The sequence below is a fragment of the Motacilla alba genome, chromosome 3 (assembly GCF_015832195.1).
Source record: "Motacilla alba alba isolate MOTALB_02 chromosome 3, Motacilla_alba_V1.0_pri, whole genome shotgun sequence".
Lineage (NCBI taxonomy): Eukaryota > Metazoa > Chordata > Aves > Passeriformes > Motacillidae > Motacilla > Motacilla alba.
Genome location: NC_052018.1, coordinates 33064357 through 33136445, shown reverse-complemented (window position 1 = coordinate 33136445; position 72089 = coordinate 33064357). Strand labels below are relative to the sequence as shown.

Sequence of the window (72089 nt, the reverse complement as noted above, 5' to 3'; positions counted from 1 at the left end):
ATTCATATGACATGAATATTTTGTGGAACTCTTTTTTTGCATCAGGATTTCTAGCATTATGCATCTTAGTCTTCTCTCTTCTCTACTCCATCTGTTGAAATGGTGAATTTATTAAAGGCAGTTTTAAAATAAGACTTCTGTGAGACAGTTGTCTCAGATGTGACCTTTATTTTGAACAGGGAATGCATAATTATTGCAATACTTACGCAGCTTTCTGTGGAATTATAAATTTGACAAAATTTTGCATCATAAGAAGCAGAAAGAAGGAAGAAAATAAGCTCCATTACAGAATTATTCTGAATAATAAACTGAGTATTCAGTTCTAAACAAATAAACTTAGTATTCAGCTACAATTCCTTTTTAATATACTTCCAAGAAAGGAGGTTGTATTGTACTTGTAAGAGAAGCTACAGTTAGATTTACATCTAACATGTGCACTACCTCTCTGATTGAATGATTTTGGTTGTACTATATTAATGTCTTCTCCAAAAATCCCATCCTCTTTGAGAGAATTCCTTCCCAAGTCTATGTTGTAAAAGCATACATTTATTCTCTCTGTTTTCACATCACATTTTTCCTTTCCTTCCTTCCTTCCTTCCTTCCTTCCTTCCTTCCTTCCTTCCTTCCTTCCTTCCTTCCTTCCTTCCTTCCTTCCTTCCTTCCTTCCTTCCTTCCTTCCTTCCTTCCTTCCTTCCTTCCTTCCTTCCTTCCTTCCTTCCTTCCTCCCTTCCCCTCCCTTTCTTTCGTCTTTCCATCTCTCTTCCCTTTCACCCTACTCCTTATTGAAATTCTACCAGTGTGTGTTTATAGTAGAAGATAAGGGACTAACTCATACTGATTTCCATGCCAAGTGTATTATTTACCAATAAAACTTAGTAAGTTTTTGAGGACCCTCTGGATTCTGTTGCTCTTTTCCAACCACAAGCCTCTATGACTGTTGGGTGCTCCCTTTCCCTAGGAGGGGGACACCACACATACAAAATCAGGCCTTGAAATGACACCTCTAGGTCATAGGAAAATTCTGCAAATATCCCTGAAATAACAGCTGTCTGGAATGGGACTTTCCAAGTGTCAGTAAGACCATCAATGACACTCAAACACATTATTTATCCATTAAACAAACACACAGAAACAGAATTGCTGAACGATGGAATAGCACCATCGTTCTCGAGTGGTACTCAGCATGAGTACGTGTATGTATCACAGAGTCACAGAATCATAGAATCATTGAGTGGTTTGGATTGGAAGGGGACCTTGAAGATCATTTGGTTCCACCCCCCTGCCATGGGCAGGGACACCCTCCACTAGACCAGGTTGCTCAGAGCCCCATCCAGCCTGGCCTCAAACACCTAAAGGGACATAACAAAGGCATGTATTGTGACATTGTTAAAGAGTTAGGATGTTTGCCTTTTAGGACGAGAGAGATTTTAGTCTCTTACTGATAAGGTCATTATAAGGCATGTGATTTCCCAGTAGCTGCAAGGAATCCTAGTGACCTGCTCCTACCATGGTGCCAATTGCTGGATGATGAAAGAATGTTCAGGCTGCGGTGAAAAGATCAGTGTGTAGGGAAACACCTGGTTGCAGTCCTGGCCACGTCTTTGCAGAATGCTGAGCTTACAGAGTGAGCACTTGCACACTATCCATGTTATCTTTTCATTACTTAAGCAGATAATGGCAGGCTCTGGTTGCATACATTTTCCCCATACACACTCAGCTGGTAAATCTGGCACACACAGACAGAATTCTATCCCCTCCCTCTAAATCTAAGAGGAAGCAATCAAGGAAAATGAGGGATGCCTCCTGCTCCCACATCCCTTATTGCACAGTGACGTGGCTTAGGAATGAAGGAACGCCAGGCAGCCCTGTGTCGTGTGCTGTGCACTGGTGTGGTATACACTTCCACTCTGCTGTTATGGACTGATTTATGTTGTGCATTAGAGACTTCTGGTTTTATAAACTCTACCTGCAATAAATGTTTTGGGTGCAACAACATGTTTCCCCTTCAATTTCCAAGAACGTAATACCATTTTTAGGGAACCCAGTCATTATGTACAAAAGCAAAAGTATGTGTAGAAAAACAGAAAATACTTTTTAACAGAAGAGGTGGAAAATGTTCTTCTCTTAATCTAAGCAAATAAAGCCTTGTTAGGAATTGTTATCAACATGACATGCATCTATTCCCATTTGAAATAATGTGCATTTGAAAGCCTGCTCCGAAGCAGTCTGGGACAAAATAAACAGAGGGCTCTGTTGAGAAATTATTTTTCTTTATTAACCAGTAAAAACTTATAATAACTGGAAAAATGTAAGGAGGATTTGTTAGGGAAAATAATAATATAACACGTATGGCATCATGATCATGTTACCAGAAATGGTTTCACTATTGCTTCATACTTGGTAGGTCCTGAAACACATTAGTAACGGAGGCTGAAAACAAGCAAACTATGGAAAGATACGCATAATTCCATCTGTTAATGCAAAGGAGATTTCTTCATTACCTGGTGACTCAATAGTGTATTATGGACTGCAACATGTGTTAGTTATGGAAGTTGCCATTGAAAACAAGCACTCATTAGCATCTCACTGACCACTGCAATTCCCGGGGTGTGAAGTGGTCTGAGGTGTCCCTTGCCAGCTACGGGGAAAATTTAGGCAAGCATGAAAAGAAGCTGAACTATGAAAGGAGTTCAAAAAAAAAGTAAATGTTTCACAAGGCTTTCCATAACCCTCTCAGTCAGAAAAAGCTTGCTGAGAAATGGCACAAGTCAAAGAGTGTAAGTGTACCTAGCTCCATAGTCCATCCATTTGGGATAATTTTTCAGTGATAGTTAAATCATCTTAGTCTACTGCTGTGTTAGAGCTACAAAAATATCAGAAGAGATGGGTGCTCTTCCTAAGTGTACCTATTTCTCTTATATTTCAGGAAAAAAAAAAAAACGAAGCATTGCAAGAGAAATTATCTTCTCCCCTCTTTACACAAGGACAAATACAGCCCATAGCTGTAAACCACTGATAAACTCAATGCATAAACCTGGATACTGTAGCAAAATTGAGGAGTCTCTTCCTGTTCTGTTACAATTCATTCATGGCAGCAGTAGAAAGGGCCAGTGGATCTTTTTCCTGTCACAGATTCTCTAAGACACAGCTTTTACTCAGTTCAGTGCTTGTAGCATTCAGCAGAACATCTAGTCCACCCACTGCCGGAGGCTGACCTGGAGGTCCGTGGTCATCGTGGTCTCTTCTCCTACCTCTCTGCCATTAACATGCAGCCTCTCAGTTACTTTCACCTCTATCCTACAGGGGAAGGTTGAGAGAGCCTCTGTTCAAAGTTACGTCATAGCAGATGATGGTGGCTCAAGGAGTTGGCTGTTGGTTGCTTGCACCAGCAGCTAACCCAAACTGTACCATGACCCAGATAGCAGCAGGAAAAGTGACTTGGCATTGTGTTGGATGGCATAACTGTGATGAACTGTGTAGCAAATGGAGAGGGGCGCACAGAAACGGAAAGTGAAGCGTTGTGCAAATGTCAACTCATTAGGAAGTTGATGCATGGAAGAGTGAGAAGGGAAAAAGCAGGGAAAATAAAAACGTGGAGAGAATTACATGAATAAGATTTTGAAACTAGTTTAGCAACATGTGTTTGCTTTTTCCATATAGCAAAGCAGGAAGTTAACTGCACAGGATTTCTCCTGCAGCTCTGGTGATACGCACTGATGAATTGAACTGTAACTCAATACAGTTACAGTCTTTGGCTTGTGCCATTTCTCACATTGATGACAGGTTCAGACATGCAAATAAGTGCTGGACAAGAAGGGCAGTAGGGGCATGAAGCCAGGAGGGGAGTGCTGTGGGGGAAAAATACACAGCAAATCTTTACTGAAGGCAAGCTCATACATAGGGACATCAAGCTCACTGAAGATGTGAACAAAACCTGGCATCAATAGATACCTATGTCCCCAAAACCAAATTGGCAGCAGGTAGTGTTCATGATCCTGAAATGAAATCAGCTGCTCTAGCAAACTCCTAACATGCTCTCTGTCTTGCTTTCAGCGTAAACCAGCTGGGCTTCTTCACAGCTGTTCTGAATATTTGTCCAGGGAGTCGTACCCAAACACTCTCAGCCTGTCTTCGTAGGAGAGGTGCTCCACCCCTTTGATCACTCCTATGGCCTTCCTTTAGACCTGCTCCTGTGCTGAGGACCCCAGAGCTGGAAACAGGTGAGATCTCCTCAGAGCAGAGTAGAAGGACATAATCACCTCCCTTGACCATCTTGTCACACTTTTTTTTTTTTGATACAGCCAAGGATATGGTTGATTTCTTGGGCTGCAAGTGCACATTTCCAATTCTTGTCCAGCCTCTCATCCACCAGTACCCCATGTCCTCTCATCAGGGCTATCAAATTGTTTCTTTGCTGAAAGATTGAATTACGCAGACTCAAAATAAATTAATCATACAGACACACAAATATGTCAAGTATGTGGAACAGGTATTTGACCCTTGCCCTGTGGCTCTGTTCTCAGTCTGGCTATATCTGTACCAAGTTTAGTGTATGACTGATGTGAACTCATCAGGAATTACCTTGTGTACACCACACCTCAACCTATTTACTTTGTATAGGCCGGAAGCAAGGACCACATTACACTGTTTGTATTGATTTGGGAACCACACCTTATGATTACCTTATCTTTGGGCTATGATTGTGAGGCATCCTCTTGTATTTACATTTATGCCACTGGTTTTCTGTGCAACTGGGGACAACTTATTTAAATATGCTGTGGCTCAATTTCTTCATCTCCAAATTGGGGGCAATTCTTTCCTGATAAGATTGTTATGAAGACACATTAATTAACATTGATAAACAGAGGATATCCTGGGGTGAATGAGATAGATACATGAAAAGTATTCTTACCATTCATATTATGACAGCACATTCTGCTTGTATGTACACAGGGAATATACACACTGGCTCAGAATGGATGAAGTTTACCTGAATAGTAAACTATACATAAGGGTGGGATTAATTTTCTTTAGTAACTTAACACCTACTAGTCACTGCTCTAGGCTTTTTTTCATTATTGATAGAGACAGAAAACCTCAGTCAATGACTTCTTTATCTAAGGGTGATACAAAACATCTTCCTCTACCTCTACATCTTCCTTAATGTCCACCAAGATGAAAGAATCTATTTCTCCCCACTGACTATGGAACCTGGAGCAGCTCATAGAAAATTTGCAGGTGCACAAAGGAAAGTGAGATTAAGCACAAACTTACCATTTTGATCAAGCAACTGCTACTATTTATTACTTATTCATTAGAATTATAAGGCTAAAATATCACCTATATTGTACCCACCATATCCTTTAAAGTCAAGTTGGATAGCCATATAACAAAAATTATACGAGTGCCTACCCAGCTTTATTATTGCACATGTGGATTCTTACTACACTGTCTTTCTAAGCATGCAGACACAACACTGGAGAATCACCTGGAAACTCCAGAAACTCCAAATTCTGCAGGCATGAGCTCAGGTTTCTTCACTGAATGCATGGCAAGCCCTTGCCCCAGAAACTGAATATGCAGCAAGAATCCATTTAAATTTAACGGCAGAGCTGAGCTCACATTTGGAAGAAGGAAAGGAGGTGTAGGAAGAGGTGAAAGAGGTGGACTTACCTCAGGTACCCATTTGAACATCAGTAAGATCAGTGAGTCATTGTTATAGGTCACTATACCTATAGATTGTCTTGGAATATTGTCTTGGCAGTCTCTAGCCATAACATGGACCAGATGCCATTTTCCCTAGCCTTCCCTCCTATGATCAGAGCATTTTTCATGCAACCATGTCAGAGTGTTTTAAAACTGCCAATATCCAACTTGCCTGCAAGATATTTTTATCTAAGCTTATTTTGCAAGGCCTTTATGGTAAGGGCTCTGTTCCTGCTGCAGATGTGATTTCTAGCATAAAGGTTCCAGTTCCAGTCACCGTGGCATTACAGATAAACCATTACTATTTGCAATTAATAGTATTCCACTCATATGTGAAATTCCATTTATACATGTGTTAGACATACAGAATATTCACATTTTAGGATATAGTGCAAGATATTTTGACTTGTTTGATATTGTCATGCAAGAAAAATCTCTATACATTCATATGGAATCTGAGCCAAATGGCAATAAAGTTGCTGTAAATGCTAAATATGGTTTAGTGTTTGATTTTCTATGTAAAATGGTCTTCCATAACTCTCATGATGACCATGTTGGATAGTCTGGCTGTATTGTAACTGCTGTTATTATTATGAATCACAGTATTTATTATGAATCACAGTATTATTATGAATCACAGTATTTTCCTACATGGTGACAATATTTGTGGTTATCATTACACCTGTACATTCAAAATATCCCTTTACACTATGACTTAATCTGTATTATCAATGAATTTGAGTAAATTTGGGATTATAAACATTACCTGATCATAAATCCTGTATGATGTACTGTGAGATAGCATATACTGAGGTTGAGCATATAGCTCAGGTTGTGTAACATTGTAGTCTGCATCCTTTTGCATGTTTCAAAAAAAAAAAAAAAGACTAACTACATCTAGGAATACATTTCATTTTTACTTGTCATACAAAAACTTTTCTGTCAATTCTGGCACATTAAATGCAGTACACATGGAACAGAATACAATTTGCATCCCACTTAGCCACTCCACAAGTCACCAAGTAAAGCTATCCCATTTGAAACACTTTAAGTAATATTATAATTTAATGGATGCATATCTTTAATTATATTGGTAATATCAAAAACCCTAAACAGCACAGAAATGGAAAGAGTCAAGAGTATTAAAACATTAAAATACTTGGCCAAATGACTCCCTTAAATATTAAAGTTGATTTTTCTCTAATCATAAAACACTAATTAATTTAATGTGCATTAGAGAAAACATGTTCAAATATTAAATTGGTTGATATCAAAAATGTGTAACTCATTAACATGACTCAGGTTCAGGACTCAATAAAAAGGCATAAATTTGATATCATTAGAACAAAAATAAAATATGTAAGCAATTAATGGCCACCAACCAGGTATTATGAAATACAGATTTTGCTAAATAGGCTGACTATTTGAAGATCAGAAGTCTGATCAAAAAAGGTAATTGTACTAGCCTATAAGATAAGGCTTCTGTAACCATCTGAGTTATGTGAGTTAAAAAAATTAGAGGTGCAATATCTAGTTAATTTAATTTATATGGACTAACACATAGCTAAGCAACAGTAAGCATAACTGCAAATGGACCATCAGCTGTAAGGAGCGCAATAATTTCTGAGAAACCGTTGACAGCTCTGGCATTCACATTTCTACAAATATACTAAAAATTTACTAGAACTTTGGTGAATAATATAACATCTGCAATGTGCCTAACACTAACCATCAAAATAAGACTAATCTGGTTTGCAGTCCAATAAAAAATCAAGTTACTAAATGAAGAAATATGAATTGTATTCCTACATAGAGAAGAGATTATTGACAATAGTCTGATCTATACAGTAGGGCTGACTAAGTATAAAAGCTGCAACTGGAAACTCTGGCAAGAAAAAATTATGATAAGTAACAACTTATAAGTAATTAATTTAGAAAAAAAAAGAAAAATGGAAACTCTTGTGTGCCACAGAGATAGAGGATATGACTTCTTTTTCTTTGCTGCAGAAAGTTACATTGAGGCTATTTGATAGGCATCCAGTCTGGACTGGCTAAATAGGCTCTGTGGAATTTGAATACAGCCCTGTACCTAGGGATACCCTTCCTAGAGCATGCTGGTATAATGAAGGCTACTATATATCGTATTTACTGCATAGATACTGGTACTGTTGCATGGTGTTATTCTGTCCAAGATGCAGGACTGCATTTGTTGGATTTCAGAAAATGTTTGTCAGCCCATTTCTTCAGCTTGTCAAGGTGACTCCAACAGCAGACATATCATCCAGCACAATGACTGCTCCCTGCATTTGGATATCATCTGTTAACTTGTGGCAGATACATGCTGTTCCATTGTCAAAGCCAGGAAAGGAGATGTTAAGTAATACTGCTTCCAGTGTGAATGCCCAAGGAATACCCCTTGTAAACAGGCACCACATTATTTTCAGCCTGTTACTCCAGCCCTTTTTTTACTCACTTTAATTCACTCAGCTAGTGTTTTAAATTAATGGGTGAACCCACCTACCCTGTCTGCTTAGATTAGCTCCAACGATGCTGTGAGGTCAGAGACAAAAGCTTGCCAAAGTTGAAGGGCAACCACTTCTCTGCCCTTATCTTCAAATCCAGTCATTACAATGAAGAATGTAATGAGGTTGGTCAAGCACAATTTGCAATTGGTAAATCCATACTTCTTTTTTCCCAATCACTTTCTTCTGTCTTATGTGCCTGTACATGGCTTGCACAAGGATTTGCTCCTTAACCTCCGCAAAGATGAAAGTAACGCCAGGTGGTCTCTATTTCCCCAGCTCTTCCTCCTTGTCATCCTGGAAGATGACTGTGAAATTTGCTTCTGGCAGTCATTGGGAACTTCTGATCACTGTAACCTCTTGGAGAGGTAGGGAACAGCCTTGGAGTGATATCAGTCACACTTCCTACTTGGCTTTGTGTTCAAGTTGCTTGAGTAATCCCTAACTCGGTCTTCCTCTCACAGTGGTTATATTCCACCAAACACATGGAAAGCCTGAGAACAAATTTTTGCCCTTAAAAACTGGAATGTAAAAACCTCCACCTTTCTGACTCCTTCATTACTAGGCTACCTGTTCACTTGGCCTTATTCTTCCTCTTGCTGATTCCTTCATATCATCATATCACCATTTTCATATCATCAATTTTTACTCTGGCTAGTCTTTTAGGTTTTTTAATTCAATCATTTCAGACATGGACATTCCTTCTGTATTTATCCTGAGCAGCCCATGCCTTCTTCTGTGTCCTTTTTCCTGTCTAAGCCCTGTCAGGAGTTTCCCATTCAGACAGTCTGGCTGCCTCACACCTGCATCATGTCCTGCAGACAGAACTTGATGCTTCTCATGGTTTGAGACTCACTCTCCTGGGATCCTTTTCCTTTCAAAGGAGCAGCTCCTGGGAACTTGCACAACAATAATCTCCCTCAGGTCCTCATCTTTAAGTTCATGGTAGATATAACTTCTTGCCTCTTTTGTTTTCCTTCTTCAAATCTTATGGCTTACTAGGTCTAGACCAAATAATCCTGGTTCTTTTTGTTATTAGAATCAGCTAGGCAGAAATAAAACCAAATTTTATCATTCAACAAGCTTATTTAAAAAGAAGAATTTTTTTTCAGCATGTATCAATAAATTGAGCCTCAGAATATACTACTGTAGATATTTTATTGTACTCTTATAATCCAGCATCCTTGGCCTTCCTCACATTGGCCACTTTCCCAATGAAAAGACAGGTAGTATACTTCTCTTGGTGTTTCTGCTGTAAGCAATATAAAGGTGTCCATAAAGACTCTACTGAATTCAGTAGAGTCCCGCTCATTTACACAAGATCTGTTCCGAGTATTGATTCATGATCTCTTGAAATAATTGAGACACAGAGCTATTTTTGTGCCCATGAGCCTCTCATTACTTGTGATTTTTTGGTGGGTATTACAGTATCTGATTGGTCTTTGTCATTTGGACATACTTTAATATTGCCTCCAACAGACAGATTCTCTTCCAATGTCAGGCTTCGCAGGTTTTGGTTTTAAGCATTCTGCTCCATTACATAGATAAGACCTAATATTTTGAGACAAGCCCTGAGGCAAAATAAAGATTTGTGGGTAGATGCAGAGTTCATTAAATGTGCATGTAGATAAAATGTGCTTATTTAGTGCATCTACTCATATGCAATAATTGTCTTTTAAAAAACACGAAAGTTTAAGGTGTCAGCTTCCCCTCTGGGAGTCCACTTATCTGCCACGTAGAGCTGTGACTCTTACCTTGGGGACAGGTGACTTCATTCCCACCAGAGCTTTGTAATCCTGGTAAAATCTTCCTGAGTATTAATTGCTGCTTGCGCTAAGAATGGATGGCTCAGAGGCTAACACCAAGCCCAGTGCCACAACACCCTGTAATGGGCAGTGCAAATCCCAGCATGAAACACAGTCTGCCTGCAGAGCAGCCCTCCCTGGGGATTTCCCTGCCTATCCCCAGCCAGGAGAGATGGATGCATGGCAACTTGGGCTGAGTGTGAGCAGGACATGGTAGAAGATGATTTCAAGGCCCTTTACAAGGCAATGACAGTGTTTCTGATTTCAACTAAATATTCATATGTTCTATTATCTTTTTCTGCTCTTGCTTTTTCTCTTAAAACACTTCAGTGCTATATACACACATACACACAACTACTACAAAATCTTCTACTGTGAATCCTGACAACTAAAATAATTGCAGCAGTCACTGCACAAAAACTCAGAGCAAAAGCTCTCATGTTTAGTAAGAAATTTTGCATTTCACTCTACAAGCATAGGAAGTGTTATGTTTTACATGTGACTCTCTTGCCTTCAACTACCTGGTGGATCTTCAGGTTCTTTCCAAGTAGTGTCCTGAGGCTCATGCCCATGCCTGCACATGGCGCTGAAAAGACCAGTGAACCATGGGCTTATACCAAGGAGTGGCCAAGACATAGCTAATTTAAGGGACATACCAAAAATTTCTGCTCTATTCCATTCCAAATGGTTGGAACTGGCATCACTTTTCTCTAGGCTTGGTTTCCCCATACATAAAATGAAATTAATAATGCCAGATTACCTCAGTAGGGCTATATAGCTAACCTATTGTTTATACAATGCGTATGCCTGTGACAAGTACTTTCACATGATTTTCTGAGGATAAGACAACACGCCTACAATGAGGACTGGCACTCAGGCTTGTCCATCCAGAGTGTGCAGATCCACAGTGTATTCCCCCTGGCAGAGTGAAAGGTGGAGCGTGAGCCAGATCACACCAGTTCAGGGGCCCAGAGGCTGACAAAGCCTTTATATAACTCCTTTACCACAATTTTGTCCTCCACACACCCCACAGATAAAGGGTAAGGGCAGCACCATCGTTACCACCCATACTCACACAGCTACAGCTGGAGACAGCACAATGGCACCCAGCTTGCATAACCATCGCCCTTCCACCTGCCTGCATTGCTATAAGCAGCTTCTGCAGGGGACTGTGCCCTACATTTCAGGCCATTACTAGTGCAGAAGCAGAGGTGCAAGATCATCCCTACAAACAGCTACACGCCTCCAGGAGGCTGACACACCCAGTGAAGTGGGTGCAGTTGCAGTGACACACACCTATGGAAAAGGCTGGATTTGGGAGTTAGTGACTTGCTGCAGATCTGACTATACATGTTGCTGTCATTTCAACACAGTGCCCTCAAAACATCAGCCCATAGTTTAGCATCGTCCTTCTCCAGCATGTACACATATGAAGCCCTCATTGCAAAAGCGCCCTTGCCACACCTCACAAATGATAGATGCTGTGACAGATATCACTGCAGATAAAAATCTTAGCTGTGTAAAAGTATGAGAAACCATGTAAGAAAAGTATCGTTAAGGCAGAGCAAGACCTTGTGCCTTGCTTTCCTCTGTGAAGAGAAATGTGTCTACATCATATATATACAGGTTTTTGTCATCCTGATGTCTGCTGAACACTCATTTTTGAAAAGAAGCTGAAACTCAGGTAAAGCCATGAATGTATGTGTGCCTGCTGGGTACACATCTCATATACTGGATATACACATTAGCTTCATGGTTAGTGACATTTCCCACACAGGAATCAATTATAAATTAATCGTTTAGAATGGTGCTGGGATGCACTGGACTAATGGCTCCTCTTGTGAACGAGTACTAAAGAGCAGCAGTTTAAGCCAAGTGCAGCCCAGCACTGCAGGCCAACACTTCCAGTCTCTGCCCAGAGTGCAGTAAACGGGGTTTGTTCTACAGTTTAGGAAAAAACTCTAAATATAATGATCCTGAGTCAAATCACAGATATATTTACTTGAGAGTCAAGCCTGACATGGCTTGGGAGAAAGCTGCCCACCACTTCCCTCATCCTCTTCTTGGCACCAAATTTTTATGCAGAAAGATGAAGAAGAAATGTCAATATGTATAGAGAGCCCATTGGAAGCAAAACTTGCATTGACTTCACTGGGAGGGTTCTGTCTGGCCCTTGACTATTTAAACCAAGATATTAAACATACTTACTTTATTCTCAGATTTCTGTTAGAGCCACAGTAAAAATGGCTGATGTTCAAAACATGCAGTTGACACATATGAGAGATCCAATCCAGTGCTGGTGACAACAGCAAGGTGGAACCTTGTGGGAACTTACATCAAAGGTAAGTTTTGGCCAAAGCCTGCACTGAGCATTAGCATCGCTGGACACTTTCTGATGCATCACTCCGATATATTTGGTTTGGAAAAAAATCTTTTGATGCAGTTAAATGTATGAAAGGACAGATGGCATATAGCAGATGGTTTAGAAAACAAAAAGCCAGATCTGTTTCAGATCCCATGGAAGACTCTCTGTGCTGTGGAATACCTGTGTGCAGAGTCACCCCACCTCAAATTATGGAATTAACAGTATGTTACGTAATAAACAAATTAATTAGTGCTGAAAGACACAGAGTTGGTTTTAATGTTATTATTTTAAAATATTATGGTTGTATGAAACCAGCTTCTTTTAAGCTTTTATAGTGTAAAGCTGCATTAAATCAGCCTCTCTGTTGAAGCAAAAAGCTTTTGTACTATTGCATATGAATAGACTTGAGCCTGTACTTGTTGATTCAAAGATCAAATGAGCTTTTTTTGTCTCAGCTAGCAGTCTTTATAAGGCATATCAACTTGAAAGTTTTAATGCAAGGAGCATATCAATTGGATAGGCTGTGAAAGAAAATCCCATTCACTGCAAATTAATGTGCTAATTTATTTAATCATTTTCCCTCTCAAGACATTGATGGAATCAAATGAAAAGACATGAGAATTCGATAATTCAAGTAATTATAACACATTTCTAAAGTTAAATGTGTTTTCAGCATTTTAATTTGGTCATGCTTCAACATTTACAATACTTTATGTGCCTTCTTTACTGATAAGTGAATAGTTTGTCCCTTACCACATCATGTAACATTTAGATCTGTCAAATGTGTTGATTCAAGCAATTTTATGCGTTCCCACCAGGTAAGTTCCTGGTTGTGGGGACTCTCTTTGTAGCAAGGCAAAGTTCTTTTACTGATGTTTTTGTCTTTTATTGAGCTGCCTGGAGGGATCACTGGCGGCAACATACAAAGCTCTGACTGCTTTCTTCCTACTACACTTCATAAATATTACCAAATACACCTGCATTACATTTTCCCCTTACAGCAATTTCATTGCTAACCTGAAGGAAAACCTGAGTGGGAACACTTTCAACTAGTGCAGAAGCATCTGCTGATTCATCAATCATTATGAGAGCATATGCTTCACTGAAATCAATGAATAAATACATTTTTACAAGCACGACAAAAGGCACTGATCATCGGGAGCTTGTGACATTTCTTTCACTATTCGTTTCATGAAGAAGCAGAAAATGGCTTGAAACAGCTCTGAAATGAGATATCATTGGGGGTTTTTTACAAAAATATCTGGAAGAAATACAGACAGTTTGTATCTGGAATGGGAACTAGGAGGAGAGCTTCCTAGAACCACCTATCCCACGACTTCCTGTTACCTTCTGCACCCTTCCCAAAGCTCACAGTTGCCTGCTGCCAGCACAAGCACCCTGGAGCACTGGGCAAATGGCCGGAGCACAGCTGGGAATCCATGTGTGTGTTCCTCTGGGATCAGCTGCCACAGATCTGCCTTTTCCTAGCAGAAATTTGCCCATCTGAGATGTCCAGGTTCTAGGAACGAGTAGATTATCAAGTAGAACATTACAACACTGGTCACCTAATGATATTGAAAAATCATCATTTTCTGATGACCATGCTGGAGATTTCTTTGGAGGATATTTTGATACTATGCATTTGGAGGCTTTCCTCCTTCTGCTCTCTTTGAGTAGAAGACATGGTCTCAGCATTCTTAAGGTAGCATGCCCTGCTGGGTGCACAAATGTAGAAGACTAATTGGGATGTGTTTGGAAGCCCAGACACAGACCTAATTTCAAAAGCACGTCCACATATTTGCAGGCTGAAAGTTAAACTAACGAAAATAGTTAGCCATAAATTTCAGCATGTTTTTAAAGGCAATCTCAAAGCAGAGGGGAAGTTACTCTGGTTAGATAGTTCATCTTCTCCCTGTTGTCCAAACTCTGCAACTTAGTTGTGGCTCCTCTCAAGACTTAATGGCTCTGTGAAATTATCTATGTACAATCATATTGCTAATATAAAGGATTTAATTGCCATCAAGAAAAGTTACCTAATTGGAAATAGATGAAACAGTAAATTGGATGATATAAACATTTTATAAACAATAATTATTGGTGCCAGTTGTGCAAAAAAGACTTCCACAGAATAAACAGGCATTCTAATAAAGTATATGTAAGCTATAATATAAATAATTATTAACACAAATATGTATTCATATTGCTAATATGTCTTGTTCCTTTTTTGTTCTTTGGTAGACTGTGGATCTTCATTCTTTGTGCTGATGGCACTCTCCTAAGTCCTCATCTTGCCCAACAGTGCAGGGAAGTGCGAACCTTTGTCACGTACATTCACTCAGTAGCCATTCTGTTTCAAGCATGTGGCCAACACAAATGGCCACATAACAATTGGAGGATTATGACTCAATCTCCTGGTTTCCTTTTGATTTAAATGACAATGTTACAAAAAGTTCTGAAGCTGTGCTTTAGACAGGGTAACCACATATCAAGATACTAAATGTACAAGAATACACTCCAGTGGTTTCTCCTGTTGGAGGTGCAGGAAACACAGCTAACGCTACACTGTCTGCCTGCAACTTGAGAAGCAGGTTGGTGTTCACTGTGCCCTACCCAGTGTCAGATCCATTTCAGAGCTCTCACCAGACCTTCTGCCACGATCAGCGCCATCAAAATAAGGCATAATTCAAGTCACTGTAATTCATGAAGAATTTTGATTGTCTGTTCTCATGTGAGAGAAGTAGCAGCTGTCCATACATCCGCATGTGACACCCTTGCTTCGCTCCAACTTTCAGCCATCATTGGAATAGGTTGGACTTCCATGTCTGTTGAGGCCTCCAGGTGTGTTGACATAGCTCCTCTTCTTTTTCCCAGCGTAGGTGATCCCTACTGCCAACCCCCTGGTTTTGGTGCAGGGACTCTGCTTCCGATGGAGTAACTAGTGATGGCCAGTGTGCCTCCCCTGTCCATAGGGCTGGGATCGCAGCAGCCAGAGCAGTGCAGGAGCTAAGCCGGGGGTGACTCACCCAGGAGGAGGAGTGCAAGCTGTGCTCACGAAGACCAAGTGACAAGTGACAAAGGTGCTGCTGCACTGGAGGAGGGAGAGGCAGGCACCATCTGATCTGCTGCCTGCGAGGAGGAAAGCTTGCAACTTGGGTGGAGCAGGTCCCCTCCTGCCCCTCGCTCCAGAGGGTGTAATGCAGCCATCTGCACTATGCAAGATCATGGGACAGACAAGCTGCCAAGAAGGAGATAAGAAGCAAAGGGTGTGAGGAGCAGGTGGTGCCTTTACATCCGACAGAGGGTTTGCTGAGACTGAAACACAGGGTGCAGAATGGATGCTTCTCCTGCAGCGCCTTGGTCCAGGAGATAAGGGGAGGCGTGCGAAGGGCAGCTGGGTGGCACCTGGAGAAGGCTGGTCAGGGAAGTGCCACCAGGTGGTGGGGCAGGGAGGTAGCGAGGTCCCGTTGCGGTTGCTGGTGTTATCCGTACTGGGAGGAGAAGGGATCTTAGCGAAGGCTGCTGGAAGCAGCAGAAGAGCCTCGATACGCACAGATGGAGGTAACACCAGCATCGCTCACGCCGGACCCTCGGCGTGTCTGTCAAGGGGTAGCAAGAAGGGAAGAGAGAAGAAAAATCCAAACTTATACAAAGAGAAAAGAAAGAAAGGAAATAGGAGTTGGCTGAAATACCCATTTCCCCCCTTTCTGGTAAAATAAAAAAAATAAAAAATCCTATTTGAACATAAAAAGCCAGGCTGAGATAACAAGCGCCTCCTCGCCACCTCGCACGCCCTCCGAGGGAGGAGGAGCGGGTCCCCGCGCCGCCCGCACCTGCTCCCGCTCCGGCCGGGGCCGCCGGGCGCCTGCGCGGCCGGGCCGGGCCGTGGGGCCGCGCACCGCGGGCGCCGCCGGGGGCAGCGGGACGGCGGCCACGTGACGCCCCCGCCCGCACCGCGCCGGGCGCTGCGCACCGAGCCGGGAGCACCGGGCCGGCAGCACCGAGCTGCGGAGCCGCGGCCGCCGCCGCGCCGCCCCCCGCCTCCGCGCCCTCCACCCTGCCCGCGGGGCACGGGAGCCGGTGACGGGAGCGAGGCGGAGTCTGGAGGGAAGATACGGAGAGATAGAGATTTAAATCACATCCCCGGCTGTAGAAGGGGCAGCAGCAGCAGCAGCCCCGGCGCAGAGGCACGGACGCAAGCGCCGAGACAGGTCTGCCGGCTCCGCCGCTGCTGCTGCTGCTCACCATGGGTGCCGCCGCCGCCGAGCCCCCCAGCGCCATGGGCCTGGTGTCCAGCGTGGTGAACGACACCCTCGAGTTCTACCGCTGGACCTGGAGCATCCGAGGTAACGCGCCAGGGCGGCCGCGGCCCCGCCATCGCCGTGCCCGGCGCCCCCCGCCCGCTGCCGCTGATGCGCAGCGGCTCAAAATGGCTCCATCTCCCGGGAGACGCGGAGCGCGCTCCGGCTCCCGGGATGGGGCCGCGGCGGGGGCAGACCTTCCCCCCCCCAATCCCGCCTGCCCTCCTCGCCCCTCCGGGCGCGCTCGGTGCGGTGTTTGTTTATCTGCCGTAATCCCGTGTAGCGGCCCGGGGTGCGCGGGGCATCGATCCGCGGCAAGGTGAGCGTGTCCCCCGGGCGCCCGCGGGTGGACGTAGCGAAATCCGCTTCCCAGGGCCGTGGTTCCTCCGGTCCTCTGCCTTGGGTTTGTCATACGGGCATCTGATGTCGGAGGTAAGCGCGGCCCTCCGGTAAGTCGTGCCGGAGCTCAGGCGGTCTTTGGCTTCTGCGGCAGGTGGGAGCCTCGCGTCGGCACCGCGTGGAGTTCAGCAAAAGACATGAGGAAATGGTTGTTACCGCCGGTGCAGCAGCTTTTCGTTTCATATTAAGTGTGTTTGGGTCAGTCCTGCTGTTTTCCGTTTTCAATGTGCTGCACTCCTGTATGGGCACTCCACGACTGCAGTGTGGCAGATGCCGAAGGAAGAGTAAATGTCTTGGAATATGGAGAAATGTGCAAAAGCAGCTTGCAGTGCTGGGACAGCAAATGAGGTGGTACCTTGCTGCAGTGACCGGTAGCTCTGGAAGTGTCATTGGTCAGCGTGAGTGGTTCTGTCTCGTGTGTCAAATGAAAGGAGTCGCTTTCACAGTTGCTATTGTGAGTAGCCACGGGCAGCTGGCAGAAGGATCACTTACTCCTCTGGATGTTTTCTTCGTTTTCTCGTTGTCCACGCAGTGATGAGGTTTAGCTATTTTGAAGCACAGAACAAAACTGGTGTGCATGTAACTGTGGATGGATTTCGTGGCAGTGTGATAGGTGGGAATGTGGGGCCTTCATTACAGACGGGAAGCTCACTGCATCAGCAGTCTTTGCTTTTCCGCCCTCCCTCCCTTCTGCCATCTGTCAGATAATAAATTAATCTTATGTTATAGATGGAAGAAGCTCACTTTTTTCACAATTTGCCTTTCCACAACTTCTGTATATTGCTATATTTTAAAAATTGAGCCTGCATGTGTATTTTTCTCTTCTGTTTTTAAAAACTGCCAGAATATGAGAGCAAATAAAAATGCTTGCAGCAGCACTGCATTGTAATCTACCAGTGTTTGCTCTCTGACTCTTGCAACATACAATTGTTCAGAGACTGCCAGGTATCAAATGAAAGGGATGCTAATCTAGTCAATCAGTAGCATTTTCAGATGGTTATAAATATAGATGTGGGTACAAAGTTGATAACCTTATAGATTACTTGATTTATTTGAAAAAAAATACTTCAAGTTGTGATGTATTTCCTGAACTTCAAAAATGTTATTTAAGTCTGTCAATAGACCATGTCTGTTGTAAGCCAAAATGATCAGAGGGGGGGAAAAAAAGAAGAAAAAGCAAGTAAATGTAAAGAATGTAATGATAAGTAACTAACAGTGAGACTACATGTAGAGCAAACTTTTTTCTTCTGCTTCTTTGGAGGATGTTAAGCAGTAGCGGATGACATTGTTATTGTCCCTAAAATATGTGTGAGTCTTACTAAAGGAAAAATTTTAATTTTTGCTTTAAGTTTGGTAGCTCTGCTGTTAAAGCAGGATTCCATTGTAATGAAGTAATGAGTCCTATCTTGTGGAAAGTTTCTTGTTCAGATTTTGGATTACAGCAGGTCGCTGCAAGGCTAGTTTTGGGAAGAGCCTAAGTCACATGAAAAACACATTACAGTTCTTATTTATACCCAGTAGTATGTGGAACAAGGTTCTCCCTTGTTTTTTCCATCAGGTAGGTGTAGGTGAAACATGTAATATGTCACATTGTAGTTACAAGGTGGCTCTGGATAAGAGTGTTATTCATGAGGTAATGCTGTGTGGCTATTCAGTGAAACAATTTTTAATGCTCTAAGTTCTGCAAAAATACTTGCCCAGTTTGCTGCTTTTCTGCATGTTTCTTTGTTCAGACAAAAATAATTGTCTCCATTTACCATCTCTGAGTGATCATACAGCATCCTTCCGGTACCTAAAAGGGATGCAGGAGAGGGACCTTTTACAAGGGCAGGTAGTGATAGGACAAGGTAATGGCTTCAGACTGAAAGAGAGTAGGTTTAGATAATAAGAAAAAAATTCTCTCTTGCAAGGGTCATGAGTCACAGCAACAGCTTGCCCAGAGAACTTGTGGATGTCCCATCCCTGGAATTGTTCAAAGCCAGGTTGGATGAGGCTCTGAAATTCTAGTGGAAGGTGTATCTGCCCACAGAAGGGTGGTTGGAAGTAGATGATCTTTAAGGTCCCTTCCAACCCAAACCATTCTATGATATGTTAAAATTGTGAATTCAGCACTGTTATGAATTCATGCAATTCACCTTTGTGTTAAGAGCTATGACAGTAATGTTGCTCAACAGAAAACACAAATTATGGCATGCAAGACCATTGCCTAATGTTCAATATCATTAAATAAAAAACTATACCACGCAGCAAAGTTGCTCAACAAATGATGCTATGCAATAGCATTACACAATAAATCATACTGAAACACTACTACACAGCAAAATTACACAACAAAATGTGAAGAAATTTTATTCCCACTACTACTCCTACACTTATTCTCTCAATTTCCCACTTCCATTTTTAATTGAACACCTGTGTGTCTTTAGCCCTGTTCTCTGTATTCAGCAAGATTGTCTTGCCAGCAGGTGTTTTCTCCTGCTGCCTTGGACTCCTGTGATGACACTTGTGCAGAACTGTGCCAGAACATCCCACTGAGTCTTGTGCAGCTTTATTTTTGCACGTTAAAGATTTGATCATTTTCCTCCCCTGCTTTGTGCTGTTTAAAAAGCAACTGACCTTTTCTGAGACCAAAAAAAACCCAGAAGACCAAGTATATAATGAGCCTAAATGGATTTTGAGTTGATGTTACAATTTCTTTTAGCATTAAGCATGCTGTCTAAAGCTGATTTGTTTGTGGTTTTGGTTTTTGAAGTCTTGCATTTGGGAATAATAGCAGTGTTCTGTGGCTTTTCCCCCAAGTATATTATCAAATACATTTTCAGCACTAGCTTGATGCTTTTCCTTGTTCATTTGTTGAAAAACGACTTTTTTTTCTCTCTACCCTTGACTACTTTTCAGACCCCTTTCATGAAAGCCCAAAGTCCATTGTAACCATTTATTCCCCTAGGAGGCTAAAGAACATAATTTAGGAAGCCATAATCTTAAAGAAGAGATAGAAGGGTCAAAATCATGTTTGTAGCGGTCATCAAGAGCAAAAAAAAAGGTGGTCAAAGGAACAGTTACTATCAGGAACTACAATCTAGGAATTCCATGCCCTTATTTCTGTAAGGGCATGGGACCAGTTCCATGTAATTGCTAGGGCAGGGCTTCCTTCTTTCTCTCAGCTCGAGTAGCTGGTTGGGGTTGGATTTGCCAGGAAGGATTAAGGGTATGATTAGATGACTGAGCAAGTGACTTAAAGGGAGGTTCCAGGCTGAGTCCAGTGGAACTATTAAGGTGAATAACTCAGGACACAATCCAGGAAAGAAGAGTGTGGAAATCTCAAAATGTGGGTAAAGAGACCATTGTCAGTCGGGATGGGGGAATGGGAGACTGTGGCTTGAGAAAAAGATGCATGAAACACCGGGCAAAAATATTTATTTAGAGGAGCTACCTAATCTGAATGTACTGAGCTAAGGAACAGAAGGCTTTACTGACTTTGGGTGAGAATGATTGTTCTTGGAGCTCAAGAGTTTAAAGGAGGCAGGGCCATCCCAGGCCACGTGGGATTGCTTTGGAACAGCAACTATTTACAGCTGTTGCAGTTAATAAGATTACAGACTTTTTCCATCAGTAGGAAAGGAGAGAGATGCAAACTTTCACTTTAGTGGTAGGGTAGTGTTCTACCTAGCATCTTGTTCAGGAGCAGCATCAATTATAGGTTTTATCAGTTGGGTCAGAAGTGTAAGGCAGTAAGGATGGAGAAGATGGAAACTTATAGCTGCTTGCCTAAAAGGTGAGCCAGTGGAGCAGCTTCCTTGAGAACACTGATTGACATGAACATTTTTGCTAGGAGATCTTTGGACTAATTTAAAAATTACCCAGGAAGTTCAGGTTAATTTTCTTTTTCAGTCCAGGGAAGAGAACCAGAGCAAAACACATTTTTTCTTCCCTTGTACCTTCCCCCATGGAGAACCCAAGTATGACCAGTGGATCCTGAGTGGAGTGTTTATGCTTGAGAAGTTCACTGGGGGGCTTAGCAGAGCACTCTGAGTGCAAGTAGTCCCCTGTAGCTGAGGATTTGTGCCAAAGCTGGAGGCAAGTAAAATCCCAGTGAAAGTGCTTCAGAGGGTGATGATGGGCAAAGAGAATGAAGGGTGAGATTAAGGTTCATGAAGTCTGTTTCACAGAAACAAAGCAGAAAGTGTTCCTAAACTTTCAGAGGGCTGGCTGAGGATCAGATTTGGTGATTTGGCACAATACTTGTCTTGCAGATACAATATTCTTCTCAAGGGAACAGTTTTTTCAGTCTGTGGCCATGACTGGGTAAAACACAAGTATTAGACAGGGAAAAACACACTGGAAATGGAAAAGCTGTCTAACTGGGCTGGCTGTCTTGTGGCAGAAACACAAAGAAAAAACCTGTGGCAGAAGCAGCACTTGGAGAAATTGTGGAAGTAAAGAATGTTAATGCCTAGATCATATGAGACTGCTGTCAACTAAACTGAGCAATGGGAGCATCCAGTTTATTTGATTCATTTGACATTTAATTGCCAGTTAGCGAAGGGAGGGTATTTATTAGTGAAGAAAAAAAAAAATAATGCTTGATATTGAAGGCAATTTGCTAAGTGTTTGAGGGAAATTCTGCCCCCATTTCATCATCAGGAGATTTTATCAGATTGTACAACTCAAAAGACATAATCAGAACTAAACAGATACCAAGCATTTTTGAAAATGGAAACATCATTTAGAAAAGTACATTAGTGAAGGAGAAGTGTCTACTTAGACATCTTGGGTCAGCAAGCTTCAAGACCTTGGTCATGAGGGAATAGGATCAAGCAAAATGAGCTCTATGGATGAGAAGCTGAGTTATGAGGGGAAGACTTCTCTTTCCTAAAATGAAGGAGGAGAAGTTGTAGGGATGATATGCAAATCTCAGCTCCAGTAAAGAAAGGAAACAGAATAAAACCTTCCAAGAGCACCAGCAAGAATGTAATACAAACTTATGTTTGAACACTCATCAGCATAGTCCAGAAGGAAAAGAAAAAGTGTAGACAAATGACAAAAACATAACTGAGTATTTAAAAATTCATTCTAAAACTGTGTAGGTAGCATGTCTTGAAATCTTTGAAGGAAATAATTTGTTATGAATGCTCTTAAAGAGGAATCCCCGGGAAAAGATCTGGAAATAGCTGTATACAGAATTTAACCCAGCTGATTGCATGACCTTAGTACCTACTGCAAAAGGCCTAATGTTTAGGTGTTTAGAATTCAGCACATGGCAAATTGCTGTTACAGAGTTCTAAGCAAATCATATTTCTCAGCTGAGGCATAATGAGGTGTAAATCAATATGTGGTCCTGGAGCCCCATGCTGCAACCAGAGGTGAAGTATTCTTGGGAAGTTGAAACATCCTTGCTATGAAGCAGATGCAGTCATCCTGGAGACTCCACTGGTTACGGAGCTTGATCAAGGGTAGTGGCTGAACTCTTGTTCATAGGTACCTTGTCAGGAGTGTTCGTAGTCATCACCCTGCACTCATGCTGTGCTCAGGGTGAAGGGGCCTGTGGCAGGGCTGTGGTTATAGATATGAACCACCAGAAGATGTTTTACTCAAGGCTGCTGTGCTGCTGTCCTGTGCAAGCAGGGTAGAGTGTCAAAGGCTGCACAAGGACAGGTAGTAGAAGAAGCTTAGAGAACATAGGATGTAGTTCCTTTTAAGGTCTTGTAGATCAGGAGTCTTGAGGATGGGTGAGGCAAGACTCCACTTTTTCCTCTGCCAGTCCAGACAGGTTTTGGAGTTACTTGATTAATTAGGAGAGCATTTAGATAAAAGGTGAATGAATGAGAAGACTCCAAACAGATATGGAGAGGACTTTGAGAGGAGGAATTTACTAGGATGCAAAGCTAAGGGGGGAGAAGAGGTTGTTGTGTGTACTGAAGAGTTTTTTGAGGTAAGGCAAATGCGATTGAATGAATGCCTAAATGACCTGAAAAACAGAAGCTAAATGAGAGTTCATTTATCTAAAAAGAATTGACCATTGAAAGAATGATAGCTTTTCAAGAGTGTTGATATGACTGGGGTGTTCCCGGAGCACAGAAGTTTGACAGTGTGATTTTAAGGACAGATCTGATCCATAAGGTAGGACTTCTCTGACTGGTAAATATATGACGTTGCGTTCTCAAGCTGCATTTGGAAACCAAGCTGGAGCTACCACTGCACTTCATAAGGAACTCTTTGAGTGGGTCTGTCTGACTGACACCTCACTTAGGAGGATGTAGATGCTGAATACAGTTCCTGGATCTTGTGTGGTGACAAGTGGGTACAACTATGCTCAGTGTTGTCAAACTCAAGTGCTTCTGAGTGTATGAACTTCAAAGTCTTGTGGAATTTTAAGGATGTAAATGAAAGCAGCTCTGAAATTCAGGCTTGGCAATACTTGGGTGTTAGCCCTGTTGGGGTTTTGAATACTGAACCCTAGCTAGTAGGCAAAGCAATAAGTAGCTGCAAGGCAAGCCTGGAGATGAATAGAGTGCAATGTGGTTTGTATTAACTCATTTTGTGTGTGCTTGGATCTCAAGATAAGCATGAGCTAGATTACCTTTCTCTCATGGAAGGTGAGGGAGAATAAGCTACCTTAGTTTCGCTTGCATTTGATGCAAGATAGTGATGCCTGTGGGCATCAATTGCTCTTGGTTTTGTTTTGCTTGTGTGCCTGCAACTCAACTTCTTTCTTTAGGTACTTGAATAATTTCAGTGGTTTGATCCTTAACTCCTGTCCTGGAGTGTTCACTCTCTCTGTGGCGTTGTGTCTGCTTATACCATGGGATTCTTCCCTTGTATTGTGTTTGCATGGCAAGGGTTTGCTACTAGGGGGGTTATGCTAGAAGCTTCCCCCATGTCCAACAGAGCCAATGCCAGCTCATTCCAAGATGGGCCTGCTGCTGGCCAAGGCTGAGCCAATCAGTGATGGTAATAAAATCTCTGTGACAACAATCACACCATCAAAAGCAGCATGGCCAGCAGATTGAGGCAGGTGAGTCTGTCCCTCTACTCCACTCTTGTGAGACCTTCCACCTTTGGGGTCCCCAGCACAAAAAGGACAGTGATCTAATGGAGCAAATCTAGAGCAGGGCCACCAAGTTGTTCAGAGGGATGGAGCACCTCTCCTATGAGGAAAGGCTAGGAGAATTGGAATTGTTCAGCCTGGAAAAGAGAAGGCTTTGGGGTGACCTAATTGTGTCCTTCCAGTATCTGAAAGGAGCCTACAAGAAAAATGGAAAGAAGATTTTTTTTAAGGGCATGTAGTGAGAGGATAAGGGGGAATGGCTTCAAAGTGAAAGAGTGGAGGTTTATGTTAGAAATGTTAGGAAAAAATTCTTTATTCTGAGGATGGTGAGATGCTGGAGCAGGTTGTCCAGAGAAGCTGTGGATGCCCCATCCCTGGGAATGTTTAAAGCCAGGTCGGATGGGGCTCTAAACAACCCAGTCTAGTGGAAGATGTCCCTGTTCATGATAAAGTTGTTTGAAGTGGATGATCTTTAATATCCCTTCCAAACCAGGCCATTCTATGATTCTACAATAATATATTTAAGAAGAGGGGAAAAAAATGGCACAGAAATAATTGCAGCCAGAGAATAGAAGAGTGAGAATATGTGGTACAAACCACTCTGCAGATATGGAGGTCAGGGAAGGAAGGTGAGAAGGTGCTCCAGGTGCTGGAGCAGAGATTCTCCTGCAGCCCATGGGAAAGACCGTGGTGAGGTACCCGTGCCCCTGATGCTTGTGGAGGTCCATAGGGCTGCAGAGATCCATCTGCAGCCTGTGGAGGAACCTCACACCTGAGTAGGTGGATGCCGTTAGAAGGCAGTGACCCTATGGAAGCCTATGCTGGAGCAGGCTCCTGGCAGGAAGGATCCCACACTGGATCGGTTTGTGAAGAGCTGCACTCTGTGAGGACTCAGGCTGGAGAATTTCATGGCGGACTGTCTCCTGTAGGAGCAACCTGACACTGAAATGGGGAAAGACTCCTCCTCCTAAGGAAGACATAGCATCAGAAACAGCATGTGATGAACAGACTGTAATCCCTATTTCACTTCTCCCATTGCCACCGCCAGGGCAATGACAGGTAGAGAATCGGGAGTGCAGTTAAGCCTGGGAAAGAGGGAGGTTTTGGGAGAAAGGTGCTTTTCAGGTTTCTTCTGCTTCTCATTATACAACTCAGATTTTGATTGATAATAAATTAATTTGCTCAAGTCACATCTGTTTTGTCCATGACAATAATCAGTTTGTGACCTCTCCCTGTCATTATCACTCTCTACAGCTCCCTGAACGATGGTTGTAGTCAGGTGAGTGTTGGTCTCTTTCACCAGGCAGCAACTGACAGAACGAGAGGACGCAGTCTTAAACTGCACCAAGGGAAATAAAAGGTTGGATATTAGAAAGAAGTTTTTATGGAAAGAGTGATAAAGTACCCGACTGGCCTGCCTGGGGAGGTGGTGGAGTCACCATCCCTGGATGTGTTTAAAAAAAGACTGGATGTGGCACTCAGTGCCATGGTTTAGTTGAGGTGTTAGGGCATGAGTTGGACTCAATGATCTTAAGGTCTCTTCCAACCCAGTGGTTCTGTGATTCCGATTAACGCATGAGCCTTTTCTCCTATCTTCTCTAACCTATCCAGCTGAGAGGGGAGTGATAGAGCAGATTTGTTGGGTACCTGGACTCCAAACAGGGTCAAACCAGCACATCCCTAGTTTCACTTTCTGTTTCAGCATAATTGTGAACTCTTGGCTGTTTGGTTTGTTTCCATCATATTTTCCTCTTATCTATTTCTGCTATATCTAAAAATTGTCTTCTTCCAGCTCTTGCATATGTTGTGCTTAGTTTACATGCTTGACTATGGTGTTCTTCTATTTTCTTTTTTATGTGCTTATAAATTTTATCTCTTTGATTCCTTCTCCCAGTTATGACCAATAAGAAAAATTGTTTTATTGCTTTCTAAATGTTCTTAGGATATTGCTGAAAGAAGTGAATTTGTAATCCATGTCTTTCACTTTTTCTGTTGAGCCAGCAAACCTTCCCTCTGACGTGATTTTATGTCCTTCAATTCTTAGAACATCATTGTAACACCTTGTTTTTAAATGGTTTGAGTTAACATGAAGAAAAAAAATAAAGTAGCTAGTGTTTAAATTGACTAGCTGGGCTGTAAATAGAAGACTTCATAATCCTATTTCCTACACAGTTTAATATTTAGTGGTTTACCAGGAACAGATGTGCCCAATAAAAATACTTACATACAGAGTACCCTAAAATGCTTTGATAATTAGGTCAGGTTTTTTTCTGCTCTGTCCAATCTCCATTTCAGTGATCCCTGAATTTTTTACCGTGAGGGAAAGACTTTATTGCTGAAATCATTAGAGGAGCTTGGTGCCCATGTGTTGACATGAAAGGTAACACAGTTGTGGAAGTGAAAAGACTCAGTTGTAGCAGTTGTTTGGATATGGCCATTATGTAGCTTCCAAACTGATGATTTTGCTACTGTATACTTAGTGAATGAAACATTCAGACACTGATCATTCTTTTCATCACTTTTGGGTTAAAAACATTTTGTCATTCAGTTTGTTTGTTGAAAATCAGCATTTCAAAATTAGTCTTTTTTTTTTTTTGTATGCTTGGTTCCTCCTTCTCCCCCCCCCCCCCCCTCCCCCCCAATTTGTCATTTTTGTTGATGTTAAAGGGGATGCTGAGGAATTAAGTTCTAAATGTTTTACAGCTTTGTTTTTCCTTGGAGGCTTTGACTGATGTATTTGTGTTAAGCTAACAGAAGACCTAATGCATCTCACAACTGTAAATTTACTTCTGCCTCTGAACTTTGAAGCGCTAATGCATTTCAGTTTTTTTGTAGTTCTTTTGTAGTTTTTAATCAAAACAAAATTCTCATCTCATTCATCCTTCTGTAAAACCGAAGTGATGAGGAGCATCCTTGTGATAATGCAAACAGGAAAAACAGGTAGTTTATCAGAGAGCTTTCTGTGCTGCTTCTTGCAAATTTTCTCCAGTAGCTTTCTGGTATTATTCATAGGTAGATTTCACTTGCCACTGCTGGTTTTCCTACATGCTCAAGCACTGCATTTAAAACTCCCCAAATGTTCATCTACAACCCCAAATAGCTGTGTTACAAGAGCATCAACATAAGTTGTTTATATTTGCTGTGTAGTTAAATATCACTATCCTTCCGGTGTGTTAGCACATTAGACCTGTGTCAGTGCTGAATTTATTCTCCCATGTATGCTGAGTATGTAACACTTGACTCTACAGTGGATAAGACCTTGCAGAGTTATTATTGAACTGATATTAATAATCTTTCACATTTCTCAATGAACTTAGGTTTAAACTGAAGGAATCCAGTATCTGTCTTTGGAGAAGGTCATCGTACCCTATGATCATCCCCTTCAGCATTATAAAACTCTGGGTGGGACAATAGAGTAATCTGTTATTGCAACATTGAATGTGCATAAATCCTGTGTTTGCATTACTGCTTACTGATACTCCTACAACTGTTTTGATAGTGCCAAACCTCAGTGCTTTTGTATGAAGCAGTGACATGAGAAATAGTTTGGGCAAAAAACACGAAAGTTTGAATAAAAGTTTCAGTAGAAGAAAAGCTTTATGAAGTGTTTGTGCAGTACTTCTATTGCTTTAGAAATACAGAGACATATGCTGGATCATAAAAGTCTGCAACTAGTTTATAAAATTCCATTGTGTGGTAGGGTAGGAGGTTTTGTATGCTTTCATCTGTTTACTCCATACTTTATAATATTTAAGAAAAAGCATGCAGGCATCACTACATTGGGAATACATCTTGCATTTGTGATGTTTGGAAAAGAAGATTTGGCAACCAAAAGAATACTTCACGCCTTGAGGGCTTGTATCTTGCATATCTTGTGTAAGCTTCAATGAGGATTATATTTTTATTAGTACTTGAAGCAGAGCATTTGTACTGTCCCCACAAGTAATCATGATCAATGGAGGAAATAAATATAATTTGAGCATGGTAATATATTTGGACTTGAAAATCCTGAGACTTGATGGTAAATTGCCATGTGTCCTGAACTTCACAGTAATTCCATAACTATCCTTGTCTTGAAACATGTGTATAATGTAATTGCTGTATATAGGCACAAAGACAATATGGTATTAATGACTGAGTGGTAGGAGCCCTGAGAAGATTAGAATGATGGGAAGGCTAGTTAAAATACATCTGGCCTTTTAACAGCAAATTGGGATTTGGCCTTCCTGTTGCTTTAATGGGAGTTTATGAAACACATGCACATTACACAGGTGTTCATTAGCTGCAGGAGATGTTGCTCTTAGCTGTGTGGCATTTTGATTTTATGTTGCTGTTTACAGCTTTAAAGAAGACTAAGCAGTCAATTACAAAGCCCTGAAATTCAAAACAAAGCCACATCTGGTTATGGTGGTACCTGTTAGTCTTGCCTCGCAGTCCTCTTGGTTTTGGGGCAGGTATCTCTCAATTCTGACCACAACAGGGTTTTGTACAAACTTAGACTATGTGGGTTTCATTATTTTGATTTTTGGGGTATGTGCTCTCATTATTCATTGTGCTTGAGGCTGAATACTCTTATTCTTGTACCTTAGTTTTACGTTTTATGGCTTGCTAAATGACAATGCTTTGCCATAATATTTTGATGTCTCTTGTTCCTGACCCAAACAAATTTGTTTGTTCCTGACTAGTTAAAGCTTAAGGATAGACAAAGTACTTAACTCAGATTTTTGGATTTATTATCAAAGATTAAAAAAAAAAAAAACAACTTGCCTTCTCTCTACTGATCTACTAATTATTTTTAAAAAAATTACTTAAACCAGTCAGCTGTTATGCTTTTTTCTTTTTTTTTTTGCTGGGTTTTGGGAACCTTCGTCCATATAATATCCTGTGCATGTCATTCTTAGCTTTACCAATACCATACATGGGAAGAAATTCTTTACTGTGAGGGTGGTGAGGCACTGGAACAGGATGCCCAGAGAAGCTGTGGATGCCTCATCCCTGCAACTGTTCAAGACCAGGTTGGATGGTACTCTGAGCAACCTCTAGTGGGAGGCGTCCCTGCTCATGACAGGGCAGTGTGAAGTGGATGATATTTAATGTCCCTTCCAACCCAAGGCATTCTATGATTCTCTGATACTCACATCTTTGTTTTCTTGCCAGTCATTACCACCACTGATACTGTGACATTATGATAATACAGAATTTTTTGTGACATAAAGCAGCAGGGGCTTAGCCTGGTTCCTGAGAAACCAGTGCAATGCCAATTTAAATGTTTGTTGAGTATACAGAGATTAGCCATGAAGATGATTCTATGATAGGAAAATATGCCTCAGGTGAGTGAGATGAAATGTTTCTTTAAGGAAAATTAAAAAAAAAAAAAGGCAACTAGTGAGTGACCTGATAACTGTTCAAAACTACCCAAATGAGGAAGGAAAAAAAATGATAGGTCTAGGAAAGAAAATTATAGTGAACTAGTTAAAGTTTAATCCTAATTTCTTTGGCTGTAGAGAGCAACTTCATGCTCGTCAACATTTTAGAGCAGGCTGCTATATGTGCTACCGGGCTCGCTGCCTCTGAAAAGACATATCCTGTACTAAAATGGGAAATGCTTCTGAGAAAGATCTCTTGGCTTCTACATGTATTAATGGAAGCTTCATGGCCTTTGTAGATGATGTTGGATTCTTTCTGGGTTAGATACAGGTATCTTTGACCCTGTCAAACTCCTTAGTGCCAGAAGACTGCAGACATTGGCAAGTATGATAGGTAAGGAAGAAGCATAAACTGGCCATTCTTTTTGTCCCAGTCATTTTGCCTTCCTGCAGCAATCTCTCTGCACAATCTCTCCTAAGAAGACATGGGCTTTTTTTTTGTTTTTTTGCCTGAAACATGGATGAAGATACAGGGATATAATTTTAGTTCATTCAGTAGCTTCAATCGGCTATTACAGGATTTCTCCTGTAAAGTTTAAAGAAATTTTACAAACTGAGATTATTAGCAACAAGACAAGAGGAAATGGCCTCAAGCTGTGTGGGGGGGCATTCAGGTTGGACATCAGGATAAATTTCTTCACTGGATGGAGTGGTTAGATATTGGAATGGGCTGCCCCAGGAAGTGGTGGAGTCATGATCCCTAGAGGTGTTCGAGAAATGACTGGACATGGCATTTAGGTGCTATGGTTTTATTGACATGGTGGTGTTCAGTCATAGGATGGACTAGATGATCCTGAAGGTCTTTTCCAACTTTAATGATTCTTTAATTCCACTAATTGAGGAATAGAGTGCAATTTGTGCAATGAATAATCAATAGCAAAGCAGGTAAATTAATTCAAGCAATGACAACCTAAAAGAAAAATTCAGGTGGGGCCATATAAACAGCTCTATTAAAATAATAGTAAGTGAATAGAAATTTTTTAATTCTATAGATTTTCCATCCAAAAATATGTGGCCTCTCAATTTTCACTGTGCAAATGCTTCATTATCTTCAGTCTGAAACTGTGCAGTCCATGTAGTCATGTACTATTTTAAAGGCTAATTTTATAGCTTTAGCTGTTGTTTTTCTGAGGTGTTAGTTAGTCAGAGACTGAGCTTTTTTCTTGGAAATTGTACAAACTGCTAACAGTAAATCTACTTTTAAATTATTCTGATGTATTACTCGGTTTAGTTTGAAAGCATAGTGTCTAATCAGGTAGATGCTTATTCAAGTTTACTTTCAACAGATCCAGTCTGCACTGGTTGTGCAGCCAGAGTGAATCTAATATTCACTTGTAAATATTTACATGACTGAACCAGTGTTTCTAATAAAAATCTTGTAGAGAAGTATATTGTATATTTATCTGTAACCAGGAAGAAAAGGGGATGGAGGGGATCACTAAAGCACTAAAATCACTGAAGGGATCTAGTGTGAAAACTTTGTAAACATTTTTAAGGTGTCTGAAGTTCTATTTCTCGCCTCTTTTTTTAATATGATATGTGCTTTCATTTTGTAATTATTTCAATTACAGTGATAGTGAAACTAACAAGATGTGGGAAATTCTTAGATAATTAAAACACTGCGGTTCATGGAACAGTACTCCAATTAGGTAACACTACTTTGCCTTCCTTCTATTGTGGAGTTAAAATTTGACTTGTTTAAGGAAATCTTTCTTAAACTTGATGTTGGCTTTGAGAATACTTTTGTTATAATAGAGGTGATCTGCAGAGAGCTCTCACAGAACCACTTTTAAATGCTCGCTGTCATTTCTGCAGTGTCTTTAGAAATGTAATCGGACAGATGGATGTGCTGGATTGGCACTGTAAGTGTCTTTGCGCTGAGAATAGTATCAATAGCTATTAATAACTTTGAAAGTCTCTCCAGATAAATTAGTGAGCACCGACCTTATAGCTAAGGAGTACATGTGTTGTTAAACTGAAGATTTTCTAAGTATTTATTTTGAACCTAACATGAACACAGGGAATTGCAATAATCATGTATTGTAGTGATGCAATATTTTCTCTAAAACAGGCTTTAAAAGCAAAGATAATCACCATTGTACTGTTTCAGGATTTCTCTAGGTGAATGCCAAAGTGACTGTGCTATGCAGTTGTTTGCTTATTTTTCTTGGGGAAAGAAAAATTTGATCATAGGCTAAGTAAAATGCAGGAAATTGAAGCATCTAAAATCTTCTCTATCAGAAAGGAAATGCTGAACCATTTTTAACAGAAATGCTTGCATGTTAAAACAATTACAGTAAGTTTCTCAAAAGTTTATTGTGATTTTTAATGCTAGAATACCATCACTGCAGCCTTACTTATTGAAATTCATCTTCACTTTCCATCCACATTTCAGTATAGCTTAATTATGTCCTCTTTGGACATTGCCAGGCAGGATATTCAGTCCTTTTCACTGGTCCTGCTCTTCTTGATTTGAATCAAGAATTCAAAGGGGTCTATTTGCGTATTTCTTGTTAATTTCCCCACAAAAAGAATTACATCCTGCAAAGGTAGGTACCTCCAGGCAATTTCAATTATTTTTATATATATAAATAATAATAAATAAAAGTTCTTCTGGTTTTTGTCTTTGCAAGTTGTAACTTTAAAACGTATATACACAAAGTGACAGGAAAGCCTTGTGTATATACACATTTCCTACTATTTCCTTACATAACAGTTATTTTCCATTTAGAACATGTTAGTAGATGTCTTAGTGTAGGCTGGATTCATTTTTGCTATAAAGTGCAACCCTAAGTATTTGTTGCAAAACTTTTCCCACCTTACCAGAAGAGCGCTGTACTACAGGCTGTGCCGCCACAGCAGACATTTTATTTGTGTTCGAATTAGAATCTGGGTCTTGGGATTTGAAAGACAAACGCATTAATCCCCTGAAAGATTCAGTCAATCTCTGTCAATTCTAATCAGGTAAAGGCATTGGTCTTTTTGCTTCACAGCAGTTGAAGGGATTTTTTTTTAATTCAGGGAGCTGGCCCTTTTATTTCAAGCTTATTTCATCTTTGAGGTGAAAATGTCCCTATTCCGTGTGAAATACTGCAGGATTTAATGCACTCGTATGTCCCCTTAAGCTATCACAGTTCTCTGTAATTTGCAAAAATCTTTTGTGGTCATCAGCACCAGCTAGTAAGTAGGACACAAAATTATGCTGGTTTTGCTAAAACAGATTGGGGCTGGGAAGGAGGAAGGTGTTGGAGTAGCTTGGAATGTTTATCACTTGAGCAGATGACTTAAGATAGTGAATTTGTCTTTGAAAGGGACCATCTGAAAAGGAGTTTGGAGCAGGGGTCTGCATTTTTCTGGGTTTTCTGTGTAGAACATGAACGAGCAGGCTTGTCAGGTAAACTGAAATGAAATTGGTTTTGTATAACCTTCTGTGCAATAAGAATGGAATTGATTTATGATGCAACCAGGTACTTTGCATTATCCGGGAGAGATGCTGTGATGAAAAAGTTCAGGGATTAATAGTATGTTTTCTGATGCCACAGTACTAGTTAAAAATATTCATATGCAGAGGCTCCTGGATACCCTTAAAATAAACATGAGGTGGTGTTCGTAGTTAGCCCAGTAGAATAGATGCACTCCAGAAATGAATTGCCTACCATGCTCCCTCTCATAGAAGCATTTTGTGTTTGCAATTACTTGTCCTAGGAGAGGTCAGGCCACCAAAATGGCAATGTTGGATACCCTAAGCAGTGTGTTACAACATTTGTATCAGTTATATATGTTTTTCCTGTTAATAACTCAAGACCTCTGAGATGTGGTGGCTCACTGTCCAAAAACCCTTTGGGGAGGGAAAGTAATAGACTGAGACCATGGCACAGAAGAGCAATGGCAGCTTCTCAGGTGCTCTTATGTAGTTGTCACAGTTAATGAAATACATCTCTTGGTAGAGCCTCCAGTGAGGTTCTTCAATTTACAGTGTTTGTGGAAAGGAGGTGGAAGAACTGTTCACAGTACTGATGAGATGTGAGGCAAAGCCTACTTGCAGCTGGGTTTTAGTATAAGTTGTCCCTTTGTCTTTCCTTTCACCCTCTAGTGAATCCTCATTTTTCCATCTAGAAGTCCAGAAATCTTTGCCTTCTGACACAAAAAGAAATCTGGAGCAGGTCATGGTTTCCTGTTTTCAGCAGTGGGATGGTAACGGTCACCTCCTGGGTAAAATTCTAATCTTCATCTTTCATTTCTTTGAACTGCCACTTTAGTGTGTAAGATTACCATGAAACAATGTGTTAGAAAACAGAAGACAGATTCTCTAATGTGTCTTTTTCTCTTTATCCTCTTTATATTCCTTATTGCAAGAAACCTGGGAAAGTAACTGTGTCTCTTGCCTCACCTGCTCTTAACTCTTTCACACTACAGTGAAGGGAGAAATGGATTTGATTAAAGCATGGAATGTCACTCATTGGCTATTCCCAGAGCTGTCTTTTGACTGACACCTTTCTTCTTGTTTCATGATGAGTCCTTTCCTTTTACTTGGTACCAGGTAGATGATTAGGTCCTTTTTTTGTTTGTTTGTTTTTCTCTTTTTTTGTGTTTAAATTCAGATTGGTAGGGTAATCACTAAAGGCAAGAAGGAACTAAATTGTAAAAGATATAAGAGTGTAATAATTGCAATGCAGTAGTGATTTCGACTTTGATGCATGGTATTCTCTGTGGTTTCAGGAGCTTGATGAAAAGTTGAGTGGTAACTCTCTTCTTTCACTCTGTTCAGGTCCTCTTTTATTGCCTGTGTTTCTGCAGCTGATCTGATTTTTTGACACTCCTCCCTGTAGTCCTTGCCCTGTCTTACCCTTGGCTTCTTTTGGTGGCTGTGGCCACGTAGCTGAATCCCGTCATTCTAGCAGCATCAGTGTCCTTTCTTGAAGTTTCCATGCATTAGGATGAATTTTTTGTTCTGGTATTAACAGCCATAATGGAAGCAGTTAGGCTTCTCCTTCTGCTTTTCCATTTCTTTTTAGGCCTCCTAGCATCTTGTAATATGCAGCTCAATTATTATTAAATCATCTGGAAGTAAGAATAATCTGTGTTCTGCATGCCCTCTTTCCCCAGATCATAGTACTTGTTGTTTATTAGAAATAGAGAGCCTCATGAAATTTGTTCCCAAAATTAGGTTCTAATTTATGGCCTTAAATGTAACACAGGAAACAAGAAAGAAGTGTGGGAGAAGTAAAGACAGCACTGTTCTGTACTTTCCTCATTTTCTTGATAAGAAGGGTTTTCTAACTTGCTGATTGTGTGCCTGGGATCAGGAATTAATTTATGGTATAGGGATTTTTCATGGTCTTTGACTTACAGTTCTCTAAAAGAAACTTGTCCTCTAGGTAAATCTCTGGGCAGCTGCGTTTGTGAGTTTGCCCACACTTGACTGAAGGCAGGTGTTTCAGATGTTTGAGCTTCCCAAGGAGCCCTGTGATGTGATTTCCATGGGAACTGTAACTGGCCTAAGTATCTGGAAAATAATCCAGCTAGTATCACAGAGCTGTGCAGTATCTGAAGCTCTGATAGTTATGAAGTTGTTGCCTTTTATCTCTTGCTGCAACATGATGTTGGCCTTCAGGGCAGGGGGGGGACGTGTGACACATGGGACAGCAGCACATGCAGTAAGTAAGGATGTGTCACTGCAATCTTGCTTCCCTCCTCTAGCAGAGCTATCTTCTAATCCTAGATGTCAGTGGTTCATCAGGCTAACACTGCTTTTTTTCATACTGATCTAGAACTTAATATAGCATATTCTCAGCTCTGAAATGTGTGTAATGTGACTGGATCCTGTGAGTGACTGAAGGAGAGTGTAAATAAAACCTTTGTTTCCCATATGGCAGCACAGATTGACTAGAACCATCCCTTTAGAACTCTTTCATTTGGTTGTTTTCTGGTAACACTGTTAGTTAGTCTGTCTGAAACATGAGACTACATGACCTACATCAAGTAGCAAAGTTTATCATCATACAACCTATATAAACTTTATAGGAGACTTTCTTGTGCCTAATTTTAAACTAATAAAAGCTACTGGTTTTATCAGTATTTTGCCAAATTTGTGTATCTTTCATTTGCAGTGGTGAATGAATATGTGGTTTTACTGCCACTGCAGTCATTATTCATCATAAGCAAAATTCATTTGGAGGATTAGTGGGTTGATTTGTGTTTGGGCTCATGTGATTCTGTTTGCTTTATTGTTTTGGATTGTAGAACTGGACAACAGAGCTTGAATGACATAATGAATCTCTCTGTGAGGTAATGTGATATAGTGGGTTTTTTTTAAAAAACTATTTTCTTTAACCTTCCTAGAAAAAATGAGTGCATTGTGTTTCTGCTATCTGATGCAGCTATTCCAGGAGAAAATAATACTTAACAAATTCAATGCTTTAAGTGATGATGGAATATATTTTACTCAGACCTTGCTGACTCCTTCTGTTTGCTTCACTCCCCCAGACAAGCGTGTTGATGACTGGCCCTTGATGCAGTCTCCATTTCCAACACTGACTATAAGCACTATTTATCTCCTCACTGTCTGGCTGGGCCCCAAATGGATGAAGACGAGAGAGCCCTTCCAGTTACGCTTCCTGTTGGTTGTTTACAACTTTGGGATGGTTCTGCTCAACTTCTTCATTTTCAAAGAGGTGTGTATGCCCTCTTGCAAGAGGGAATTCTTACTGAGGTTTGAGGATGTCAAAATGAAAATGATGTTGCATATTCTTGATGTCTATTGAGAGTGAATGTTTTGCACAGACTTTTAAAGATGAGTTTGCCTTTGAGGTGAGTATTTCTATAAATAGGTAGTTTCTGTTTGAGAATAATTACACTTAATGAGTCTATAGAGAGAATTTGTGTTTGAGGTATTCCAAGTTCTTCTTATATTTATGTTAGTCTAAATACTGGAGAGACTAAAATCCGTAAATTTAACACCTGTAACTGATACGTTTTTTCTTCTTAATAATCCTAAAGGATATCAGAACATATCTTGTTAGAAACTGAGCTGTTTACTCTTTCAATCTGTTTATAATATTTAGAAATTCAGATAGCCATTGTCTGTAGTGAGGAAAAGTATCTTGTCCGGCTGTTATCTTTAAGAATAAAAATGAAGTGAACTATACCTTTAAATAAAATTAAAAGGATACAGACTTCTAATATTTGGTTTGCAATGTTCTGAGTGTGTTACCTGTAATAAATTTCAGTGTTGCTGCATTTTTGCTTTGTTGGATTTTCTGGACAGAGGGAATGAATAGTAACACTGCAGTAGAACAGCTGTGTAGCAGGAACTATCTGGGATTACTTAACAGTTTGGTAATTATTATTCAAGGATCACTGTCCAGAATATGGCTGATGCTAAGTTTATGCTGCTGTGACTGCTCATGGGTATCAGGAATTGTCTTCCTGGAAGACCTCTGATCACAGATTTTCAAAATCTGTTTCCTGTAAGCAAATGAACAGAGCAGTTAAAATTACAGCATTGCAGAACCGTCTGGTCTGTTCTGTACTTTTGCCAGAGAAAAATGGCATATCTGATGATGATCTACATTTTGACCCTTTCCCAGAGCTCCTAGCATAAAATCATTAATCATAAAATTATTTCAGCCTCTCTTTAAGACATGGTTTATTGAAATTTAACCATCACACCTTATTCATCACTTTGTCTAAACTGTTTTCTTGGACTATTCAACTAAGTAGTGTGACAGGTACAAAATAATTTATTGCTGACATGAAAGCATAGTTGAAGGAAGAGATTAAATCCAATCATCTTGGCAGGTTAAAACTGAAACTCCTGAAATTAGTTCTGCAGTGTTACTGCAGTGCCTGTCTTTTTTCACATATTCTTTTTAACTTGTTTGTTTCATCCATAAGCTGAATAATACCAAACTTGCAGTTAAATAATTTTCAGACCTATGTTCCATACACGGTACGTGTTTGTAGCATTTCCAAGTCACTGATTTAACATAAAACTGAGTGGGACTGCAAATACATATCTGTTGTTGAAATACTGAAAGCTCATAACTTTATACACAGAGGTTCTAGTTTCCTCTTCTGTTCTAGTGGTAGGTTGTTATTCAATTGATGTTAAGGCAATGGATACAGCACTTCCAGCAAGTATCTTTGCTTGATTGTAGAGACTGATAGAAGGAAGATGTTCAGGTTTCAGTGGTTCCCTGTAACAAGGCAATTTCTGCTTCCAAAGTTTACAATACCGCTGTGCCACTATTGTAATTCACATGAGTTTTAATGTAATTGTTATGAGTAAAATGATACTACTTGTGTTTTGTGAGTGACTGTAAAGTTTCCAGACATTGCTAAGAACAGAATTTGAATGTGAAATGCCTTTAAAAGTTATTTAAATAACCATTCTGATGGCAAGCTCTTTTGTTCTTCTGTGCTAGCTTATGTTAAATAGTAAAGTCATAAAGCACTGCAAGTCTAGTGCTTTATTCAGTCTATTCATACACTGAATTCAAATTCAGGTCCAAATTCAGAGCAAATTTTTCTTAGAACCTGCAGAAGACACAATGGAATAGACCTTATTTTGCCACAGAATCATGAATTTCTTATTCTGCTTCAGGGCAGTCTGTTGAAGTCAATTTACTGCCTTTTACCAAGGGAGCCTTGGTTGAGTTATTCAGTAGGACACAGTAGAGATGGGTTGGTTTCTGTCACAGTGCAAATTTAAACTTTCCCTGCTCTTCTCTATTAGTACCGGACGTGCTTGTGCCCATATGGGACCACACTGGAGTTCCAGTTAGTTACAGTAGTTTGTAAATGGACTTAGATGATGCAGAAGTAGTTCAGTTTCTTTGCTAGGATGATTTCTATAGGCAGTTCTTTCATTTACTTCCTTTAACACATGTGCAGCAAACAAGTCCAGAGGTTCACAAGGTTTTGTATGTTGTAAATAAGATGGAAGTCAGGTTAGTGATAACAGTAGTCAGTGCTTGTCCATGACAGGCTTTTTGAAATCTTTTTCTATCACCCCAATTTATGTCTGCTCCACTGCTGTCTCTCTTTGATCCTTAATAGAGGGTTTACTTGGCTTTAAAAGTTCTTGGATCATAACATTTATGAATGTCAAGATAAGTGTTACTTGGACTTTGTATAACTCTAGACAAGTGTACTTCTTTCCAATGGGAGCTTGTTCAAGTGTCAATTTTATCTTCTCCTGTCCAGGTTTTTGCAACGTGCTTAGTTTGGAGAGGCCCTACAGAAGCACTTCAATTGCTTTAGGCTATTTTTGTTGGCACCAAATGGGGAACTTTTCTCCATCCTTTTTCCCTCTCTGTGTTTAGTGGGTATTCTGCTTTGGCTGTTCAAAGTGAGGGGGAGGAGATTCTGGATTTTGATTGTTATACTGTGCTAAGAATTGTAAATCGAGATTATCCAATCCCTGTCTCTTGAACAGTGTTCTCTTGAATCCATACTGGGAATAGCATTTCTGTCAATTGTAGTGAAAGCAATGAGGTATTATCTGTTTCTGAAACTAGAGCCATCAGAAAGAATATTACTGTCCAATTGCTTAAGGTCATAATGGAATTTGTTGTACAATGTCTAATTGCCTGGGGAGATACATGCAGGGAAAAATGACAATAGGTTGTTAGTACTAAATATTGGCTTTCTTCAATAATTTTCTCAGGACTAATAAAAATATTTTAAGTATTTCTGTTCTGGTAAGTTTGATGTAGCAAGAAATTTGCTGATAATTGTTATAAATGTGTTTTATGTATTGTATTTTCCCTCATGTATGACTTTAATATTTTCAGTTGTTCTTGTCATCAAGAGCTCGAGGGTACAGCTATGTCTGCCAGACTGTGGATTATTCAGATAATGTTTATGAAGTTAGGGTGAGTATTTCTTTTTTGTATTTGTATGTGAATGTGTGTAATATATTGCACTACATGATGGTTTAAGCCTTTTCTGAAAACAGTGTTTCCACAGCTGCTGTCAGCAATGGCTGTATCCCGTTACATCCTCACAGGCCACTTCAGGTTTGACTACATCATATGTAGCAGGTTTAGTCAAAATGCATCAGCATGTTTGTGCTAGCTTGCATCAGACTGCTGCAAGTAGGGGGAGTCTTAAAGATACCATCCTTGGCTTCATCCACAGTTGTACCATCCAGGGTAAACTTTGTGTACGTCCTTTGCTTCCTAGATTTGCTGAAGTTTGGGATGCCAGGGTAACCGCAGTAAAGGTGGTGTGTCCTAGCTAGATCAAAGCAAGTGAGATTCATTATCTTATCTTGTGGTTGCGCTTCACCCATACTGGTGTGGCAACTCTTTGTCTCCTTTACCCATGTTTGGCTTTATGAGGTCTTGCTGGCATTTGGCAAATGTATTATCAGTATATTTCATTTTATAATCTTAGATTTAGAATATCTGGGTTTTGGAAAACATCCAAATTAAAAGCAAAGTGCAGATCCTTGTTCATTTTCGTAATGCTCTTGATTAGCTCACATACTAAACCTTATCTTCCAGCAGAGCTGACACTAGAGAATCAGTCAGCTGTTCTTGCAAGTTTCATGTACAGATTAGGACATGTTCCTGAAAATGCAGTGAAAATGTGTTATGTTTATGGTAGTTTGAAAAATGTTTGTCTGTGAGGTCACTGTTCATGGACAATGTTAGTCAAAAGCTTGTGCACATGGCAGGGGTGGTAGTGAGAGCAGAAGGTTTGAGTCTTACACCTTGTTTATAATGGCTGATATTGCAGAACAGCTCTGTGTGTAGATTTTTATTCACCTTTTTGTAGCTGCCAATCTTTCACCTTTGCCAATACAGTGCTCTCACTATATCAGTCACTAGAATGATTCTGTGAAAAATTTTGTGGAAAAACAAGATCTAGGAGAGTATAGCAAGTGCTTCACAGGTTTGGAGTTTTTAATAGGTTAGCAAAATAGAATGCCCTTGTACTTAGCTGAATCACATTGAGGACTGGTGTGGTATATATTGAAAGAATTTTTATATTAGCTAAATACAAACAGTAGTCTGTTTCATAGCCTCACTTTTAGGTGCACTTATTTGTGGAGTTCCAGTTAGTTACAGTAGTTTATGGCAGAGAAGAGGTCAGAACTGCTCAAAAGAATTATCATCCATTTTGTTTGTTATGACAAACACAGCATTATTATACAATGAAATAAAGGCAAAATGACCTGAAGAATGTATTTATGCTATATAATATGTCCAGATAGGAAGAATTGCTCTAGCAATATATACCTTTTGACTTCCTGACTTTTTTCTTTTTTTTTTTTTTAATTTTATAAAATTATTTGCCATTTTTGTGGATTTGCATAAAAATTATTGCTGAAGTTTTAAATTGTGGCATGTTCAGTTTGCAGCTGAGGGAGTTGAGGGAGGAGGGAAAATCGAGTCCTCTCAAGTTGCTGCAGCAAGTATATAGTATGCTATCAGTCAAGATTCTTATATTGATCATTTTCTGGTAGTTCTTTTGAATGAATTCTCAGTTTAGGTAAATAAGTTGCAAGTAGAAAATTATACTTTCCACAAGTGTGCTTTGTTGAACTGAGGATTCTGGGATACATTTCTGTCCTGCTTTACAGTATGTCATGCTCTGGATTTATAAGTTATGCTGTTTTTTGACAGACAAAAAAAAAACCCACCCAAAAAAACCCAACCCAATCCAAACCTCCTCAAGATTTCGTTCACCATCATCTTTCATAATACAAACTTGCAAAAGCAATTTGAAAATGTTTTTTGCAGTTTTGGGTATAGAATTGGTAAGCATTTTAGCAGATCTCTCATGTCCTTTTAATAGATCTACATACTAAATGTCTAGCATTTATTGGCACCAGGTTTGCTCTGCGGAGAAATGCTGCACTGCAACAGTAGAATCAATTACAAATGCAATGCCCATATTTGCAAGGGTATGAGTAAATAAATCCTGTGTTGCTCAGATAAAGAAGACTGGGACTAGCTCACATGGAAACAGCTCTGAGCCCAGAAGGCATTATGGAACATGCTCTGAAAAGCAGAGCTTCATATATGACTTTATTTGGGGCTTTGAAATTTGGAGCAAATGTGGAGAGACATGAAATTAATTGTATATAGTGATCTAAATGGCGGCATAGGAGCTCTGGTACGGGCTCCATTTCTGGCTTTTTGGGAATGTGCCACTGTGATACTGCCATGACATTGAGTGGCCTCCTTTGTGTAAAGCTCCTGATCAAAATAAGCGGTCAAGAAACAATCCTTTGTCATTCAAGAGACTACAGAGAGCTCCCAGAAAACAGTTCCCAAAAAGAACTGCTCCCAAAAAAAGTTTGGCTATTCTGGATACCAGAGAATGTCCTTTTCTGCCTCTCCAACCCACATCATGTATCAAGACAGTAAGCCAATGATTTTAAGGGAGCAAGGTAAGGGCATGTGGTGGCACTTCCCCTGTACAGTTTAGGAACTCAGCAACCTGTGGCTCAGAGACCTCTTAAGTCAGACATGGCCTCTTTGGTTTTGCCAGTTTTTAGGGGGATATTTTTCCATGTATTTGTCTGTATATTTTCTTCAACTTTATATCCATCTTCTGGCTTTCACTGATGGTTAATTGTCTAGATAGTTTACACAAAATGTGAAGGAGCTGGTGCTCCTGCTTACTGTTTTGACTCTACCTACACATGTTAATCTCATTCAGGCTCACCTGACTGTTCTACAAGAATCAAAGGACAACTGGAGCAAGCAGGGATAAAAATTAAATTCCCAAATTGCTGAAACATTTGCTGAAATAAACTCTTTTGTGAATGACTTATATGCTGAATGTAGTAGGCAGCCACTGTACTAACTGCTGGCAAGAAGCTGAGTGGTTTTGTTATGAAAAAAAAGAAAATGTTTCTAGTAGACAGGAAAGAAAAGGGGGTAGAAAACTTCTAAGAAAGTATTTAGAGGGATTTATAGATGTAAGTTGCAAAAACATTTTTGGTTATAGCTTAAGATATAAAATAATAAATGCAGAGATGTTAAATCCATGCTTTGTAGTACTCCTTTGGGAGCTTCAGTATTTGAAGTGAATTATTTCATAACACTAACTTAATGTGTGCTGGTGTCTGTCAGTAGTCATTTCCCCCCTCTGCTTGTGTTTGTGTGTCTTTGTTTACCAGGTCAAAGTTCATCTATTTTATTAGCGTTTCTGAAGAATTGGGAATATGGGGCTGTGTGAATTGGCTCTTATTTTAAGTGTGCTGATTGTAATCATGAAGCCAGGCAATGGTTGTTTTCTGTATTGTAATTATAATCTGCGTTGTTAGTATTTATCTAGTATTGCTAGTATTTATTTGTCTAGAGCTTGAGTAGTTTCCTCTTATGAAAAAGACATAATATACTTTAAATTTCAGAAAACTTGACTTCACAAGTTCTGTAAACAAAATTCTATAAATGAAAATTGACTATAAAAGCTATTTTAATTTTTTACATTGCTGTGACCTTCCAAGAAGTACCTGTCCCTTCACACCCCTTAATGGATAAATGTCTCCAACTCAAAATGAGGAAAAATGCTGCAGAAACAGAGTCCTGTAATAAAACAGCCCTCCAGTCAAAAACCCTGCAGCAGACAGAGGACATGGGATTGGACCTCCTGTTGACCCCCTTAATCCTAGGCTGTAATGTAATCTTTCTGTGCCATCTGGTGTTTTAACAGACTTAGATTGGTACATATGAAAATTACCAGAAAATATATAGTTGTGACTAGTATTGTTCATTACAGGGATGGGCCTTTTTAATGCATCTTTCCTTTTCTTTTCAACTAAATCTTTCTGGCGTGCAGTGACCAAAGGCTAATGGTTAGATCATGATTTTTGATGCTTTGAAAAAGAAATTTAATAGTAGCCATCTGCTCCTGACATAGCCTGCATATCAGTGTATTGTTCTCTGTTTCTGCCCTTTTTCACTGATTTTTTGCATGGCCTCAGGCAAATGACTTGACATTTGTTTCATTTTTTTCTGTAAGCTAATGATGAAAACATCTGTAGAAGTCACTAGAAGTACTGAAATAGATTATCAGTACACAAAACCTATCAGGTTTGAGAGTAAATGATGGAAAATTTGATGATAGTAAGAGAGCAAAGAAGCTGACAGGCAAAAAAAATCTACAGGAACACAAAATCAGCAGGTATAATCCTTCAAAGAATCCTGTGTTTTTCTCAAGTGATAGGAAGCATTTTGAACAAAAGTTCAGATTATTTTTACCCATGGAGTGTAATTGCTTTCTCTGCTAGGTGCAATTCAAAAGAGCAATGAGATGTGTTATGTGACTTGTCCAAGAACATATACTGAACTTGTGGCACTTCAGGTATAAAGCAGAAGTATACAGTCCAAAGAGTTTATTGTTAACTTATGAAATGAAAAGATGCTTATCTTAATTTAGGTAAGAGATGCAACTTTAGCAAAGACCTGTAAGAGATGCTGGACTGTTACGCTAACCCATTGGGTGTGAGACAAACCTTGATGTGGGTGTTATTAAATACCTGACTACCTGTCCCAGAAGCAGTACTGGATATTGAGCAATATATGCATATATATGTATATATTTAAATGATTCTTGCAGCTTGCCTGTGTGTCTGGGAACTCCAAGATCTGTGGGAGTCACTTTTCTGTCATCAAACCTCTCTCCAGCTTTAGATATTAATATCTCTTCATATAAAAGTGAAAAAATCTGCCTCCTGTTCCCGAGATGTGAAGTGGGCTAAATCACATCCAGAGAGAGAGAAGGGTGTTCATTAATGGATACAGAGAAGGCTGCAGTTTGGCATCAGTAAGATGTGCAGTCCCTCTGGGAAACTGCAGAGCCTGCAATGCAGATATGCTGCACTCTTCTCCTATGCTGCATTTTTGCTTCTGCTGTAATTTCTCCTAAACTTTTCACCAGACCAATTATGGCTATGACAAACTTAGTCTGTGGAGAGATGTTGTCCTTTCCCACTGGTTTGGAGAGGTGGAGGAAAACACCATGCAGGGCTAGAGCATTGCTCTTTAGAGCTCTTTATAATTCCCCTCTATCTTACCAAAAACTATGTGTGGAGTTGGGAAGGGAAGCTGCTCTTTTTTCTTCTGTCTTCCCTGTGGACTGAGGGGGTGGTGAGGTTATTTCACATCATATTAAGTTAAGAAAGTCTGATTTACCATCAACTGAGTCCTGAAAGACAAGGCCAACTTCTTACAAATAGTGTGTTAGTTCATTGCCTGCTCTCCTTGCTGGTGGTACTAATTCCAGCTCTTTTTTTTTTTTTTTTTTTTTTTTACTCTCTGTGTGAGTCACCATCTGGTCCCACCCTTGCATAACAAGCTGGATGACTTACAATGCCAAAACTAGACTTGTTGCTATGTTTTGGGACCTGGGAGGGAGTCCCTACCACCACCATACTCCCATATCATAGCATTAGCATATTGCTACACAGAGCTTCTGGGCTTTACTTGCTTTGACAATATTCTAATTTCAGCAGGAAGCCCTGTTTGTGTTGCGTCCTGGGCAAGATGCACTGTGATGGGTGGATGAGAAAAAGAATTTTGGGTGTGTCACACTTCCCTGTTGGGTAGATGGATGATATCTGTTCAGTTTGTATGGCTCCTATGGTATCTTTTTTCTACTCCCTGAATAGCAGAGAGTCCCTGGGGGAATGCTGCTTTACACAGGGACTTACTGAGCAGGCCAAAAGGAGCTGAGAGAATAATGCTATAAGGATGTGAAATCTGTGCTGCATCTAACTTTTTTTGATATCTTCCCACCCATATGCCTGTGGTACTGAAGGTTTCACCTTTGCAACTTCATTTTATCATCATGTTTCTGCCTCATTGTTCTGACCACATCAAAGTGTTGCTGCATTAGAGGGGGAAGCCCTGTGGCAGACTTCTTCTGCAAAGCTTAGGAGAGAATGAGGACACAAACTTCCTGTGCTTAACTGGTAAACTGTTCAGATATGGCAAAGCTTTTGACTATATTAGCTCTTTTTTACAGATGTGATGTGTGAGCAACAGGCTCAGAATAATCTTCTTCCATAATCTTCTTCCATGTCCAGAACAGATAAAAGGAGTATTTTCTTGTTGTTCTCATGCTGTCAGATGTTTGACTCCACTTCAACATTTAACCAAGATTTAGGGAAGGAAGCGGTATCCTACTCTTACAGTAGCTGGATGGTGAGAACTTTATTCCATTCAGCTTGGAATCACTGAAACTTACAGTCTCTGTTTTTCATTGCAGATAGCTGCTGCTTTATGGTGGTATTATGTCTCTAAAGGAATTGAGTATTTGGATACAGTATTCTTCATCCTGAGGAAGAAATTTAACCAAATTAGCTTCCTTCATGTCTATCACCATTTCACCATGTTCACCTTGTGGTGGATTGGTATTAAGTGGGTTGCAGGTGGACAAGGTGAGTTCCCTTCTTCTTATATGCTTTTGACTGGGCAGAAGGGAGCATTATTATTGTTTGGGAGCAATAGAAGAAAATGTTATAGACTTGACTTCATAATACACAAAACTGTTTATTAATGCATACAGTCTCCTTCTGTGGGAAACATGGGGGAGGAAAAGATAGCAGGGCAATAATCTAATGAATTGCAAAACTTCTTTTCTTTTCCTCATGGGCATCAATTGCAAACCTGAAGCTCTGCCTTCGAAAGTATCTGTATCTGTGTGAAACAGAAAGATGTATGCGTCTTGCTTAACTTTAATTTTTGCAGATACAGAGAGATGCAAAATCTAATTGTGGGCCACGTTCTGTGTGCAAATTTAATGAAGACAATGGAGATGTTATTTTGGCATTGTATATGAGTTTGAGGTTTGCTTTTATTTTTATTAAGAGGCACGTATAAAATTCTGAAACCTTCCCTTGGAGGTGAGCCAATAAATCTGTCAATTCAATTTTAAAACCTATTCATAATGACAGAAGTCTAAATTCATTATCAGCCTTTTTTTCCCTTGCTTCTTTTCTAAAGCCTCCATCAAATAATTTTATTTTTGTTTATTTTACTTGCCTCACCCTTCATTGCCTACATTGTACTCTTGTTCCTGTTGTTTAGACTTGTCTCAAATAGAAAGCTCTGCAGAGCTGAGGGTACAGGGAAAATGCCCTGATTCCTTTGATGTGTGCTCTGTAGGCTTGCAACACTGAAAATATCATATAATAAACACAAAATACCATGTTATGAACACCAAACTAATATTTTGAGTTTGGTGTTTTGTTTTTGGGTTTTTTGAACCACACTAATACTGCATAGGTGGTTTTTGCTCCCATTTACTATAGGTATTTAGTACTGAGTGGCCACTTACATTGTAAGGAAGAAATATGTAAATTTAGTGTCTCCTGACTACCTTTTAATTTCTCTCATGTAATATACAGGAAGCAGGTACTCAACCATATGTTTAATGATCTTTATTTGCAACTGCACCTATAAAATAAGATTATTGGAGACTGGATGATTACATGTAGTCTTGCTTAGAAATTTTCTGGATATCTCAAAAGGCCCACTCCCTTGTTGCCTTTTCAGAATTTTCATGCTAAATATCTGCAATTTTCAATACAACAGTTACAACTGTTTCCAAATTTCTTTCAAGTTTTGTGTTCTAGCACTGCCTTTTATATCCTAGAGCCTGGAAAAGGAAAAGCAGCAGTTGCTTTTCTGCATTGATGTAGCACCACTGCATAAATGTGGAGAGATCTGTGTTCTTCTATTTTCTAGTTGACAGCACATTGCTTACATAGACAGGTCTATTATAAACTAGACCCTATTACAACAACTGGGTCCAGACCACACGGGCATCTGAGCTGTTTGATGTCAGCAGCTATTGTCTGTATTGCCCTAATCTTACACATTAGAGCATTTTTGATCCTCTCTGTCGGTGTAAGAATACTTTAACAGGATATAACGTGTTTCTGTTAAGTGGCTGCTAATCTTGACAAAGCAAAGAGATCTTATTGCAAATGAAACTGTCAATATGCATCTAAAGTGAATCATTCTGGAAAATGTTATACTATACACTGACATATTTAAGAATGCTGGATATTTTAAATCATAAATAAAGAATGTAAAGATTAATAATTTAGACAAACTCACCTGGCAATGCCTTAAAGTTCTTCTAAACATGAATCTAGTCATGCTTTGTATGGGCTTTTTTTGGCCTACTTAATCAGACTTCCATGTATGTTTCTTGACTTCTTGCTGAGAAGTGAACCTTTTGCATTTAAATACAGTTTAAAAGATTCAAATTCGGAGCCTGGTACTTTATACTTTATGTTGTCAAATAAAGCTTTTAATAATCCTTCAGAAAAACAGTTGCAGTTACACTACAACAACTAATGTGGAATAGATGTCACTTATGTTTGTTCAACAAAAATATTTTAAGAAGCTTTGGCATAAGTAGTTACATTGAAGATGTGACATACTACTTGCATTAACATCTGTTTGTGTCAGCACATGTTGACTGCCTGGTCTGTATTATACTATTCAATATTTTTGAGATGGAATCCTGAGCTTTGTAATTTTTAGTCCTGTGCTTTGTAATTTTTCCTATTAAAAATAATGATACAAGTAATACTAGAAAAGAATCCTCTTTTCCAAAATTACATGATGGTCTTCCCTTCTGTTCCTGGACAGCTTTTTTCGGCGCTCAAATGAATGCATTTATTCATGTCATTATGTACATGTATTATGGATTAGCAGCTTGTGGCCCTAAATTTCAGAAATACCTGTGGTGGAAACGATATTTGACCATATTGCAATTGGTAAGTAATTCTCCTCCTTTTGGGATAAAAGCTGTTGTTGCCTCTGTGTGGATTTGCATTTGCAGAGCTTTGGGTCAGATGCTGCCCTTTCCAAAAGTTCTCTGCCTGACACTCCTCAATTAGAGTACTTCCTGGAGATGGAAGCATTTATTCAGCTCTGAAAAAAACATATGCAGCATATATAAGAGTTGTGTGAGTTATAGTCTAATGCTTCCTTGCTGGTTGGTTCAACTGAATAACAAAAGCACCTTCAAAATGTAGAGAAAATTTAGATCACTTATTATCTTCTCATTGTCCTGTTTCTGAAAACTGATGCCAGATTCTACAATAAATGTGATGCTCCCGGTCAAGCATAAATTTCCCTCCATGAATGTGACAGCCAAATACAGCTTCCCTACCACCTCCCATTTCAGCTGTTTTCATTACTTAATGAATTGGTATAAATTGTTGTGCTCAGACCTACAGAATATATCCAGACGTTTTTGATTCTGTATTTTCTGTCTTTCAGGTGCAGTTCCATGTGACTATTGGCCACACAGCCTTGTCTATTTATATTGATTGTCCTTTCCCTAAATGGATGCACTGGGGTGTCATTTTCTATGCTGTCACCTTCATTTTCCTGTTCGGTAACTTCTACTATCGGACATATAAGCTGCCCAAAGAACCTGTAAAGAATGGCAAAATAGCAAATGGTGCTGTTGCAAATGGAGTAAGCAAACCAGAAAATAATGCGGTGGTGGAAAATGGAAAAAAGCAGAAAAAGGGAAAAGCAAAAGGAGAGTAACTTGATCCAGGCCTTAACCATTGTTGGCAGTGAGGAACCTCCAGTTTGGTTTATAAAAGGAAGAAAAAAACACTATCTGTACCAATTAACCTTAGGTTGCTGAAGAGCTAGAACACAGATATTTTCATTATTTATGAAGATTGTTTTAAGAACAACACTAAAGTTGAATTTCTATTGTAATTATGTAATTATCATGCATATGGTCTCTGTGTAAACTTGTAGACTGCTGGTGTCGGTGAATGTAAGGAAGAATTGCAATTGATTCCATGTTTAGCAGTCCAAAAGTTAATACTACCATTGATACAGGCAGTTTTGTTGGCACCCACATTTCTTGGGGGGTGGGGGGGGAGGGAAAGGAAGTAGCATTTGAATACTTGTGCTTTCTTTCCAGAAAATTATTAAATTTCAAATTATGATGTATTATCTAATCAGAATCTGCAACTTTTCTTCTCCTCCTTGGAGAGTACCTTCAGACAAAATATGTGCTGTCAGAACAGTGTTTGACTTTTCAGACATTACTTGATTTAATTGAGTATCTGTTACAGTTTGGTTTTTGTTTTATTATTTTTTTCTTGTGTGGAAATATACCTACCTCTTCATCTGCTGAAAAGAATATTGAGCATTAAATAACTGGTTTCTGAAATATGGAGTCCTCTAATCTAAATATCCGTTAATACTAATTCAGGAGAACGTGTGTTTGGGAGCAAAAGGGATTTTTGGTGGTATCCTTTGATCAAGTCAACATTTTAATGTAAACTGAAATTTTGGAGTGGTACTTTTAGTAGAGCCAAGTCAAGAGTACATTTTAAGAATGTGTAAATATGAACGAATATATTGGTCGAAGCAAGCAGTAAAAATAGGCCTGCTGCTTGTTGTCCGTGACCTGCATTAAACCTGTGGCACTGACTGATACTCAAAATGGTGAGATAATGCCGTGGTGGAGAGAAAACAGCATGCAATTCCATTTAGAAATGTTGTGTGCATGGGTAGTCATGCTAACTATAAGACCAACCATCACTTTATTGGGAGAGAGAATCAGGTTTAAAAGTACTAAGTACAGCAAACATAAAACCTTGAAAACGTTGCTATTGCTTGATACCTGTCAAAACTCTTTTGTTAGACACTTGCAGAAAGTATTGCTGATAGACAGGCCACCATTATAAGTCAAAACTGCTAAAATAAGTAGAAACTTTTAGATGGATTTTCATTTACATGTTACATAAAGGACTTTTTACCATTCCTTTTGTGAAGAAAATAGGGAAAGATTTATACACCTTCTGAATAATGTGATTACTAAGAGATACATTTTGAGCTGCTTAGCATGCAATGAGTAGAAGATGGGTGGAATTAGAAACTATATGCTGAATTTCTGTGTTCCTTGGCCATCACTGCAAAAGCTGCATTGTTCCTGTCCAAATGCATTCCCCCCCGCCCAGCTCTGCTCAAAAACATATCCAGAGGTAGCAACAATCTGGCAAGTGGCACCATTGGTGCAGAAAGAGTACACACAACTGTGAGTATAAAGTGAGTGACACGTTTAATAGATTTTTGTATCTCAATCATCCATTGACTGTTTATAATATGCAAGTAAGTCACATATTCTGGTTCTCAGGTTTGTCTTTTTTTATTAAAAAAAATCTAAACCCAGAAAATAGGTCTTAGGAAAAAGAGTTTTGGATATAGTCTGTTGTATTAAAAAATAATTCCTAATGCTGGAGTTGGTTCAGCTGGAAGGTGGTTGGTTCATCCCTAATCACCACCACTGTGGATTTTTGGGCAGAATGTAGAATTGTGAAAAGTTGTCTCTGCTGAACTCAAATGCATGTGACCATTAAGTTTCTTATCTGCTGTGTCTTCTGATTCCTCCAGCCTTTGTAATGATGCTTTTTGCATTTGCATAGCTGCGTATTTGCGTAGCGTGGCATGGGGAAGAGGGATGGTGATCTACCCTTCCTTCTTGGACAAATGCCACTACCCTTAACCAAGCCAAAATGCTGGCTGACTCAGTAACTTTGGAGTAGCTAAAGGAGTAAATAACTACAGAGCAGATTTACAGCACACCTGCTACTCCAAGGTAGTGACTGGTGTGAATGCAGTTACCCTGCTGTAATTTCAAGGTCATTTACCCCACTTTGATTTAAGGGTAGCTTCTTTCTATTTGCCATGGGATGTGGGCAGCTAACTTCTAAATCTGTATCATTCCTTGAATTGTGTTAGATTGGTTGTTTGCTCTGTCATTCATTCAATAAGCCAGATCAGGTAAACTGATACTCTTAATGTGATCTAGCTCTGAAAGAGCATACTGGGGGGTATTCCAGTACGGGCTCAATTGTGTCTTTGCTACACTTTCTGACTTAAGAATTATGTCTTGCTTTATGGTAAATATTTAAATAACTGAAAGTCAAAAAGTTTTTCCCCCTCATCATGCATGGAAGTGAATTAAAGTTGATTGCAACTTGAACATGGTTGACAGAACTTGAGTAGAAGTCTACTATCAAATTCTGGGGTAATTGTTAAATTCTAAAAAAAGGTGAAAAACTCATTGTGAGAATGCATGTGTACATACACATCATGTTGTCTGGCCCTGTGCATAAAACCAGTTTGAGAGATTGCCATTTCATGGGGGAAAAAACCCCAGTTCTTAAATTACTGGAACACTGCTGTTTTGAGTACATCTTTTGCAGTATGACTTTTCTAGGTCTATTTATGATATATTTGATTGTTCATGTAATTCAATTCCCATTGCAATCTTGAATATAATGGCCTTATTAAATGTGCATTTTTGTAGGCATGGTCTTGAGTGCAATATTTCTGTTTCTGACTATGCAGCCAGACTCACAGAATACAGGGCTCAACTTGTACAGCTTTTTCTCTTTCAAAATATAGGCAATAATGCACATGTGAAATACTGACAGATTCATTAGAGTCATCTTTGAATCTAAGGAAGCTTAAAATTTTGCCATGAAAGTATGTATTAATATGTGTATTTTCTATACACAGTACTGAAATTCAAATTATACAATCTTTTGCAGTACAATTATTCTTTACAGGGTCATTGGGGTTTTGTTCTTCTAAAACCTTTCAATTTTTTGAAAAATTATATTCAAACCATTTGAAACTTTTCTTTTTTTGCCAATGAATGATAATTTTTTGCTAAGAGTTCTGAAGCTCTTGGACCAGAGTCTCTAAATATTTGATGCCATATAAGTGATACCGTTTCATTTAGCCTCATCTCTAGCAGTGACAGTTGTTGGATTATGTTAGCACTTTTTCAGTGTAAAATTAAATACAAATAATCTATACATGTGTGTATATATGTGTACACATACATAGTGTACGTGTGTGTGTATATATGTATGGGTTCTTAGCAGATTCTTTCAATATGTGAAGTAAATTATATTTCTTGAATGTGAATTTGGCAGGAGCTAATAGAATGCTTCCTACAGCTCCAGCAGGAAAATGAAGCAGTTTTCCTTCCACAGATCCATTATCAGTCTTGCAAACATAAATAGTATTTGTCAGTTATTTTAGATATAGGATGGCAGAAAAGACAGAGCCATTTCTACTAGTGTAATAAATATTTTGAGGCATCAGTTATAGATTCTGAGGGGAGAGATCTCAACTCAGGGTAGCTGGGGAATTATGCTGAATTATGGTAGGGATCATTTTAGTATGAGTAACTTGCTCCAGGTGAGTCTTTGAAATCATTGCAATCATATTCTCTGTTTAACAGAAAACTTCTAAAAATAAATCATAGAGTCCTAAAATAATTTAGGTTGGAGAAGACCATTAAGATGACTGAGTCCAACTATTAAACAAATGTTTCCCTGTAAGTTCAAAGCATGACCTATTTGATTACAGGACCATCAATTACTTCCAGCTCCAGACCAGGAGAAAAAGGTGAAGGCAAAATGAAAATGCTGCACATTTTTTCAGGTTAACCTAAGGGCACATTTCTTCAGAGTAAACACTTGAACTGCATGTGCTGGAGGTAAGAAAGGACAGATAGCTTTTGTAATGCAAGATCTCGGTCCTAAAATAGCTTACAAGCACTAGCTATCTCTTAAAAACTTGAATAAAACTGTTCATGGTGCATAAAGTTAAACCTTGCATGAAGCTAGTGTGGGCTGAGAGTCATATTTAAAATGAGATATATTTCAGTTAAAATTGAAGAGAATGGGGAACTAATTAACTATCTGGATAGTGTATTTATCTTGGTTAGAAACACAGAATAATCTAATTTGATACCTAAAGCTAGACACCCATATGACATCTCATTGCACTGCAGTCTGATGCACCAGCCCCTTTGCTAATGCAAGCAGAGGGAGCTCCATGGAAATGAGTGGGTTGGTTCCCATTTACCTCAGCAGAGTATGTTGAGCACTAAAAAGCAGAGAAAATACTTGCTTTCTGCCAATATCCCAGGAGGATTGAGGGAAATGTATGGTTCAGGGTGCTGCTTTTGCATAAGGTGTTCATGCTTTTGTAAACATTAAAAATAAACATTACTTTTTTCATGCTGTTTGAGTTTGGTTTTATACATTCTGTAGTATGTTCTTCTGCGTCCCATCTTGCCTCAAGATTCCTGCTAATTTTAGCATTGTGCAGATTGTGTGATGCAATCTGTTTGGTTGCCCAGGAGTTTGAGAAAACCATTTTTTGTGACACATCCTCGTATTTTAGGGTTACAGGGACTCCCTAATTTTGAATATTGTCCCCAAATAATAGCAGAGTGGCTTTGAAATCACCCTTAGGGAACTGACTGAAAATAGGATGCCCACTTAAAACAAACAAAAAAATCCCCTAAGTTTCATTTTTTGGTCTTGGAATTGTTAACAATTAGGAATACAATTGCCCATGAAGGTTAGCTTTTGCAGGATGCTGTGTGGTGTTAATGAAGTCTCTCATCCCAGATAATTTGGAGCACTTTTGGCATTATGTGCAATTCATGGTTACATGTGCTGGGTACAGTAAGTTCCTTCATTGTCTGCCAAGTATGATCTCTGTAATCAACCTTATAATATCAAGTTGCACCCATGTTGCACTCCTAGAACCTCAGTGCAAATAGCTACTCCAGATGTCAAGTAGCAGAGAATCAAGTCTGCCATCATAGCAAAATATGGTGTGGTCAATTATGTCTTGCACAATTCTCAGCTATTGCTTCAGTCCACTGCTTACATCCTCCCTGGAATCAGAAAATACACCAAGCGTTCAGAACAAGATTTGTCCTTTAGATGATTAACATGTGCTGGGGTAGGCTCTCTCTGCAGGCATCTTTCTCATAACTCCATTCCCCACCAGTAATTAAAAATAAGAACGTGGTCAAATCAGATTTATTGGGTGATGGGATAGAATAGACTGGATCCTCTGATGTTAAATTTTCCTTTTTGTATCACTTGCTTCTCAACATCTGGGAAGTCAGGGTTCGGTGGAGGAAGGGTTTTATTGCCTGTTTTCTTGCTCAGCTCAAAGCACTGGGTGAACATGGGCTGCTCTCAGACACACACATGAAGCATGTACTCAAAGACAGCTTTGAAGGCAGTGCCTTCTATGGACTAGTGCCTTTTGGTGTCTTTTTTTATGCTTGGGACTTCGAGGTCACCCCATGAATGCAGGCACACTTTTCTGTTGGCTGCCTGACATGTCAGTGACGTTGCATTTGACTTAATTACAAAGATACTTATTGATGGGTAAGTTTATGTCTCTTGATCATCCAGGCCCTGATTAGTGCACACTATAAAACAGCGCTGGCAGTTCCTGCCAGAGCATCACACAGTCAGTGCTGCTTTGGGAGAAAAAGCTGTTTGCATTTTGATTCAATAGATGGGAATTGATACAAGCTCATATGGCATCACTGCTATCTGTCAAATCAATCAGGTAGGTTTTAGTCTGCTAAACAAAAATTGATTTTTGAAATTATTCAAAGTGTTTTCTGTCCTCCTTGTTTTTAGCTAGAAAGCTATTGTTCTTACAGTGATGTAACCTTAATTTTTTTGACGAGAATACCGCTGTTATGCTAGTATTTTTTGGAGTATGTTTATGAGAGAAAACTAGAGGAATACAAGAAAAACTTGGGCCAAAAGCTAGAGAACATGAGATAATTGCTCCTCTAGTTTTTGCTGTTGCCCCTAGATGTTGCAGGAGTTAAGTGACTATAATTGTTACTGTTGTGTATTCATTACAGATGCCGTAATGGTATACAAGTAGTGTACTTGTGCATAAGTACATTCTGAAGTACATAAAAGTTTGCTTTGTCCTAAATTACAATCAAGAGAATGATTTATCTAACTACAAACACTTGGAGTGAAAGTAATGACAAACATCATACTCCTGCACTGGCAGGACTCTCTATTTTCTCATTAATAATCTTCAGAGCTTCTGAGTAGTTTCTTGCAGTAACACAAAGCTCTCCAAAGCTGAAAATTGCTGTATAGCTGCTAAAAACCTATTTTTGCAGAGCTTCTATTACTGCTTTGTTTCTTTTCTGTACTTGTATCTTCAGGTCAGGTGCTTGCTTACTAAATTATTCCAGAATGGGATGTATGTCATAGAAGGATCTTGTAGTAGCTGCAAGTGAGTAAAATGTTAAAGTAAACTTTGTGGTGTTTTACAGTCAAGGGTTTCAAATCCATGGCATCATTTGGTACACTGTGTGCACCTCAAATGCTGCTCTTGGGCACAGGGTACAGCAGTCTGTGTCTACCCAGCCTGATAGGAATTTTGCTTACTGAACAACAGAATTTCACCTGGAAATTGATGTCTGACCTGGTTTCCACACATTTGGCAGATGGCACAGAAGAAGTCCCTGGGCCAATGAGGAATGGGGTTTTTTTGGTAGTTCTACCTATTCTCAAAACATCAAATTTGGCATGGGGTGTCGGAACATTTTCTGCTGACAGCATGAGGTACGGAGTTTGAAGAAAAAGTGTCCCTGGATGCAGCACTTGTAAAGAGCCTAGAATACTTTTCAGTTCTTCGTTGCTTGACATAAACCAAATATGCTGGAAATGCTCCAATTAAATAGGAAAAACCCCACCACATTGTTAGGATTTACTCAGAAAATTAGATTTTAGGTAATAGGTAGTTCTTTACTGAAAAATTCACCTTTTTTCCTCTTTGCCCTCTTCAGTCACTTCATCTGTGCGTGCCTCTCTGCTGTGCTAGAGTGGCTCCTTGGATGAAGACTGTGATGTGTTCAGGGAATAGTTTACTGCTGATTGGTCACTGGGGCATGTGAAGTGGCTTTTCTTGCAGTCTGAAATGCCAAACAGCGGCCTCACATTCTGAGCAGGTTGAGTAGTAACAATATTTTTCATTTAATGATCTCAAAACCGGGAGTTCTGGATACAATAAACTAATAGAAGGAACAGCTTTTATTAAATTTTTTCTTCCTGCTTAACAAATATGGGGCTTCAAGGACAAACTCTAGTTTTGTATTCCATGATATGAAGGCACACTGTACATTCATAACCAGAGCTTTGGCTGTGAGAAGCAGAGAGTTTGCTGTGCTATAAAACCACCTTGTTAGAGATTTTATACTGAGCTCTTCTGTGATGGCAATTTAATAAATACCAGATTTTTCTATAAATCTGACTTTTGGGTATTTTTATTTTAAAGTCAGGTAAGTTTTCTTGTACAGGTAAAACCCCTCATTGTGAGTTTTGAAGCTTTTTGGTATTCTTTAGGTGAAGTTTCACTTATTTCAGTGAGAATTTTCCATGATGCTAACAGAATTTATAAAATTTATTTACTATCTAGACCTCACATTGCACGCTATGAAATTTGGAGTAAAATAGAAAAATAAGGACCAAAACCCTTAAATTTTTTCAACCCGGTTGTTTTGTTGTTGTTTTGGTTTGGGTTTGTTTTTGTCAGTTTTTTTCTTTTTTGAAGGCTTTACAATGAAGGAGAAGTGGCAACGTATTTTGAACTTACACAGTGTTGGCTAAGGCAGAATTTTTACAGAGAAAACTCCACTTTGTGCGGCAGACCAGTGCATGGGTGATTTTTTTTTTCTTGTTTTATGACGCTTTATTAAATCTGGTTTTGATAAGGGATGAGATCTGAGACTTGTATGTGCAATGCTTGTGACTCAAACTCTCCTCAATGCCTCTAGTTGCACCAGAACTGTGGAATGCCCCTGTAGTACCATCTTGAGAAGCAGTTGGCATAAGTTGCCTGTCCCACAAGTCCATAAAATCTCTTGTATCCAGAAGGTGTTGTCTGAAGCCTGTTTGAAAGCTACAGAGGGATTGATTTATTAAAATCCTTGAGCTGAACTATTAGAACAATCCCAATTCCAGATTAAGAAAGCCTATAATTTTTTTCATACTCAGACTCACAGGGTGCCTTTCAAAATGTATTTCAGCACATTTTTGGCAGTGAGACCATTTTTCATTCTTTCAACACCTTGAGTCTGACTTTGCCAGTCTCTGGTCCAGCTGCTGGCTACCAAGGAGCAGCACTGGACTCTCTGCAATTCAGGGCGAGTATTAGAAGATGGCTGCTCAGCTCAGTAGGAGACTAAGTAGAAGGAATACATTTACTTTGTAATGTATTTTGTTAGGAATTTTAACTGACTGGTGAATAAGTGGGTATTTTCATCTGACAAAAATATTCTTGATATTATTTTCTTCACATTACCTCTTGATGCATATTTTCATGAGGAGTAAAAACGTGCTGTAGGAACAAAGCTTTAGTGGTCTGCTTGCTTTTGCATTGCAAGGATGTTGAAAATAATATGATGTTTTAGCCAGACAAAGGATTTGAGACGCTGTTCTCAATTTAATTTTTGGTGTAGCAATTTTGGCAGCATGACATCTTGAGGCAATTCAATTCTTTGTTTGTTGAAACAGCAGTAGAATGCTGTGCAGTGCCTCCTTCACTGAGTAAATTTCCCATTATAAGCATAATGCCAGACACCAAGATTAGTTCTCAACATCATTGTGACCTGGTGAGCAGTCCATTCTGGATCTAAATTAGAAATTTAAAAGAATTCCATAATCTGCCACAGAGTCAATACAGTTAACAGCTTTTCTTCAGTACAGTGACTAGGCCAGGATATAGAAATTATTAGCTGCAAAAGCTATGTTTAGAAACTAGGAATTCATAAAAATAAATGAAAAAAATCAACAGATTGTTTGTGTTCTATTTTCTGATCTAAGTAAGTTTTAAAAGTCATTTCATTCATTACAACTTTGTCATGTCTTTCTTCAGCATTGAGGAATAAGTTAAAGAAAAATCCCTGAACTCTGCTCATTGAGGTTATTACTTACTGTTCTTTTTATGCCCTCTTCTATTTCAGTAGCTAAAGCAACTGAATTAATAAATGCCCTCATTTTTGCTTATTAATGCTATTCATATTAGGAAAATAAGTATCTAGCTCTAAATTCCCAGCTGGAGCTTGTTTCTCTTTGATGCTTAGATAAACTAGCCATTACAGTTGTGAAGAATGCTTTAGAGAAGACATTGATGATACACTCAATCAGAGGTGAGGGTGGGCTAATTAACTATATTTCTTTATTTTTTTCAGCTGTTATAATTCAATCTGAATGTTTATGCAAGAATTTCAGGTCTTGAAAGTGGAAATTCCATAGCAAAAGGAGCATTTTATGCTGGCAAGGAGGAATTGACCCACTCCCAGTGAGATGGCCCTGCTGTCCTATGAAAGTTGAAAGAATAAGAAATCATAGCAATATTCAGCCCTGAGCCACTTTTAAAATGTCAATATTCTCATCAGTGGTCAATCCTATTTCTTGGGACTGGTTTACCTTTGAGGACTTCTGGGATTGACTGAGCAGCAACTTAAATATGTAAAGAAATAAAAATAGCAGATGTCGAATATCTGTTCCAGGTGATTTAGTGATTTAGAGAAAGTGAAGATTCCCATAGCTGGAAACTGCATCCACTTGCAAAACATTTTTTGGGTAGCACTTGAATTCAGCAGGTTTGCACAACCTGCGAGCTGTCACCAGATTGCAGGATGAAGGGATGAATACAGGTGAGTGGTGGTGAAGGCAATGACAGCTGGATGATGCGTTTCATTACAGTGTTTCCTTGGGAAAACTTGGAGCCCTTCCTAACTTCTGATGTTTTCTAAGGAAGAGCTAAATAATGTCCTGGCATCTATAGGAAGGGCGTTTCTGCAGCTCCACCTCCACGGCTTTAGAGCTTTAACTGATGGGCAATCTTAAAATGGCTTTTCTGGCAGGTACCTACCGCAAAAGCTGATATTTACAGAGCTCCTCAGCATTGGTAAAAGACCACTCTCAGTTGTTTAGCTTTGGGGTATTCCTTACTTTAACAGGAAAAGGAGACCATAAGAAGACTTAGAGTTTACTTTGAATGGCCACTGTGCAAACTGTGAGAGGTTTTGTATGTTTTCCAGTGATTTACAGGCAAGGATGAGAGGACTAAACAAGTTTTGAGCAGACACCCTTTCTGCAGTGTGGTGTCATGCCTTAACAATAGTGTTATCCCTCCTGGCAGGGCTATAAAGTAAGGAGATTATTAATTCAACAGTAAAAAACACAGCAGGTAATTTGTGTTAGCCTTAGCTCTTTGTAAATTTTTTTTTCCAAGGGAAAAAAAATAAAGAGAGACATTTACAAAGTGGTTGAAATACCTAGTAAACAACCAGAAACAAGACCAAGACTTGCAAGGACTTGGGTAAGGATGACTCTCTCCTTTGATCCTGTTCCTTCTGCAGTGTAGCAGGCTAATACAGGGCTAGTGCTGCATCTGCAAGCTCAGCGCAGGACTTGTCACACTGTGGGGCTGGAAATGAGATCCTGCAGCCACTGCTGCCTCCTGGGACATGGTGGTGTGGAGAACCACTGAGAACTGGCAGAGCTTTTGCTCTCCCGCCCATGCCCAGAGCACCCTGAATCTTCTCGTGCGATGAACGTGCTGCAACGCGTGATTTGTACCGTCACGGCTTTCGCAGTTTCTGGTCTGGGATAAGAGACTGAATTAGTTTGCGCAGCATTAAACAGGAATTGTGCTGAATGCTGAAATCAAATGCCAAATCCCTGTATCTTATTCGCTAATAAGGTCTTTTTTTAATTTGGGATGTAATTAGCTTACATCATAAAAAAAACTCTAGATAAGCATTTTCTAACAAACAGCTGAAAAGCAGTCACGTGGAAATAGTCATAATTCCTGGAAATGGAGATAAAATAATTTTGCTTTAAAAGCTTGTAGTATAACAGCAGTTGTGTTAGCCAGAAAATCAGAAAGTGTTTATGTTTGCTATGTATGTCTAGATGTACAAACACGGACGCCCACCTTCCCAGTCATGGTGCTGTGCTTTTTACTTTTTCTACAGCTCTTGCAAAGTAAATTGTAAAATGCCCAGCATCTTTCTGGTATTATTCATGAGCATTCCCAGATATACCAGTTTAGCTCCCTGTGTGGAAGCCCAAAACCCTTTCTCAGCTGCACAATAGCTCTTCCTTAGCTTTGACTGTCTCTGAGCCACAGGAGAGAGATTTTTATAACGTCACAGAACTCCTCTGTCCTGAAACTCCAGAGCACTTGGAGTAGCATAATGCCAATGATCAGCTGGTTTTATGAGGTGTTTTTATATAAGTATTTTATCACCCTCTAATGAAGATTAGTGATGTGATAGTACCATAGCCAGCAACAAAAAAAATACATATGGAAGCGTTTTGAAAAGCCAGCAACAGCTCAGGGATGAGACTGGCAGCCCATCAGCACATGGGGTCCAACCTCTTCACCCTGTCCAGAGAATGAGTGTCCCCACAAGGCTGGCAGCCACCTCTCCACCCATTCTTTGTGTTTCCTCATTCCCAGCCTAACCCTCAGTTCGTGCCCACCTCTTATGGAAAGGACTGACCAGTCTGGCTCCTGCTGCAGCAGCAGCACTGGCTCAGGCAGGAAAACATGCCAAAGCCTCACCAAGCAACAGGGAAACATGAGCAGGTTTGGTCTTGGTGTTGCCCAGGCTGCCTCTGAAGAGCACTGGCTATGCAAGGCAGGCCTGCCCCTCGCCTGCTGACAGCCCTGTGTTATCTCCGCTGCCATCCTTCCCATCAGCTCATTCTGCTTGGCTCTACCAGTGACTCAGTCTATTAAATGGGCGTCATATTTTATTACAAACCTGAGCTGATTAATTACATGCTGTTAGGCAAAAAAAATGCAGGGCAGCTGTAGAGGGGAGTGGTGATGCAATGGAGGTGCAAATAGAAAAGTTGTCACTTCTGGAAAGGGAGAGAAAAGGATTAAACAGTTAACGTAACCAGAAGAGCTGCTTTCCAAAGTGGATCAGTCACTGGAGGCATTGGGAAAGAGTGGCTTCACAGGGCTGCTACCATGGGAAGCACTGCCACCCACCATGCCAGTGCCTTGCAGCTTCCCTTGCAGGCCTGGAGAGATGGGGAGCTCCTTATGTCTTTTCAAAAGTACTCATTGTCATTCACAATGAAAACCAAAAATGGTGGTGCATTTTAGAAAATATTTTGGAAGTTTTATAAGTGGGGAGCATCTGAGCTAGTATGGGGGGATCCAGAAGAAGGAGATTTTGGAAACATGGTGCCTCCCTCCTCTGGCCAGTAGTAAAGCAGGAGGAGGAAGTGCCTGCTCATCCTGGCTTTCTGTTTGGGTCAGCATCGTAAATATGCAGCCTAATCAGGAAAGGGCAAGGCACCTCTTCCCAGGAAGAGATGGAGAGTTCCTGGCAGCTCTGTGTCTCAACTGGTGCCTGTGGGTAGGGAGGACACACTTCTTCCCTTCAAGGGGAAAAGCAAGCATGAGGGAGATGAGTAAGTCCAGGGAAGATGGTGACTTTCCACTGCCAGATGTGTCTCTTGGGGCACAGGCTGGGATTGCCTATCTCACACACACACACACACACACACACACACACACACACACACACACACACACACACACACATACATACAAGCATCACCCTTTAAAAGCAATTTGGAAATTTTGGGTCCAAGGCAAAAGGTTAGTTGTGTGGTTTAAGAAGCCGGGAACATCAGTAGATGAGAGCATGACTCATTCAAAAGACCTTTTGCAAAGGGGAAGTCGGCAGGAATCACACTGAAATTACCATGGGTGGCAGCTCACACCCTTTGAAGCGCTGGTTAAGCCAATTTATTTTTTGCTATACGTGTTTGTTGCTCATGCTTGAAATCACACAGAAAAAAAAAAAACACTTCTGCTTGCTCTGTAAAATAGCCTGTGTGCTTAGTGCTTGAGCTGGCACACCCCTGGCGGTGGGTTCACTCTTGCTGGATGCACGGTGCCCACTAAAGCCACTCTATCACTCCTCTCCTTTGCTGGGGCAGAGGAGAGAAAATGCAATGAACAGCTCATGGGTCAAGATAAGGGCAGGGAGAGACCACTCACCAGTTCCTGTCCTGGACAAAACAGACTCAACTTGGGGAAATTAGTTTAATTTATTGCCAATTAACACCAGAGTAGGGAAATGCAAGATAAAAACAAATTTGAAAACACCTGTCCCCACCCCTTCTTTATTCCCAGGCTAAACTTCACTCCTGATTCCTCTGCCTCCTTCCTCCCAGTGGCACAGGGGCACAGGGAATGAAGGCTGCAGTCAATTTATCACATGGTTTCTACCTCTCTTCCTCCTCAAAAGGGGGCTCCTTACACTCTTCCCCTGCTCCGGTGTGGGATCTTCCAGGGGCTGCAGGTGGATATGTGCTCCAGCCACAGACCTCCATGAGCAGCAGGGGCACAGCGACCTCACCACAGTCTGCACTATAGGCTGCAGGGGAATCTCTGCTCTGGCACCTGGAACAGCTCCTCTCCCTTTTCTTCATGGATCTTGGGGTCTGCAGAGTTGTTCCTCTTCCATATTCTCACTCCTCTCTGGCCAAAAATTGCTCCTGGACAATAAATTTTCCCCCTCCTTTAATGTGTTATTGCAGCAGAGCTACTATGGTCACCAATGGTCTCAGTTTGGCCAGCAGCAGGTCCCTCTTGGAGCTGGCTGCCATTGACTCTGTTGGGCATGGGGAAGCTTTCTAGCAACTTCTCACAGAAGCCACCAGTGTAGACCCCTGCTACCAAAACCTCGCTGTGCAACACAAGAAAGTGGAGTAAGTGAAAGGGAAAAAAAAAATCCTCCCTTATTCACCACTACACTCTCAAAGCCAAACCCGTGGACTCACTAGCTCTGGAGAGGCAGCACAAGTGGGAGATGTGCATTTGCAGAACCCTCTGACAAGCCAAGGCTGTGTGCACCTTGGGGCCAGTTCCTCAGAAAAGCACCTTTATCACTTGCTGATGCTGGACAACTTCCTCCTGTGGCCTCACAGTGTCTGGTAGGTGTCTCAGAGTCCTGGCTAAAACACAGCAGGAAATGGCAGAGATTTTTGAATGTATTATTAGCAAATGCAAGTGGCTCACTGCTTTCAAAACAGCAGTGTTATCAGTGTCTCACTTTCCAGAGAGGAGAGGTTCTGTGTAACAGAGAAAATATACATCGTCATGTGCCGGGTGCATCCCTGGGCACTAGCACTGCAGACGGTCATCAACTGAAAACCTTCAAAGCAACTGAAATTATCATTGGATTAGGGAATAGAACATTTTTAAAGAATGGTTACAGACTTCCTGTAGACTTTTTACTTCAGGAAATAAAATTTAAAAGAATAAAGTTTTTTTGACAATGTAATCATGTCATGTGTCTCATCCTGTACCCTATCTTTGCCTCTTTAATACTTTCAGCTAGCTGACTAAGTGATATATCATATTTTTGCATAGAATTATAGAACAATATGGCCTAGGTCTCTCTGGCAACCTTCTGACCCAATTTCCTGCTCAGGTCAGGACCAATTTTTAATGACCAAGAAGCTCCTAAGATAACCCATTCCCATTACTGAAAATGTGCCTTTCCAAACATTCACTCTTTGGACACCTTGGCTAACCCAGGGACTGGGCAGAAGGGGGTTGGAGGTGTCTCAGCTGTTAGTGGAGATGGTGAACCATGGAGGATCTCAAGAGGTTAGGGAGAGGGTTTGAGGCTCAACTGGCCCATCTGTTACCTACCCTCACATAAAGACGGTCTGATTTTCTTTTAAAACATGACAAACTGAGAGCCGGCTACTTTCTGGGAATAATGGTGATTCCCAGAAAGAAAAAAAAGTAAAATCTCGCCCACCAGCATGGATCAGAAATTGAAAATTCAGGATTTGGCATAAGAACAGGGCATATGAGGCCCAACTCTAGGAGCCAAAAGCTCCACAAGAAAAGACATTAAAAAAGGAGGTGAACTTACAAGATGCCACCAGGAGAGCCCCAAAGCCTTTTAAACTGTGCATCCAGAGGTCTGTGTATTTTATGGAATATCCGACAGACCAGCACAGAACTTGTGCTCCAGAAGGGAAACGGGGCGTACAAAGGGGAAAGCCTGATAGAGTCCTGAAAAACAGCAGGCAGCAGTGACATCCTGCTAAGGAGAAGGGTAAGAAAAGGCACACAGATAAACAGAGATTTCTCTTACACATTCAGAAGGAAGCAGGGTGGTATTTTCAAGCATAATGAAAGAAGTGGTAATTTTTTAGCTGATAAGTTATAATCGAGGACATTAAGAATCTGCAGGTTTAAGTCTTGCCACATACTCAGGAGGCCTGGAAAATCTGCCAGCGATGTAATTGACCTACTCATCTTCATTTTGAGAACATCCTGGTGTACCAGGGAAATTCCTGAAGTCTTACAGAGCATTAGCATTAAGCCACTGATAAAAGGCATAAAGATGAGCATGCTAATGGCACATTTAGTCTGACATCAGCTCAAGACAAACTGACGAGACTGCTGACTGACAAGACTGGACTGACAGATGATGGGAACAGAAACTGATGCTGCTCAACACTTCAGTGAAAATGTTACTGGTAAGCTGTACAGAAAAAACAGATAACTCTGGATGGGCAGGGGAGGAGGAAAAAGAAAACAGCAGAGGGGACACCAAGGGCAGAGGAGGAGAAGGAGGGGAGTGGGGGAGGAGGTATTCCAGGAGCTGAAGCACATATCCACTGCACTGATGAGGATCCACACCAGAGAAGGTTTGTGCAGAAGACCTGCAGCCCAGGACCCCATGCTGGGGCAGGGGAAAAACATGAGAAGGAAAGAGCAGCCATTATGGACTGACCCCTCATCTTCCATTCCCACATCTCCCCATGCAACCTGAGGGTAAAAGGAAGTAGAAGAGTTGGGGATGAAGCTGAGCCTGTGAGAAGTGTGAGAAGAAAGGTATTATTTTAATGTTTAGCTTTGTTTTTCACTACCTGAATCTATTTTAATTGGCAATAACTTAAAATATTTCTGCCCACCTCCACCAATTGTAGTCTGCCTGTGATGCTAACTGGCAAGTTACCAATTCCCTGTCCTTCCTGTGACACAAGACCTTTCTCACACATTTTCTGAGGATGGGGGTGTGAGTGAGTGAGCAGCCAGGAGGGATTTAGACTTTTTGGGAAGGTTAACCCACCACATACAGATCATGGGAAGCAAAAACCAAATGCATTAACTAATTTAGGAAAAAAAAACCCAGATGATTAATAAAGCTAATAAATAAAGGGTAATGAAGCCAATTGTAGGGTTAGATTCTTGCTTCTCCCAGGAGCCTGTCCTTGGATGCCGTAGGTCAGGGACCCATTGCCATCTCAGGCTAATCCAAAAACTGAAATTGAATTCTATTGGCAGATTGATTTTCCTTACAGGTATTTTTGGCCTTGTACACATCTACCGGATTTTTTAAAAAAAATCAAGCAGTTTGTCTGGAAGTATTGATTTTTAATCTTGTTTGCCCTTCATGATTGATTTAACTAAAGAGAAGGAGCTCTTGTAAGGGTTTGCCACTGTTTGCATGAGCTGTGCTTTCTGTAATCCATCCCCTGTGTACCTTAACTGTAAACATAAGGCTTTCCAGAGAGCTGCTGCCAAGGCTCCAGGGGCCAATAAAGAGCTGAGATATGTTTTCCAAATTATCCACTAGAGGGTACTCAATGACCTCCTAGTGGAGACGGTTCGCGGTCTAGCGGCTGGGAAAGGGAAGCCAAGAGAAAATGTCCCTGATCGTTGCATTAACAACAGCAGGGCACAGGGCAGCACCGGAAAGCATACTGAGTAGGATTTTAGAGGAAAGAAATGTTGGACGAGCTTAAATCCATCAGGACCATATCCGTACCACAGCTCCAGTGGCCCCAAACTGCCAGACAGAAATGGGCCAATGGGAAATGGGGGTTTGTTGCCCTTTCCTGGGAAGTGTGAGCCCATATCCAGCCCCACTCTGCTGGATGTGGGGCTGGCTGGAGTCCAACTCACATACCTGTGACAGAATATTGATGGGATTTCTTCCTTTGTTTCCTTCTTTTGCTGTCTGACCTGTATTTTGGGTGACCTCTGTGCAAGTTGGTTTGGAATAGATGAGGAAAAAAAGCACATTTTGTCATACTGCTGGCCATTGAGAGAGTTGAAGTGGGATACTGTGGTATAACCACCCATCTCATAAAACAGCAGTGATTATTGTCCCACAGAGGTCTTTTTGTTGTTGTTGTTGTTGTTAATCAGTCATGACCAGTTTAAATGGGTAGTCAATGACTGTTCTTTTTTGCTAGAAAATGACATAATTTTACCATGCAAATAAGACACAGAGGCTTTATAATCCCACCAAATCCCCTGGTCACAAATTTCTGCTTGTTTTATTCCAGGATTTTATTTCCCCATTAAATGCTACAAAGGACATGTAAAATGCTAGGCATGGCCTCAGAATGCTGGCCCTGCAAGGATATGCCATTCATCTTTTGCCTTCTGCTTCCAACAAATCAATAATAAGCATCTTATTTCAGTGTTGAAAGAGAAGATTTTTACTATCCAGCAGGACATCTGAGTTATTGACCTTGACTACTAATCAGTATGTTTGAATGCTCTCACCAGGTTTAGAGCTGAGGCTAAAAAAACCTAATTAAATCAGCAGGGGGCACAATTTCTTCAAAATATCACAGGATTATTCAGCCATGTGCTGGGTATTCTTTCTGTTTCACAGAGCAGAGCTGCCCACCAATTCTATTTCTAAAGATCTAATCTGTTTTTTTCTGAATTAACCTGTTCAGGCCCTGAACTTTCCCACAGGAAAACCTCAGGTCTTACTGACATAGTTCATGCTCCTGCAAAGGGATCCACTGCCCAGCAATGGGTCAATCCTCCAGGGCATTGCTTAAATCACTCTGGCATCCTTTTTTTTCTTCTTTTCCCAAAAGTCCAAGTTTCCTGGGGACAGCCCAAGCCTTGGCTGCTTTGCCATTATTCTGCAGAATGCTGAAAAAATGCTGATTCGCTGCCATGGGTCAAGAGGACCAAGCCCAAAGGTCCTGGGGGGATGCAGGAGTCTTGCCTGCCCCCCTGAAATCCTTCTTAGCAATAAACAAACAAGAAATCTCCCCCCCTCCCAGTATTTAGCTTGCTCCCCATTATGTCCCATTGCAAATACTCTGTTGAAATACGCCTTCAGATCAGATTCAGAACTCAGGGATAAAGCAAAGGTCAAGGGTAATTGTGGGTGAATAGGTTTTATCTACTTTTAGTTCAGGATAATGAAATTTCCCCATTTCTCTAGCACACTGGCTGTGTGTACTTGTCATTTCTTTACCAGTTACGCCCCTGGATGATTTTCACCTGCAGAACAGGCAGGGCAAAACCAGTGAACATCCAGAAGATGGTCAGTGGCATGGTGCTCTAAGGTGGAACACAGACAGGTCTGATGCCCACACCAGTATGGACAGATGACAAAAGAAGCTGTCTAGTAAGGATGTATCCTTATTTTCTGTATGTCACCTTGGCTATTCGATCCAAAGGCTCATGCCATTTTCATTGGAAATTCTCATTCAGACTGTCTCAAGTTCTTGGAAATTCAAGTTAACCTTCAGTCTTCGATCAATAGAGAAGAGGATTCTCTCCTCGGCATCCATGATTGTAGGCTTGAAGGCTCAGATTGACTGAATTTGCTTTGTCTTGCTATAAAAATTGGCAATAAAGACACAACTATGTGAGTCAATCAAAGTTCAGAATGCAGAATAACCCTAAATGTGTGGCTTGTCATGGTTTATAAAGCAACATATTAGTTATTTTAGTAATTACATGGTATATTTTTGTTTCATGTAGATTCCCTGCCTTCACTCTAATTAGGTCCCTCTGCTTCAGCATTAATCACCTTCCATGTGCATCTCCCCCCTTCCTGCTTTTTGATGCCTCAGAAAATGCAATGGGGCTGGTAAGGCGCCTGTCTGGGCTTTGTTGCACAGGTCTGAGTGACAACACAATATTTCCGTTTCTGCTCAGATTCTGGCAGGAGAAAATCTGCACACTCAAGAAGACTTCCCAGAAGACAATGAACTTAATCTTTGCTGCTTTCCCAGTGAATACACAGGTGTGGATTAAGGACACCCACCCTTTTCTGATCTCAGGCATAAATGGAAGTGGACACATCTTACTACCAATTGCTAAAAGCCTTAGTGATGCAATTTTAAAGAGCTATTAAATACTGAGGGAAAAAAATACAAAAAAAGTGTTTTCTACTTGGGAAATGTTTTCCAGTCATGTTTAATGGCCTAGGGGAAAGGCCTAGGGGATAGAAGGCAGGCTGCAAAAATCGCTTTTTACTTTGTCCCCAGTGCCTCCAGCAAGTGCACATGTAAAATTAATACCTCCTAAAAATTATGTGCCAACAACTTCCTTGGGATATGTCCCTATCTCCTGACTAGTCGAGACCTGTAGATCAGAGAGAGGGGTGCTTATGCCTGCCCATAGCCCCTCTGGCACTTCATTGTAGACATTTGTGCTAAATGGGCTGACAGTGCTGGATTGCTCAGTAATGTGGTGTGAGCAAACTGCAGAAGCAATGGCCACAGAAAGAGTCAATTGTCCCATCAGCCAACACTGGTAACTTACCGTCTGGGTATTTCCAAGAGGGGAATATATAAAGACAAAAAACGAAACACAAATAAAAATCTGATTTTTTATCTTCAGGGTTAAGGAGAGAAAGAGATAGTTGATATTTGCCCACCATAAAATCCATACATCTCAAACAATGAATATAACATAAGGGCAGACACTGATCTCGTCTCTGTGGTGACAGTGACAGGACCCGAGGGAATGGCCTGAAGTTGTGTCGGAGGAGGTTTAGGTTGCATAAAAGAGGGTGGTTGGGCACTGGAAAATGATCCCCAGGGAAGGGTGACAGCACCAAGCCTGGCAGAGTCCAAGAAGTATTGGGACAATACTCTTGGGCACATGGTGTGTCTTGGGGGTGGCATAGGACCAGGAGTAAGACTCAGTGATCCTTGTGGGTCCCTTCCAACTCAGCACATTCCATAATTCTTTCAATATTTGGGTGTTCTCAGTAGCTTTTGGATATTTCCTTATATCCAGCACATTGCAGTTTCTTCTCTTAGATGGTTTCTACCAGTGCACAATCTTACCAAAGGCTGCACAAGTATTTAAACCCCTTTTTTTGCCTGGCTGTGGCAGCTGGCTGATCTGTGTTGGTGTCCCTCTTGGGAGGCTGCTCAGGGGAGGACATACTTCTGCAAAAGTGGAAGAAAGGCCAGTTTGTGCTTTGCTGGGTATCCATGACATAGAACAAGTGTTGAATGCTGGACTGCTCTTTCAAAATGAATGGAAAGGCTCCAGCTACTTCTAGCTTGAGGTAGAAGTAAGAAAAGATTTTCCCTGTGTTCATATTTTTGCTGATCCTTCTCTGAAGATCATAATTTTTAACCTCCTGTTTAAAGATTAGGTGACCAAAACTGTCTAAAGTATTTGAATACAGGAGTACTACTGACTCATGAAGTGGCATTTTCTCATTTCTCCATCCCAGTCCTTTCTGTGTTTTGTTGAAGATGTCTAGATCAGAGCCTGCTGTTGGATTGTAGTCCCAAAGATTGCCAACATTTTTGTCCGAAAAAGGCAGATTCACAAAGAGATGAAAAATATAACAGACAGCTCAACATATTTCTATGAAGACTCATTATCTCATACTGACAACACCAATTTTCTCTTTTATCTTTTTTCATAAGTGGCTTTGTTTTGCTAGTTTTTCCTGGAGTTTCCCTAGTTCAGGAAAGACAGATTTACCTAAAAAAGTGCTGCCCTCTTTAAATTTTTAGCTCTGTGTTCTCTGTGTTCTAAGGTCTCTAAATATGTTTTTAGAGGGTTGACAGGTTTGCATTTTTCCTGTCCATTATTTCCACTTCTGCTTTTACTAATACGTGTGTCATCTTTTTTTTTTTCTGCTTCAGTTTTGTTTTCCCCCTGTAAAAAGCTGAAGAACTCTCTTCTATGTAGCCCCTGATCCTTAGCCAAAGTCATAACTGGTATGTGATGTGTGAGTGAATATACAAACTCTTGAAAGTCTCTGTAACTTATATCATGTGAACCACTTGCCATTTTATTCTTTATTTAGCAAAATTTACTAGCGCTGCTTGTTTTTCAGTGTTTCAATATGTTTCTCAGTAAATGTTATGTACAAGATGATCATCATGTAAAATACTTAAGGAAGTCCAGATCTATGCTTAAAACATGTCTGGCACCAGTCTTTGGCATAAATAAATAAATAAATAAATAAATATTATATATATATATATATATATATATATATATATATATATACACATATATATATTCACATATATATTCACATGCATACTATATATATACAAAAAGAGAACCACTGCCTCCCAGCTGCTCATGGGAGCAATGCCATTGGGAGTAGCAGAGATTAGCCAAGATATTTCCTGGCAATGTCCCTGCTTCTGGGAGAGAACAAGGGTGTTGAGCTGGAGCAAATCCCAGACTTTATACCATGGTGCTCACACCTTTTTCACACCCCTCTTAGGTGTCACCCATATCTGGGATTGCTACATCTTAGCCACCAGTTTGGCAGTTCAGGGCCAGAGCTCCAGGATCTGTAAACAAAAAGGAGAAGCAGCAGGGTGGGAAGGGGAGTTGGGCAGGCTGAATCTCATGAGGACTCCACTTGGTTTTGGAGCCCTGCAGCAGAACAGCATTCCCTTAGATATATTTCATCCCAATTTTAAAACCTGAGGCTGTTAAACTGGCACTCCTCTTATCACACACACCCATTGCGCTGAATTTTTGAAGCAAAACGAGTGATATTACAGCAGAGATGGGTTTCTTGCTCTACTAGATTATGCGGTCATATTGATGTATGGACACCCAGGAATGCATCTGTCTTGATTTATCCATTCCTAGTGGGCAATGCTCTCTTTGTTTTCCAACTTCTCAGCAATGCAGGCCATTAATTAAAATGTATGGCTCTCTCAAGTGCTGTTTTAATTGCATTTCAAGTCCAACCTACCGGGCTGGCAAATAATAAAACTGGGTATTATGTCCATTCTGAAATGCTAAAAGACATAGGGGGAACAGACAACTCCTGCAATTTATCTGCAGCCCCACACTGCTCAGTTCCTGAGAGTGCCATTTGTTTGATTAATGATGTTGGGTTATTTTCTGTAAAAATCAACAATTTTAATATTGTTTTCCATCAGAAACTATTTATGCCTTGCTTGTGGGTTAAAGAGAAACTTCTTTAGCATGTCTCCCACATGCTGGTGAAATCATCACTCAGAGCAGCCTCCTCTGATCTGGAAGGACAGGAGCTGTTCCAGGTACTTTGCATGCATGTGGCTTGGTTGCCTGCTCATTTGTGACAGTATTACTCCATCGCCTGCCCTACACTTCCTCCTCAGGGAATCTCTCCTGGCCTTCTCATCTTCCTTCTCCCTTCACTTCTCCTCCTCCCACCCATTTTGGTTGGATGAGCAGTGTGGAAAGCCCATGCGCCCACTCAGGGCAGCCTGAGGTGCTGCAGGGGAGCTCCAACAGGTGGCAAAGGCTCAGTGAAACAGGGTAGAGGTTCACACCTCAAGCTCTCAAACTTGGTAGGATCTTTAATACCTTCACTTTCGTATTCA

At 40.3% G+C, this 72089-nt stretch overlaps 1 protein-coding gene across 2 annotated transcripts; it reads left to right on the top strand.

The window, feature by feature from the left end:
• Positions 1–16256: 16256 nt before the first annotated feature.
• On the top strand, positions 16257–53630 carry ELOVL4 (ELOVL fatty acid elongase 4). Of its 2 annotated transcripts, none has more exons than XM_038132787.1 (6): positions 16257–16741; positions 36056–36243; positions 39367–39447; positions 45803–45974; positions 48199–48326; positions 48835–53630. In XM_038132787.1, the coding sequence occupies exons 1-6, from the start codon at positions 16642–16644 to the stop codon at positions 49108–49110; spliced, it is 945 nt and encodes a 314-aa protein (XP_037988715.1). In that variant the 5' UTR covers positions 16257–16641; the 3' UTR covers positions 49111–53630. The 2 variants fall into 2 exon arrangements, with proteins under 2 accessions (XP_037988715.1, XP_037988716.1); XM_038132788.1 differs by lacking the exon at positions 16257–16741 and adding an exon at positions 16749–17015.
• Positions 53631–72089: the final 18459 nt, after the last annotated feature.

Bases quoted from the DNA above. Each gene is read 5' to 3' on its own strand.
- ELOVL4 (XM_038132787.1), top strand. From the start codon at position 16,642: ATGGGTGCCGCCGCCGCCGAGCCCCCCAGCGCCATGGGCCTGGTGTCC. The intron at 16,742-36,055 runs GTAACGCGCCAG...TCACTCCCCCAG, and splicing joins CTGGACCTGGAGCATCCGAG to ACAAGCGTGTTGATGACTGG. The intron at 36,244-39,366 runs GTGTGTATGCCC...TAATATTTTCAG, and splicing joins ACTTCTTCATTTTCAAAGAG to TTGTTCTTGTCATCAAGAGC.